At 40.4% G+C, this 70598-nt stretch overlaps 2 protein-coding genes across 9 annotated transcripts; one reads left to right on the forward strand and one right to left on the reverse strand.

Moving 5' to 3' along the window:
- Window positions 1–10559: 10559 nt before the first annotated feature.
- Window positions 10560–20090, reverse strand: LOC148111804 (uncharacterized). 7 transcript variants are annotated; one of them, XM_087879899.1, is made up of 3 exons: window positions 19864–20090; window positions 18805–18879; window positions 10560–13590 (listed from the first exon to the last, which is right to left on the reverse strand). In XM_087879899.1, the coding sequence occupies exon 3, from the start codon at window positions 13541–13543 to the stop codon at window positions 12191–12193; it is 1353 nt and encodes a 450-aa protein (XP_087736025.1). In that variant the 5' UTR covers window positions 13544–13590; window positions 18805–18879; window positions 19864–20090; the 3' UTR covers window positions 10560–12190. The 7 variants fall into 7 exon arrangements, with proteins under 7 accessions (XP_087736025.1, XP_087736026.1, XP_087736029.1 ...); XM_087879900.1 differs by having other exon boundaries at window positions 19856–20090; XM_087879903.1 differs by lacking the exon at window positions 18805–18879.
- A 123-nt stretch (window positions 20091–20213) lies between these two features.
- LOC117665087 (beta-1,4-galactosyltransferase galt-1-like) lies at window positions 20214–32790 on the forward strand. 2 transcript variants are annotated; one of them, XM_034416603.3, is made up of 2 exons: window positions 20214–21816; window positions 28570–32790. In XM_034416603.3, the coding sequence occupies exon 2, from the start codon at window positions 28617–28619 to the stop codon at window positions 29973–29975; it is 1359 nt and encodes a 452-aa protein (XP_034272494.2). In that variant the 5' UTR covers window positions 20214–21816; window positions 28570–28616; the 3' UTR covers window positions 29976–32790. The 2 variants fall into 2 exon arrangements, with proteins under 2 accessions (XP_034272494.2, XP_034272493.2); XM_034416602.3 differs by having other exon boundaries at window positions 20214–21808.
- The last annotated feature ends 37808 nt before the right edge of the window (window positions 32791–70598 follow it).

Genomic DNA, 70598 nt, shown 5'->3' on the forward strand with positions numbered 1-70598 from the left:
GCAAAAACGGACACCAGGATGAGTTTCAGGATGAAATTCCATGTCTAAAAATGGTGTTGCTTCAACTTTTTAAAAATCAAGCCTTTTTGGTGCCAGGAGAAGAAAAGGCTTTACTCCACGGTCAGGAAAAATCCTGCCCTGGAACCAAAATGTTTTTTGAAGCCAAATTTTTTTTTTGAAACCAAATGCAAAAACGGACACCAGGATGAGTTTCAGGATGAAATTCCATGTCTAAAAATGGTGTTGCTTCAACTTTTTAAAAATCAAGCCTTTTTGGTGCCAGGAGAAGAAAAGGCTTTACTCTGCGGTCAGGAAAAATCCTGCCCAGGAACCAAAATGTTTTTTGAAGCCAAATTTTTTTTCTTGAAACCAAATGAAAATACGGACACCAGGATGAGTTTCAGGATGAAATTCCATGTCTAAAAATGGTGTTGCTTCAACTTTTTAAAAATCAAGCCTTTTTGGTGCCAGGAGAAGAAAAGGCTTTACTCCATGGTCAGGAAAAATCCTGCCCAGGAACCAAAATGTTTTTTGAAGCCAAACTTTTTTTTGAAACCAAATGCAAAAACAGACACCAGGATGAGTTTCCTGATGAAATTCCATGTTTAAAAATGGTGTTGCTTCAACTTTTTAAAAATCAAGCCTTTTTGGTGCCAGGAGAAGAAAAGGCTTTACTCCACGGTCAGGAAAAATCCTGCCCAGGAACCAAAATGTTTTTTGAAGCCAAATTTTTTTTTTTGAAACCAAATGCAAAAACGGACACCAGGATGAGTTTCAGGATGAAATTCCATGTCTAAAAATGGTGTTGCTTCAACTTTTTAAAAATCAAGCCTTTTTGGTGCCAGGAGAAGAAAAGGCTTTACTCCACGGTCAGGAAAAATCCTGCCCAGGAACCAAAATGTTTTTTGAAGCCAAATTTTTTTTTGAAACCAAATCCAAAAACGGACACAAGGATGAGTTTCCTGATGAAATTCCATGTCTAAAAATGGTGTTGCTTTAACTTTTTAAAAATCAAGCCTTTTTGGTGCCAGGAGAAGAAAAGGCTTTACTCCACGGTCAGGAAAAATCCTGCCCAGGAACCAAAATGTTTTTTGAAGCCAAATTTTTTTTTTGAAACCAAATGGAAAAACGGACACCAGGATGAGTTTCCGGATGAAATTCCATGTCTAAAAATGGTGTTGCTTCAACTTTTTAAAAATCAAGCCTTTTTGGTGCCAGGAGAAGAAAAGGCTTTACTCCACGGTCAGGAAAAATCCTGCCCAGGAACCAAAATGTTTTTTGAAGCCAATTTTTTTTTTTGAAACCAAATGCAAAAACGGACACCAGGATGAGTTTCAGGATGAAATTCCATGTCTAAAAATGGTGTTGCTTCAACTTTTTAAAAATCAAGCCTTTTTGGTGCCAGGAGAAGAAAAGGCTTTACTCCACGGTCAGGAAAAATCCTGCCCAGGAACCAAAATGTTTTTTGAAGCCAAATTTTTTTTTTGAAACCAAATGCAAAAACGGACACCAGGATGAGTTTCAGGATGAAATTCCATGTCTAAAAATGGTGTTGCTTCAACTTTTTAAAAATCAAGCCTTTTTGGTGCCAGGAGAAGAAAAGGCTTTACTCCACGGTCAGGAAAAATCCTGCCCAGGAACCAAAATGTTTTTTGAAGCCAAATTTTTTTTTTGAAACCAAATGCAAAAACGGACACCAGGATGAGTTTCAGGATGAAATTCCATGTCTAAAAATGGTGTTGCTTCAACTTTTTAAAAATCAAGCCTTTTTGGTGCCAGGAGAAGAAAAGGCTTTACTCTGCGGTCAGGAAAAATCCTGCCCAGGAACCAAAATGTTTTTTGAAGCCAAATTTTTTTTTTGAAACCAAATACAAAAACGGACACCAGGATGAGTTTCCTGATGAAATTCCATGTCTAAAAATGGTGTTGCTTTAACTTTTTAAAAATCAAGCCTTTTTGGTGCCAGGAGAAGAAAAGGCTTTACTCCATGGTCAGGAAAAATCCTGCCCAGGAACCAAAATGTTTTTTGAAGCCAAACTTTTTTTTGAAACCAAATGCAAAAATGGACACCAGGATGAGTTTCCTGATGAAATTCCATGTCTAAAAATGGTGTTGCTTCAACTTTTTAAAAATCAAGCCTTTTTGGTGCCAGGAGAAGAAAAGGCTTTACTCCACGGTCAGGAAAAATCCTGCCCAGGTGGAACCAAAATGTTTTTTGAAGCCAATTTTTTTTTTGAAACCAAATCCAAAAACGGACACCAGGATGAGTTTCAGGATGAAATTCCATGTCTAAAAATGGTGTTGCTTCAACTTTTTAAAAATCAAGCCTTTTTGGTGCCAGGAGAAGAAAAGGCTTTACTCTGCGGTCAGGAAAAATCCTGCCCATGAACCAAAATGTTTTTTGAAGCCAAATTTTTTTTCTTGAAACCAAATGAAAATACGGACACCAGGATGAGTTTCAGGATGAAATTCCATGTCTAAAAATGGTGTTGCTTCAACTTTTTAAAAATCAAGCCTTTTTGGTGCCAGGAGAAGAAAAGGTTTTACTCCACGGTCAGGAAAAATCCTGCCCAGGAACCAAAATGTTTTTTGAAGCCAAATTTTTTTTTTGAAACCAAATACAAAAACGGACACCAGGATGAGTTTCCTGATGAAATTCCATGTCTAAAAATGGTGTTGCTTTAACTTTTTAAAAATCAAGCCTTTTTGGTGCCAGGAGAAGAAAAGGCTTTACTCCACGGTCAGGAAAAATCCTGCCCAGGAACCAAAATGTTTTTTGAAGCCAAATTTTTTTTTTGAAACCAAATGCAAAAACGGACACCAGGATGAGTTTCAGGATGAAATTCCATGTCTAAAAATGGTGTTGCTTCAACTTTTTAAAAATCAAGCCTTTTTGGTGCCAGGAGAAGAAAAGGCTTTACTCCACGGTCAGGAAAAATCCTGCCCAGGAACCAAAATGTTTTTTGAAGCCAAATTTTTTTTTTGAAACCAAATACAAAAACGGACACCAGGATGAGTTTCAGGATGAAATTCCATGTCTAAAAATGGTGTTGCTTCAACTTTTTAAAAAACAAGCCTTTTTGGTGCCAGGAGAAGAAAAGGCTTTACTCCACGGTCAGGAAAAATCCTGCCCAGGAACCAAAATGTTTTTTGAAGCCAAATTTTTTTTTTGAAACCAAATGGAAAAACGGACACCAGGATGAGTTTCCTGATGAAATTCCATGTCTAAAAATGGTGTTGCTTCAACTTTTTTAAAATCAAGCCAAAATGTTTTTTGAAGCCAAATTTTTTTTTTGAAACCAAATGCAAAAACGGACACCAGGATGAGTTTCAGGATGAAATTCCATGTCTAAAAATGGTGTTGCTTCAACTTTTTAAAAATCAAGCCTTTTTGGTGCCAGGAGAAGAAAAGGCTTTACTCCGCGGTCAGGAAAAATCCTGCCCAGGAACCAAAATGTTTTTTGAAGCCAAATTTTTTTTCTTGAAACCAAATGAAAATACGGACACCAGGATGAGTTTCAGGATGAAATTCCATGTCTAAAAATGGTGTTGCTTCAACTTTTTAAAAATCAAGCCTTTTTGGTGCCAGGAGAAGAAAAGGCTTTACTCCACGGTCAGGAAAAATCCTGCCCAGGAACCAAAATGTTTTTTGAAGCCAAATTTTTTTTTTTGAAACCAAATGCAAAAACGGACACCAGGATGAGTTTCCTGATGAAATTTCATGTCTAAAAATGGTGTTGCTTCAACTTTTTAAAAATCAAGCCTTTTTGGTGCCAGGAGAAGAAAAGGCTTTACTCCACGGTCAGGAAAAATCCTGCCCAGGAACCAAAATGTTTTTTGAAGCCAAATTTTTTTTTTGAAACCAAATGCAAAAACAGACACCAGGATGAGTTTCAGGATGAAATTCCATGTCTAAAAATGGTGTTGCTTCAACTTTTTAAAAATCAAGCCTTTTTGGTGCCAGGAGAAGAAAAGGCTTTACTCCACGGTCAGGAAAAATCCTGCCCAGGAACCAAAATGTTTTTTGAAGCCAAATTTTTTTTTGAAACCAAATGCAAAAAGGGACACTAGGATGAGTTTCAGGATGAAATTCCATGTCTAAAAATGGTGTTGCTTAAACTTTTTAAAAATCAAGCCTTTTTGGTGCCAGGAGAAGAAAAGGCTTTACTCCACGGTCAGGAAAAATCCTGCCCAGGAACCAAAATGTTTTTTGAAGCCAATTTTTTTTTTTGAAACCAAATACAAAAACGGACACCAGGATGAGTTTCCTGATGAAATTCCATGTCTAAAAATGGTGTTGCTTCAACTTTTTAAAAATCAAACCTTTTTGGTGCCAGGAGAAGAAAAGGCTTTACTCCACGGTCAGGAAAAATCCTGCCCAGGAACCAAAATGTTTTTTGAAGCTAAATTTTTTTTTTGAAACCAAATGCAAGAACGGACACCAGGATGAGTTTCAGGATGAAATTCCATGTCTAAAAATGGTGTTGCTTCAACTTTTTAAAAATCAAGCCTTTTTGGTGCCAGGAGAAGAAAAGGCTTTACTCCACGGTCAGGAAAAATCCTGCCCAGGAACCAAAATGTTTTTTGAAGCCAAATTTTTTTTTTGAAACCAAATGCAAAAACGGACACCAGGATGAGTTTCAGGATGAAATTCCATGTCTAAAAATGGTGTTGCTTCAACTTTTTAAAAATCAAGCCTTTTTGGTGCCAGGAGAAGAAAAGGCTTTACTCCACGGTCAGGAAAAATCCTGTCCAGGAACCAAAATGTTTTTTGAAGCCAAATTTTTTTTTTGAAACCAAATGCAAAAACGGACACCAGGATGAGTTTCACGATGAAATTCCATGTCTAAAAATGGTGTTGCTTCAACTTTTTAAAAATCAAGCCTTTTTGGTGCCAGGAGAAGAAAAGGCTTTACTCCACGGTCAGGAAAAATCCTGCCCAGGAACCAAAATGTTTTTTGAAGCTAAATTTTTTTTTTGAAACCAAATGCAAGAACGGACACCAGGATGAGTTTCAGGATGAAATTCCATGTCTAAAAATGGTGTTGCTTCAACTTTTTAAAAATCAAGCCTTTTTGGTGCCAGGAGAAGAAAAGGCTTTACTCCACGGTCAGGAAAAATCCTGCCCAGGAACCAAAATGTTTTTTGAAGCCAAATTTTTTTTTTGAAACCAAATGCAAAAACGGACACCAGGATGAGTTTCAGGATGAAATTCCATGTCTAAAAATGGTGTTGCTTCAACTTTTTAAAAATCAAGCCTTTTTGGTGCCAGGAGAAGAAAAGGCTTTACTCCACGGTCAGGAAAAATCCTGTCCAGGAACCAAAATGTTTTTTGAAGCCAAATTTTTTTTTTGAAACCAAATGCAAAAACGGACACCAGGATGAGTTTCATGATGAAATTCCATGTCTAAAAATGGTGTTGCTTCAACTTTTTACAAATCAAGCCTTTTTGGTGCCAGGAGAAGAAAAGGCTTTACTCCACGGTCAGGAAAAATCCTGCCCAGGAACCAAAATGTTTTTTGAAGCCAAATTTTTTTTTTGAAACCAAATGCAAAAACGGACACCAGGATGAGTTTCAGGATGAAATTCCATGTCTAAAAATGGTGTTGCTTCAACTTTTTAAAAATCAAGCCTTTTTGGTGCCAGGAGAAGAAAAGGCTTTACTCCACGGTCAGGAAAAATCCTGCCCAGGAACCAAAATGTTTTTTGAAGCCAATTTTTTTTTTGAAACCAAATGCAAAAAGGGACACCAGGATTAGTTTCAGGATGAAATTCCAAAATTGAGCCTTTTTGGTAATTGGGGAAGGAAACGCGTGACTTAATGGTCAGGAAAAATACTGCCCAGGAACCAAAATGTTTTTTTAAGCCAATTTTTTTTTTAAACCAAATGAAAAAACGGACACCAGGATGAGTTTCGGGATGAAATTCCATGTCTAAAAATGGTGTTGTTTCCACTTTTTAAAAATCGAGCCTTTTGGGTGCCAGGAGAAGAAAATTCACGATAAAATTCCCAGGCACCCAAAAGGCTTGATTTTTAAAAAGTGGAAGCAACACCATTTTTAGACATGGAATTTCATCCTGAAACTCATCCTGGTGTCCGTTTTTGCATTTGGTTTTAAAAAACAAATTTGGCTTCAAAAAACATTTTTTTCCTGGACAGCATTTTTCCTGACCGCAGAGTCAAGCGTTTTCTTCCCTAGGCACCAAAAAGGCTCGATTTTTAAAAAAGTGGAAGGAACACCATTTTTAGACATGGAATTTCTTCCCAAAACTCATCCTGGGGTCTGTTTTTCCATTTGGTTTTAAAAAACAAATTGGGCTTCAAAAAACATTTTTTTCATCTCATCTCATCTCATCTCATCGAACGTCAGCTCAGAAGGTCCTTTCCCAAAGTGGAAAACTTCACATTTATCGAGCTTTGGCCCTACCTATCGTTGGACAGAGATGTGGGGGGGGGGCTTTGGATGAGGAAGGCTTTTCTGGGGGAGACTCAATAGTACCAATATTCACCCGCTTAATTCACAGTCAGCGATGCACAATAAAAAAACGTTTTTTTAAAAAAAACGCTATAGAATTCTCATGCTTTTCATAGGACAATTACCATTTAAACGTGGATTATGCTAAGAAGAAGAGGAGGAGAAGGAGGAGGAGGAGGAAGGAGAAGGAGACACTGTTCTATTACTGATTTATTTCACATTTTTCAAACCACCCTGCTGCCAGTATTGCTGAACGAAGTACCATGTCACTCCGTCTTTACTGTACATTTTTCTCCGGGTTGTGAGCCACAGTGCTTACTTAATATTGTTCTACCAAAGTCAAAAAAAAACGTGGCAGGCTTCCCTTTTGCAACACTGGTTCTTTTTTTTTCTTTCGTTAACAATCGAGAGGTGTGTCTACTTGGGCACGCTGAAACAATCACATTTTCCAATGTCATTTAAAAAGAAAAAAAGAAAAAGAAAAACTAGCAATTTCCAGAAATTTTTCCCAAAAAATTTTCACAGGAAGGTGATGAACGAAAATGACGGAGGTTGTTGAGAAAGGAGCTATACTTCCTCCTTTTTAAGACAGGGATATTTTTAGAGTGTGGGGGGTTTTTCCCCCCCCTTCCTAGTTCTCACCCAGTAAATCAATATTTTTTTGTTTGTTTGTTCTGAAAGCTTTTGACAATCAAATCCTGAACTTTGTTTCTGGAAGTCAGACTAACTTAAAATTCAGCACACGTACAATTTCATAGATTTGCTTAAGTCTTTGCATGGTTGGGGGGTGGGTGCGAACATAGGAAACTGCTATCGCGTCCTTTCAAAAGGATTTCATTAAAAAGCACCTCCTTTCTTGACTTAAAACGATGTCTGGCTTGAGCTGCTGCCATTAGTCATTTAACTTTAATTAACGTCCTCATCACCAAGTCAGACCAGAAACTTTTATGAATGGGGTTAATTTTATTGCACTAGTCCAATCTTTGATGTAAATAGGAATTCATTCCGGGCAATTAAAAACCTGACATTTTTTTTTCCAAAAAAAATCAGTTTTTCGTAACGGAGAAAAGTTTCTTGTTTGCTTGACTGCTTCTCAGAAGGCGTTTCAGCAGCTTATTTAAAAAATGAATAAATAAAGGGAGATAAGTGAAATTTAGCACAGTTGTAAAAAGGGGATTCATGCAATTTGGGGCCCAAATTTGCTAGATGCAATTCATTTCTTAGCTGGGTTAATGGGGTTGGAAGTCAGATTTTTACTGGTCATTATGCAGCTTTTTAAAGGCTCCAGGTGAATGGTGCATCCTCCTACACAGAGGTGTTATTAAGCCATCTGACAGAAAATCCCGAGAAAATCCAGAGTTCTCTGGAATAATTATTCTGGATTGCAGACATTCAGAAATCGCGATGGATGCTACATTGGGATGATCAACCAGAAATTTGCCCATCCTGAAACTCGACAGCAACTACCTAACTTGTAACCCCCCAATTTGTTGGAATGGCTTCCAAGAATTTCGCTCCAAGAGAAAACAAGGATTTGGGGGGTGGGGGGTGGGGAAATGCCAGGGGCTGAGACATGTGTTCTCATTTCCTGTCCAAATCCAAGAATTTCTCTTACCTTCCTTCGCTCTTAGGAACAGGAGATAGACAATACGGCGTGACGCTAAAAAAATGCACTACAATCATTAACGGCGAAGACATTAAGCGTACACTTAAAGTAAACAACGGCTTGGAAGAGAACCAAGATCCAGCCAGATCGGTAGCTGGCACGCTCTTGAAGCACGCCGGACTTTCAAGCCAAGGGCACTGTTTATCCAAAATGACCATTGGCTTCCCCACATCTGGATTAAGAAACTGGGTCATTTGGCTGCCCCCCCCCCCAAGATGCCACGAAGCAGCTCATGACTTTGTTGCAAGGCATGGTTGGGCAAACAAGAAACAGGGGAACTTTTTAGCTATTCTAGCTTGCTCCAAAGAACACTTGACTTTCTGGCTGGGTAGAATGGGATTTGGGTTTGGTGAAAACCTTCTCTCTTTTAGGAGAAACAGGGGAAGGAGAGTCCTCATTAATACTTTCACCTCCACAAATGTTTTCTGGGATCGGGAAGTTCTAAAACCAGCCCTGGGGGGCGGGGGATGTAGGAGAAGCTCACCCAATGGGACATTTTGGGTGAACAGCCCCCAAACCACACAATTGAAGGGAAATCTTTCCTTTGGGATGAAGTAAGCCAGAAGGAGCCTTAAAACCGAGTGTATTACAGCAGCAATTAGTCCCTTCGTTGCCAGGGGTACCTCCAGTTAACCCATCTTCCCATTTTGCAATTTGGCACTGGACGTTATACCACACACTGGAGCAGGTTACTCAAATGACATAAGGTTTGCAGGTACCTGGAACATCAAGGAAAAATATGGTAGTTAATTAAAAGTGCTGGATAAATGGTCCATGGATGGAAGATCCTTGCAAGAAACCTCTTCAAGTCAAGTAAAAGTCAAGACAAGTCAAGTAAAGAAGTCAAGTATAAGTCAAGTCAAGTAAAAGTCAAGTCGTGAAGTAAAAGTCAAGCCAAACCAGTCAAAGTCAACTAAAAGTCAAGTCAAGTCAAACAGAAGTCAACCCAACTCAAAGTCAAATCAAGAAGAAGTCAAGTCAAGAAGAAATCAAGTCATGTCAAGAAGAAGTCAAATAAAATTCAAATCAAGTGAAATAAAAGTCAGGTAAAGAAGAAGTCAAAGTCAAGTCAAAGTCAAGTCAAGAAGAAGTCCGGTAAAATTCAAGTCAAGTGAAGTAAAAGTCAAGTAAAGAAGAAGTCAAGCATAAGTCAAGTATGTCAAGTCATCAAAAAGAAGTCAAGTCAGCCCAGTAAGAGTCAGGTAAAAGCCAAGTCAATTTCAGTTAAAGTCAAATACAAGTCAAATACAAGTCAAGAAGTCAAGTATAAGTCAAGTCAAGAAGAAATTAAATATAAGTCAAGTCAAGAAGAAGTCAAGTATAAGTTAAGTGAAAATCAAGTCAACCCAAGTGAAAGTCAAATCAAGGAGAAATCAAGTAAAAATCAAGTCAAAGTCAAGTTGAGGAAACTAGAAGTCAAGTTGAGAAGTAAAGTCAAGTAAAAATCAAGGTCAAGTCAAGAAGTCAAGTATATGTCAAGTCAAAGTCAAGTCAACCCAACTCAAAGTCAAATAAAAGTGAAGTCAAGTAGGTCAGATTAAGTCAAGAAGTCAAGTATAAGTCAAGTAAAAGTCAAGTCAACCCAAGTCAGTCAAGTCAAGAAGTTAAGTATAAGTCAAGTCAGAGTCATGTCAACCCAAATGAAAGTCAAGTGAAACTCACTCAAGAAGAAATCAAGGAAAAGTCAAGTTATGTCAAGTCAAGTAAAGGTCAAGTAAAAAGTCAAGTCAAGTCAAAGTCAGAGGGAGAAGTTGTATGGGCAAAATCAGAGGGAGAAGTTGCGAGGACAAAATCAGAGGGAGCATGCACAAATTCAGATGGAGAAGTTGCATGGACAAAATCAGACGGAGTTGTTATATGGGCAAAATCAGAAGGAGACGTTATATGGATGAAACCAGATGGAGAAGTTGCATGCACAAAATTAGATGGAGAAGTTGCAGGCACAAAATAAGATAGAAAAGTTGTATGCACAAAATCAGAGGGAGAAGTTGTATGCACTAAATCAGATAGAGAAGTTGCAGGCACATAATCAGATGGAGAAATTGCATGCACAAAATCAGACGGAGAAGTTATATGGGCAAAATCAGAGGGAGAAGTTGTATGGACAAAACCAGTTGTATGCACTAAATCAGAGGGAGAAGTTGCATACTTGCCAGAATATAGACTTAAGAATTTGAAGACTCTTCTATCTCATGCCTTGAGACGTGCACCTAGAAATAAATATTCTTTTGCCAGCACAGAGAATAGGTTTTATCTAATTAAAATTTAATGTGTTTTTTCTAAGGCAACCTTTTACGGCTCTTGTTTAAAATCAATATTCAGAATAGCAGCAATTGCAGTCTTACTCCGGCTGTGCGTTTTGGGTGCAGCTGCACAGTTTGGGTGCAGCGAAGGAGGCAGGAAAGGACACCACAAAGTAATTATCAAGAGTCTGCATCAGTAAATTTATTGAAAGAATCACAAAGAATTACAGAATTTTGCCCTGAGTACATTGATTTTTTTTTTTCCAAGAGAAGTGCCACCTTCCATTTTTTTTATATCATTAAATCCTGGGTTATACTTGCTAATGGATTTTATCTCAAGACTTAATAAGCAATTACCATGGACAGCACCCATCCATTCTCTATAGATAAAAAACAGATTCTGGGTTGAACCCACAGTTTTATTTCTTATTTATTTCTCCCTCTGGCTTCCCATTTTTTTTCAATCAAATGCAGATAGATTAGAACAGGGGTTCCCACCATCGGGCCGCGGCCTGTTTGAAACCGGACCACACGAGCGATGAACAAGTGTGCGCAAAGCTCCACTCACAGGAATAGCCGACAAGTGCTCACACGTGAAGCTGCACACATGCAAACATAAGGCACTTGAGCAGAAGGTGTTTGAGCTCGTGCGCGAAGCTCCATTTGCACATGTGAAGCTTCACGATTGAACACAAGTGCCTGCCACTCACACACACACACACACACACACACACACACACACACACAAACACCTCGCACTGGGCCAGGTCGCCAAGCTGCAAAAGTTGGAGACTACTGGATTAGAAGACCTGTCTTCTTTCCCCTGATTCGGGGGGAGGGGGTTAAACTAAAGGCCCAGGTGGCTGGATCCGTCCCGCTGGGTGTTTAGATCTGGCCCGCAGGGCCGCCCTGGAAACAGCAAAGAACTGGCCTGTGGTGCCTCTGCCAGCGAAAATGGAGCTCCATTTTCGCTGGCAGGGCGTTGCAGGAAGCTGTCGCGGCTGAAAACAGAGCTCGGGAGCCCGTTTTCGCTGGTAGAGCACTTGGGCCGCCACAGCCACCCCTGACACTAGTGATGTCACCTTGGCCACGCCCACACTGCCCTCCTTCCCCCCGAGGTCAAATGTGGCCCTCAATGAAATTGAGTTTGACACCCCCTGCCCTGATTGATAAGCTTAAACATCTTCAACATCGGTCCCAATGATTCAAGGAGATTGGTCGCCCAAAAGAGCGTAATCAAGTTCCACCATAGCAGTGAAATTCTAAAAATGAAAGGAACCTATAATAAAAGAGAATGCTACAGAATGAGAACTCACCTTACAGGAAAGACTAACCCACCAACCAAGGTATGGTGAAATACAGGCAGTTCTCGACTTACAACAGTTTCATTTTGTGACCGTTCGAAGTGACAACGGGATTGTAAAAAAAAAAGTGATTTATGACCATTTTTCGCACTTCTGACCTTTGTGGTCACGGGATCAAAATTCCGATGCTTGGGGATTGATTCATATTTATGACGGTTGCGGTGTCCCAGGGTCATGTGATCCCCTTCTGTGACCCTCAGACTAGCAAGGTCAATGGGGAAATTCGGATTCACTTAACAACCGGCTTCTTAACAACTTTGTGATTCACTTGACAACCATCGTAAAATGGGGCAAAACTCACTTAACAAATGTTTCGCTGAACAGCAGAAACATGGGACTGAACTGTGGTCGTACGTCGAGGACAACCTGTGCTTAAAGTTTAAATGACCACACACACACACAACCATGCATAGACACACACTGATGCAATTTACTAAGGCATCAACCCTTTTGCTTTTGCGGCGGGTCACCGGCTCCTAAAATCCCGGATTTAAATAAGACATCGTTCACTCTGGGGATCAAAGTTTTGTTGTATCTCCAGAAAACTGGGTCTCGAATCAAAGTGCTATTGGGCGAGTTCATATGTTTGCCGATCCTGCAGTGGAAGTTAAAGGCGAGATCACTGGGGACTTCAAGGGAGCCTCCATACATCTTGAGAACAGAATGGACCGAGGTCTGAATGACTTTGGTTGGATCCACAATCATTTTCATGTTATTGAAACTGTGAACGTCTTTAGGTTCCTTGTGGATGTGTTCAAAGACGTTAAACCCCGGCACCGTTGTCCAGGACGAAAAGTTGAAAGGAGTCTCGGAGAACACGGTGCGATGAAAAACCTGGTTTTCGAAAAGGAAAATCCTAACTCCTGGATGTTCCTTTTCTAATCTTTCCATTAGGGACTTCCAGTCTGCATCCTTCAAGGGAAGAATAACCTCATCGGGGTCAATCAGCAAGACATATTTGCTTTTAAACATGTTGTAATAAACACAGTCGTTCAAGGCTGCGATTTGCCCGTAGTAGCCCAAATCTTTCCCTTCCATGGAGTAATGCCAGCGGGTCGAAACGTTCAGGTACGAATCGATGGGCCAAGGAATAATTTCCACGATGCCTTGGGAGATGTAATAGTTGAGAACTTTGTCCATGAGGGGGCTGCAACTGTTCTTGTATATCATCACTCTTTGGACCCCCAGAAGCCTGTACAGCTCCATGGACTGTACGAACTGCAAGACGTTGTCATATTTCCCAAACATGGTAGACATGCAGATCGTGAAGTTCACAGAGGGCTTCTCCGGATAGAGGTTTCGGATGGGAAATAGGGGCAGGTGGGTCAATTCCAGGTTGGGATTCTCGGGGTGGACAGAAATGAAGTGAGCTTCGCAGTCTTCCGGCTGAAGACAAAGCAGATCTGTGGTGCCGTATGGGAAACCGAAGCGGTCTTTGTGGACATCGATTTCTCCTTGTACGACCTCAATCATCTGGCTGTTCTCGCAGCAAAAGATGCAGTAAATCTTGCTGACTTTTTGATGGTGGATAATGCTCAGGACCCGGACGAGATTTTCCTGTCGCTTGTCAAAATAAGGGGTGATGATAAAACTGTGTTTATCCTGGAGTGGGGTGATTGCACCGTCGGCGAGCCGGCCTTTGCAAAACCTGCCAGGGTGTTTCCCTTCCTTAGCATTTTCGTTCAACGGATCCCAGCTTTTCTTCCAATAATATGACACAAGGAACAACGTAAAGACGAAAACGAAGCCGCAAATTCGAGGGGACGAGCTGTTTTTTCTGCCGCAGATGGACATTCCCAAAGCTCCTGCAGTTGATTGTTCAGTATTTCATTTCATTTGGTCTAATGAGAAGAAAAGAAGGAAGGGGGGGGGGAGAGACAGGAAGAGAAAAGAGTGAGATGCCACCATGTTACTGCTTGTTTTGCAAGACGATCTTTTTGCAAGAGTGAGATGCCCAGGGGTGAGCTGCTGCAGGTTCGGGAAAACCTCTAGCTAAGATTCTCTGCAGTTTGGAGAACCCCCAAATCCCGCTCCTGGCTGGATCTGCCTGTCCATGCGGTCTGTCTTGGATGTAAGTGCAGGATGCATGCGGAGGTTCGGGGAGGGTGAAAAACGGGCCTACCAGAAGTTTGGGAAGGCTGGAAACGGGCCCGTTTCCGGCCTCTAGAGGGCCTCCGGAGCCTGGGGAGGCTGTTTTGGCCCTCCCAGAGGCTCAAGGAAAGCCGCTGGAACCCAGGGAGGGCAAAAAGCCCCCCCCCATGGTGCAGGAGGTCGACTAGGCCATGCCCACCATGGCCACGCCCACCCAGTACCCGGGCAGAGAACCCCTTGCTAAAATTTTTGAAGCCCACCCCTGGAGATGCCACCATGTTACTGTTCGTTTTGCAAGAATATCTCCTGATCTTTCGGGAAAAGGTTTTCAGTTCTTCTTCCTGTTTTGACCATCTAGATAGGAAACTAGGATTACATCGGGGCATGGAGTCATCTCCCACTAAAAATAAAGAGGAAGGGGAAAAAAGGAGACGGAGAAAGGAAATCAGAACGAGGGGTGGAAAGGATGATGGAGCATTCTCTGCTAGTATCCTCCTGAAGGTCCTCATCCAGTTGTGATTGTCCTCCATCAGAAGAGCAACAGCAAGAATTTTTGTAGGGGGTGAATTCATAGCTAGCAAAGGGGGGACATGGAAAAGCTATCAGAGAGCTAACTTTCTTGTGAAAGGGAGATCAGGGATTAGAACGGCTTGGGGAAGGGGAAGGGAAGGGGAAGGAAAGGAAAGGAAAGGAAAGAAAGGAAAGGAAAGAAGGAAGGAAAGGAAAGGAAAGGAAAGGAAAGGAAAGGAAAGGAAAGGAAAGGAAAGGAAAGGAAAGGAAAGGAAAGGAAAGGAAAGGAAAGGAAAGGAAAGAAGGAAAGGAAAGGAAAGGAAAGGAGGAAAGGAAGAACAGATGAAAAGGGAAGGGAAGGAGAAAGGAAGGGAAGGACAGATGAAAGGGGAAGGAAAGGAGAGGAGGAAGGAAAGGAAAGGAAAGGAAAGGAGAGGAGAGGAGGAAGGGAAGGGAAGGAAAGGAAAGGAAAGGAGAGAAGGAAGGGAAGGAAAGGATAGATGAAAGGAAAGGGCAGATGAAAGGGGAAGGGAAGGAGAAGGGAAGGGAAGGACATGGAAGGGAAGGACAGATTAAAGGTGAAGGAAAGGGAAGGAGAGGAGGAAGAAGGGAAGGAAAGGAAAGGAAAGGAGAAAGGAAAGGAAATTAATGGACGAGGAAGGGAAAGGAAAGGAAAAACTGATAGGAAAGGAAAGCTAGGGAGGGAAGGGAAAGGAGAAGGGAAGGAAAGAGGGAAGGAAAGGAGAGGAGAGGGGAGAGAGGAAAGCTGAGAGCTAACTGTACTCTTATTATTAACAGTAGCTAATTCACCAGTTTAATCTGTTTAATGGATAAATTTGACAAAGGAAGGCCAATTCATCCTTTGAGGATAAATTTGAACTCAACCTAAAATGAAAAACAAACCTTTTACAAGTTGCTATTGAATACAACCATATTTTAAATTCACTTACCTATGTATTCCTTATTTTTTAAAACCTCATTGACCCAGTCTTGGCATAATGTCAGATTGTGGTTTGAAGCTACGTGAATCTGAGATCCCCACAGTCCAACCTCTCAACTTCTTCTAAAGAAATAAAAACCTTTTTGGCAGCTTCTTGACTGATGCTTCTTGCCTGAGGTGAACCTCCCACCTTGCCTTCAGCGTCATGTCCGTTGCTAGGATTCCCTCTGATATTTACACATTCACACTTTTGCAAAGAAGACAAAACTTATTTGTCCCAAGGATGGCTGCGCAAACAGAGCTTTCTGCAGAATGTATGTCCCAGCGGGGACCAATCTGTAAACATTGTGATCTCCACATCCGTGAGAATTTCTAAGGATAGTTCATCTGCCTCTAATTTAGGTATTTGATCCATCGCATAACATAGACGAGCTTCTGTAATTTTTCAGTTACTTAAACAGAATAACACCTCGGAGGTCTTCTACTCCAACCCCCTTCTTAGGCAGGAGACCCTACACCACTTCAGACAAATGGTTATCCAACATCTTAAAAACTTCCAGCGTTGGAGCATTCACAACTTCTGGTGGTAAATTGTTCCACTGGTTAATTGTTCTCACTGTCAGGAAATTTCTCCTTAGTTCTAAATTGCTTCTCTCCTTGATTAGCTTCCACCCATTGCTTTTTCTCCTGCCTTCAGGTGCTTTGGAGAATAGCTTGACTCCCTCTTCTTTGGGGCAGCCTCTGAGATATTGGAACCCTGCTATCATGTCTCCCCAAGTCCTTCTTTTCATCAAACTAGACATAGTAGGCTTAGGGCCGGGGTACTTACGAGACCGCCTTCTGCCACCAATAGCCTCCCACCGGCCAGTACGCTCGCACAGAGTGGGCCTCCTCAGGGTGCCGTCCGCCAGACAATGTCGGCTGACGACCCCCAGGGGGAGAGCCTTCTCTGTAACGGCGCCCACCCTCTGGAACAACCTTCCCCCAGAGTTACGTACAATAACAGACCTCCGGATTTTTCGTCGGGCCCTGAAAACCTATTTATTTCAACTAGCTGGGCTGGCGTGAGTTTAATTTTAAATTGATTTTAAATTGGGTTGTTTTAATTTACGGCGAGAATATTTAATTATTTTAATATTGTTTTTAAATTTTGTATGCTCTGTTTTTACTTTGGCTGTGCACCGCCCTGAGTCCTTTTTGGAGAAGGGCGGTATAGAAATTTAATTAATAAAATAAATAAATAAATAAATAAATATCCAGTTCCTGCAACTGTTCTGCATATGTTTCAGCCTCCAGTCCCCTAATCATCTTTGTTGCTCTTCTCTGCACTCTTTCTCGAGTCTCCACATCTTTTTTACATCGTGGCGACCAAAACTGGATGCAGGATTCCAAGTTTAGCCTTAACAAGTCCTTATAAAACACTTCATGTTGATTCTATCCTTCTTTTTACACAGAAGGCTTTTTTGGCAGCTGCTGCACACAGCTGGCTCATATATAAGACTCGTATTAGACTAGAGATTGTTCCAAAGTACATTTCCTTACCTTTTTTTGCTTCCTTACAGCCAAAAAAGAGAGCCATATCAACCTATCCCAAAGGCGAATAGTACCTTTTTTTTGGAGTAACTGCGTCTCACTTCATCCAACACAACCGGTGCTTAATTGTGTTCCAAATGCGGCCACGCCAACAAAAACAAGCCAAGCGTTAAAATCAGCTCTTTCTCCATGCTGTGTCTTATTTTACTTTCCTTGTTGACGTTTCTCGTTCTCCGGAATCTTCCGGCCAGAGCTTAAAACTGCTTTGCCCAAAAGGGAATGCTTTCTGCGCCAGACAAACACTAATGTACTTATTTGAACTATTTCTAAACTCTTGTCAAATCGTCCACAGCCCGGGGCAACCTTGTAAGGCAGGCAGAGAAGCGAGTAAAATACACAACTGCTTTTGTTAAGGGCGTGGATGCCCAGCAGGTTTCAACCTCTGTCTCTGCTGTCTGTCATCTTTTCGTTAGGGTGCATTTAGCACGTATAAAAACAGATCTGCTCAGGACTAGAAAAACAGCTTCCACGCTGCCAAGAAAACAATGCAGCTTTGTTGCTCAGTGAAACGTATCATCATTGATTTCAAACCCCCCCCCCAGTTTCAAAGTGAGTTGCATAACAGAATAACAAAGAGTTGGAAGGGACCTTGGAGGTCATCTATCCGACCTCCTGCTCAGGCAGGAAAGCCTATACCATTTTAAACAGATGCCTGTCCAATCTCTTCTTTACAAAAAACCCTCCAGTGTTAAGAGCGCTTACAATTTCTGGAGGCAAAGCCGTTCCATGGATGAATTGATCTGGGGTTATAGGATAACGGAGAACAACGGAATTGGAAGGGACCTTGGAGGTCTTCTAGTCCAACCCTGTTTTAAAATTCTTTTTTACATCGAAATTTTAATTTGTTTTAAATTATTGGGATTTTTTAATTGTCTTGGGCTAAATGATTTAATCTGGTTTTAATTATATCTTTTAACTTTTGTATTTATGTATTTTATTTTGTGCCTGTTCACCGCCCTGAGTCCTTCGGGAGTAGGGCGGTATATAAAACTTAAAAACAACAACAACAACAACCCTTGCTCAGGCAGGAAAGCCTGTACCATTTTAAACAAATGACTGTCCAATCTCTTCTTAAAAAAAAAAAAAATCCAATTTGGAGCACCCATAACTTCTGGAGGCAAGCTGTTCCACGGATGAATTGTTCTCAACTGTCAGGAAATTTCTCGGGCTGCATTTTTCTCTCTGTCTGCAAATCCACCCAGCTACAGCAGCCATTTTTTCCTCCCTGCCGTCCCTGCCCTAATGTGCCTACGATGGAAAATGGGAGATACAATCAAATACGCCTAGAGGAGCCCAGCTTTGGACGTGTTGAGATCAGATAAAGAAAGACTCCTGCCAGCTCAAATCATCATCTTCTCACCGCTTCTGCACACGCCCATCGCGCGATTTCACAAGACGTGCAACCATCTTTGATTTGTAAGCTGTTTTAAGAGGACACATATAGCCAGTCTATAGAGAAAAGAAGGACTGGGGAAGGGAGGGAGGGGGACACGATAGCAGGTCTTCCAGTATTTGACGGGCTGCCTCAAAGAAGAGGGAAAAGTCAACTTATTTCCCAAAGCACCAGAAGGCAAGACAAGAAACGACAAAATGGAAAACGAATCAAGGAACTAAGGAGAAACTTCCTAACAGTGAGGACAATCAACCAGTGAGATAGCTTCCCTTCAGAAATTGGGGGTGCTTCATCACTGGAGGTTTTTAAGAAGACACTAGGCAGCCATTTGTCTGAAATGGTATAGGCTCTCCTGTGGGGTTGGACTAGAAGACCTCCAAGGTCCCTTCGATTCTGATTGATTGAAGACGCAAGGAAATGTGGCTACTTGCAACCCAAGGCACCCCTCAAAACCCTTACCCTACTAGGACTAACATTGCCACCTTTCTCTCCCCACCCCCCGCCGCCCAAATATTAAATTATTTGAACCTTGGGATGGTTTCGATCTTCGATGCCCTTCTCCGATGCCTCTAGCCAAAAGCAGACCCCAACCTGCGTCAGTCTCTAAAATGAGAAATGTTTCATTAATGATCCACACAGCTTAAGGGCGGGGAAAGAGTTGCTTTGATGGGCCCCTGCTTCTTCTTTTTATTTCACTACCCTCCCTTCTTCCTCTTGTAATAATTGTTGAAGCAAAGAGAGGGAAAGTGGCACAAGGGTTACAGATTAGCTGTAACCCAGAGTTAACTAATTAACTCTGTTCCTAGAATTCAGAAAGGGCGGGCAGTTAGATGCTCTCTTCCCCCACAAAAGCTATTTACTTATTGCCCTTAAAATTTGGAGATCTCACCCATTTTTAGCTGGGGAAGAGAAAGGGATCCCGATCTCAGATTAACGAAGAATTGGAAGGGACCTTGGAGGTCGTCTAGTCCAACCCCCAACTCAAGCAGGAAACCCTATACCATTTCAGACCAGTGGCTGTCCAATCTGTTCTTGAAAACCTTCAATTTTCACTGACAACTTCTGGAGGCAAGCCTTTCCACGGGTTAATTGATCCGGGGTTATAGGATAACAGAATTGGAAGGGGCCTTGGAGGTCTTGTAGTCTAACCCCCTGCTCAAGCAGGAAACCCTATTTTCAGACAAACGGCTGTCCCATCTCTTCTTGAAAACTTCCAGTGATGGAGCACCCACAATTTCTGGAAGTAAGCTGTTCCCCTAATGAATTATTCTCAACTGTCTGGAAATTTCTCCTTAATTCTAGATCGCTCCTCTCCTTAATGACTTTCATTAGCTCCGTTTAGATCTCCTGTTTCCAAGTTGTATTTAAGGCACCTCCCAACAGACAGGATTTTTACTACATTAAGCAATAAGCAAGGCACGCTGCTTTCAGCCTCTCTTTTAAGTTAAGACAGTGGAAGAGCCAGCCGCAACACTCTCATCGTGATTCCCTACAAGAGTCGGAAGACACCTTGGCCAGGTCTTCTCCAGATTGCTCAGCCCCACCACCCCAGATACACAGCAAGCTGGCCAAAACTCACCTACTCACATCGCTCCAAGAAACTGGCAGCCTTTTCATTTTCTGTGGCTCGGCGTGCGTCTCTCTCGATCAGCCTCTCTCGCCACAGGAAGGAGTGAGTCAGCTCCCTCTTTGGCTTCTGAGGTTCTTTCCTAATCGTCTTGTTCGGTGGCGCAGGAGGAGCAAAAATTTGAATTTACCTGGGCTCTGAGCAAAGGGAAACAGGGCTTCCGAGCCCCTCTGGTGACAACCGAGGTTTTTTTATCCCTTCGCTCGAGCTAGCTGGTGGGAGGGGAACGGAATGATCCCTGTTCGGGTAGATGAAGGGGAGGTGTAGGCTGGCTTATCTTTTGCGTGTTGTTGTTTTTTTTGGGTCGATGCCTGGCATTTGTGAGTGTTTTGTGTGTCTCTGTGTTCGCCTGTGGGTGTTTTGTTAGGCATTGGGAGATACGGATAGGTAGGCCGGGACACAGGAACTCTGGGGAGAGGGAAGAATCATGGAGAGATATGACCTAGAACTAAGAGAACCAATTTAGAACTGAGAGGACCAACCTAGAGCTAAGAGAATGAGAGAACCAACCTACAACTAAGAGAATGTGAGAACCAACCTAGACCTAAGAGAACAAAAGAACCAATCTAGAACTAGAGAACCAACCTAGAACTAAAAGAACTAGAGAACCAACCTAGAACTAAGGGAACTAGAGAATCAACCTAGAACTAAGGGAACTAGAGAATCAACCTAGAACTAAAAGAACAAGAGAACCAACCTAGAGCTAAGAGAACGAGAGAACCAACCTAGAACTAAGGGAACTAGAGAATCAACCTAGAACTAAGGGAACTAGAGAATCAACCTAGAACTAAAAGAACAAGAGAACCAACCTAGAGCTAAGAGAACGAGAGAACCAACCTAGAACTAAGGGAACTAGAGAACCAACCTAGAACTAAGGGAACTAAGGAACCAACCTAAAACTAAGGGAACTAGAGAACCAACCTAGAGCTAAGAGAATGAGAGAACCAATTTAGAACTAAGAGAACGAGAGACCCAACCTAGAACTAAGAGAACCAACCTAGAACTAAAAGAACAAGAGAACCAACCTAGAACTAAGGGAACTAGAGAACCAACCTAGAACTAAGGGAACTAGAGAACCAACCTAGAGCTAAGAGAATGAGAGAACCAATTTAGAACTAAGAGAACAAGAGACCCAACCTAGAACTAAGAAAATGAAAGAACCAATCTAGAACTAGAGAACCAACCTAGAACTAAAAGAACAAGAGAACCAACCTAGAACTAAGAGAACTAGAGAACCAATCCAGATCTAAGAGAACTAGAGAACCAACCCAGAACTAAGAGAACTAGAGAACCAACCTAGAACTAAGGGAACTAGAGAACCAACCCAGAACTAAGGGAACTAGAGAACCAACCCAGAACTAAGAGAACTAGATGAACCAACTTAGAACTAAGGGAATTAGAGAACCCGGGAACTCTTGTTCTCTTGTTCTCTTAATTCTAGGTTGCTTCTCTTGTTCTCTTAGTTCTAGGTTGGTTCTTGTTCTCTTGGTTCTAGGTTGGTTCTCTAGTTCCCTTAGTTCTAGGTTGGTTCTCTCGTTCTCTTAGTTCTGGGTTGGTTCTCTCGTTCTCCTAGTTCTAAATTATCTAATCTTATATCTAAGATAAGCCAGCCTACACCTCCCCTTCATCTACCCGAACAGGGATCATTCCCCTCCCACCAGCTAGCTAGCTAGAGCAAAGGGATAACCTAACCAGAGGGGCTCGGAAGTCCTGTTTCCCTTTGCTCAGAGCCCAGGTGAATTCAAATTTTTGCTCCTCCTCCACCACTGAATAAGACGATTAGGAAAGAACCTCAGAAGCTGAAGAGGGAGCTGATTCACTCCTTCCTGTGGCGAGAGAGGCTGATCGAGAGAGACACACGCCGAGCCACAGAAGATGAAAAGGCTGCCAGTTTCTTGGAGCGATGTGAGTAGGTGGGTTTGCCAGCTTGCTGTGTATCTGGGGTGGTGGGGCTGAGCGATCTGGAGAAGACCTGGCCAAGGTGTCTTCCAACTCTTGTAGGGAACCACGATGAGAGTGTTGCGGCTGGCTCTTCCACTGTCTTAACTTAAAAGAGAGGTTGGTGGCAGGAAGACAAGCAGCGTGCCTTGCTTATTGCTAGTAAAAGTCCTGCCTGTTGGGAGGTGCCTTAAATACAACTTGGAAACAGGAGATCTAAACAGAGCTGATGAAAGTCATTAAGGAGAGGACCGATCTAGAATTAAGGAGAAATTTCCAGACAGTTGAGAAGAATTCATCAGGGGAAACAGCTTGCCTCCAGAAATTGTGGGTGCTCCATCACTGGAAGTTTTCAAGAAGAGATGGGACAGCCGTTTGTCTGAAAATTAGGATCCCTCAGTTTTTGAGGGATCTGGACACTTCCCCCCCTTTTTTTTCTGAAGCATGGAAGGGGCTTAATGGGCTGAATGGCTTGAAGATCAAGCTTATGGGGAAGCAACTGAGAATTGTCAGTTGGGGGATGACAATTGGTCTCCCCCTTAACTGTTCCCCCCCCCTTATTAGGCTTAGGCCTAATAGGGCCACTCAGCATAAATTTACAACTTCTGATTGATCTGCAGCCTTATTTGACCATTATTTGACCATCTTGTCCTCCCTGGGTTACCCGGATTATTCGATTATTCTATCATTTATTCCATCCTATGACTACACCTTGCTTTTTTCTGAACTAAGCCTCGGCTATCACTGGTGTGAGAACGGGAGGAGGCACAGACACCGAGAGTCTTGGACTATGGTGGGACGGCCATCTCTCACTTGACCTTATGACTCTGGTTTGGGTCACCTTGAAAGGGCAGCATTTGAGACTTTTTTCCCCACCATTGAATAGACTTATTATAATCACAAGACTTCCCATCGTCATGATAGAACGATGATGTCCCGATGTTCTGATGTCTTTAGCATATTGTCTTCTCTTGAACATCTTTTCCTCCCTTATTTAATCCACCTGTTTTTACCATCTCTAACACCCTTTAATAGAAAATGATCCTTCATCACTCTCAGCTCATTGCTATTCTTTAATGTATTCAACTGCGGAGCTCCTTGCACTGCGAGACTCCCCCCTCTCGCAGGTTTGGCCCTCTCAACTATCGAGGGCCGCCCTTGATGACGGGTTTTGGAACCCCGAGAGGTGGTATGCTAAAAAACGGAAACTCTGGAGTTTTTTAAGTAGATTTTTAGATCCAATTTTAAGGGGATCCGGGAGGAGGGTGGTTTTTAATAATAAAAATGAGACTGGGGGGTCTCTTAAGGATCAGCAGCCATGCCGTTTTGACAGTCCCAGCGGGTTGGGGAGGTTGGGAGTCGTAGGAGATGCTCGGAGGAGGGTGGGACAAGCTATACCTGTGATGGTGGGAAGGGGCAGAAGAAATCGAAGTAGGAGTGGGGAGCATCACACCAGATGCATTCGGATGGTAACTTGCTCCCATACCTCCTGCTCACCCTGCTTTCCTGGGAATATGAGAGCGAGGGACCCTGGTTTCCGTCTGATATATGTGAATGCCAGGTCCGTGATGAATAAAGCTCTCCTCATACGAGATCTTATTGATGAGGAGGGTGCAGACCTGGCCTGTATCACGGAGGCCTGGTTGGGGCAAGAGGGGGGAATCCCTCTCTCTGATTTATGCCCCTCAGGCTTTCGTGTCCTGCACCAGCCGCAACACCAGGGAAGGGGCAGGTGGTGGTGGCAGTAGTTGTTAGAAAAAGTCTGAGTCCTAGGGAGGTCACTGTCCCTCAGATAGGCAGGTGTGAGTCTCTTCTATTGAAGTGGGACCCTGGAGTTCAGTCGGGCTTGTTGGTCACATACCTATCTCCCAGCTATGTTGCCACAGCCCTGCCTGCACTGCTCGATGTCTTGTCTGAGGTGGCACTTGAACTCCCCAGCCTTTTAGTTGTGGGAGATTTTAATCTGCCTTCGGTTGGTGAGTCATCTGAGACAGTCCGGGAGTTCATGGCCTCCATGGCAGCCATAGACCTGACTCAGGTTATTCAGGGCCCAACTCATAGGGGAGGACACACAATCGACCTGGTTTTTCTCTCTGGGCAGTGGATAAATGGTCATGGTAAGGGGGAACTTTCCATCACTCCCCTGTCATGGACTGACCATTCCCTCCTTAGACTAGACTTTCAATCTGCCAACCCCTGCCGCTGGGCGACGGGACCCATAAAATGGTTCCGCCCTAGGCACCTGATGGACCCAGAAAGGTTCTTAAAGGAGCTTGGGACATTCCCCACCTCTCAATCCTGCAATTCAGCTGAGGCTCTGGTGGCATCCTGGGAACGGGTGGCTACCGATGCCTTGGACATTCCTTGGTGCAAAGGAATCGCACCTTTGGGGCCTCTAACCTGACACAGATCCCGGATTGCTCCTTGGTTTTCCATGGAGCTCCGGGAAATGAAACGTCGGAAAAGACGCTTAGAGGAGAGTTGGAGGTCCTCCCGATCTGAATCTGACCGAACACAGTTAAGAACCCATATTAGGTCTTATCTAGTGGCGATGGAAGCGGCAAAACGTCACTACTTCGCCGCCCTCATTGCATCTGCAGAAAACTGCCCAGCGGCCCTGTTTCGTGTGACCCGCTCCCTCCTCAATCAGGGAGCGAGGGAAGACCCTTTGCAGGGCAGAGCTGAGGATTTTGTACAGTTTCTGCATGATAAAATCGCTCAGATCCGGATCGGATTGGACTCTGACTGGGCAGAATCCAATCGGGAGACTAGGGTGGGTCTTGAGAATAATATCTGGATTGAGTTTGACCCTGTTTCTGTCAAGGAAGTGGACAGGATTGTGGGCAAACTTAGTTCCTCCACTTGCTTATTGGACCCTTGTCCCTCCTGGTTGGTTTCGGCTGCCAGAGAGGTGACTAGAGACTGGATCCAGGCAATTGTCAACGCTTCGTTGAGAGAGGGGAACTTCCCCACCTCTCTTAAGGAGGCAGTGGTTCGACCTCTCCTCAAGAAGCCTTCCCTGGATCCAGACTCACTTAATAACTATCGTCCCATCTCCAACCTTCGCTTCATCGCGAAGGTTGTTGAGACTGTAGTGGCTCAACAGCTCCCACAATTCCTGGAGGAAACGGAATACCTTGACCCGTACCAATCAGGCTTCCGACACGGTCACAGCACGGAAACGGCATTGGTCGCTCTGGTGAATGATCTCTGGCGGGCTCGGGATGGGGGTTGTTCCTCCATCCTGGTCCTACTTGACCTCTCAGCGGCTTTTGATACCATCGACCATGGTATCCTACTGCAGCGACTTGTGGGGTTAGGGATGGGAGGCACTGTCTTACAGTGGTTTTCCTCCTACCTCTCGGGTCGCTTTCAGTTTGTATGGGCAGGAGGGCAGAGATCCACCCTGAGGCCCCTTAATTGTGGGGTGCCTCAGGGGTCGGTTCTCTCCCCCCTGCTCTTTAACATCTATATGAAGCCACTGGGTGAGATCATTCGTGGCTTTGGGGTGAGATATCATCAATATGCTGATGATACCCAATTATACATCTCCACCCCAGACCACCCCAGAGATGCCCTTTCCGTGATGTCCCGTTGCCTGGAGGAGGTACGGGCCTGGATGGGCAGAAACAGACTCAAACTCAATCCCTCTAAGACTGAGTGGCTGTGGATGCCGGCATCTCGGGTTTCAGAGGCTCCATCACTTTTGATAGATGGGGAAAAACTTGCACCCGTTGATAGGGCTCGCAACTTGGGTGTCCTCCTGGATGCTCGGCTATCCCTAGAAGACCATCTAATGGCCGTGACCAGGGGGGCCTTCGCACAGGTTCGCTTGGTGCGCCAGTTGCGCCCTTTCCTGGACCGAGATGACCTTCGCACAGTCACTCATACCCTGGTTACTTCCCGCTTGGATTACTGCAATTCCCTCTACATGGGCCTGCCCCTGAGATGCACCCGGAGACTCCAGCTGATCCAGAATGCAGCTGCACGGGTTGTTACGGGAGCCCCTCGTTACTCCCATATAACACCCCTCCTTCATGAGCTGCACTGGTTACCAGTGGTTCTCCGGGTCCGCTTCAAGGTGCTAGTCCTCACCTATAAGGCCCTTCATGACTTAGGTCCGGGATATTTGCATGACCTTCTCCTGCCTGCCTCTCACCGTCCTGTTCGCTCACATAGGGCCGCTCTCCTCAGGGTTTCGACGGTGAGCCAATGTCGCCTTGCTGTGCCCAGGGGTAGGGCGTTCTCTGTGGGTGCTCCCACCCTCTGGAATGAATTGCCTACCGAGCTCCGGACGGCTCCTGATCTCCGCTCCTTCCGTCGGGACTTGAAGACTTGGCTTTTCAAACAAATAGGCTGAGACTGATTCCGAGCTTTATTATTTACTACTAATTAATTATTTGGATTAAATTATGATTTTATTGTATTATTTCTTAACTTGTGTTCGCCGCCCTGAGTCCTTTGGGAGAATGGCAGCATATAAATACATTTAATAAATAAATAAATAATAAAATAGGCTTTCCTGCTTGAGCAGGGGGTTAGACTACAAGACCTCCAAGGCCCCTTCCAATTCCGTTGTTCTCTGTTATCCTATAACAGCAGATCAATTCATTCGTGCACCAGCATGGAGAAAGAGCTGGTTTTAACGTTCAGCTTGTTTTTGTTGGCGTGGCCGCATTTGGGACACAATTAAGCACCTGTTGTGTTGGATGAAGTGAGACGCGGTTACTCCAAAAAAAGGTACTATTGGCCTTTGGGATAGGTTGATATGGCTCTTTTCTTTGGGCGTAAGGAAGCGAGAAAAGGTAAGGAAATGTACTTTGGAACAATCTCTAGTCTAATATGAGTCTTATATATGAGCCAGCCGTGTGCAGCAGCTGCCAAAAAAGCCAATACCGGTTCTAGGCTGCATAAACAGAAGGATAGAATCAACATGAAGTGTTAATACCACTTTATAAGGACTTGTTAAGGCCACACTTGGAATCCTGGATCCTGTTTTGGTCGCCAAGATGTAAAAAAGATGCTGAGACTCTGGAAAGAGTGCAGAGAAGAGCAACAAAGATGATTAGGGGACTGGAGGCTAAAACATACGAAGAACGGTTGCAGGAACTGGGTATGTCTAGTTGATGAAAAGAAGGACTAGGGGAGACAGGATAGCAGGGTTCCAATATCTCAAGGGCTGCCGCAAAAAAAAGGGAGTCAAGCTGTTCTCCAAAGCACCTGAAGGCAGGACAAGAAGAAATGGGTGGAAACTATTCAAGGAGAGAAGCCACTTAGAACTAAGGAGAAATTTCCTGACAGTTGGAACAATTAATCAGTGGAACAACTTGCCTCCAGAAGTTGTGAATGCTCCAACACTGGAAGTTTTTAAGAAGATGTTGGACAACCATTTGTCTGAAGTGGTGTAGGGTCTCCTGCCTAAGAAGAGGGTTGGACTAGAAGACCTCCAAGGTCCCTGCCATCTGTTATTCTGTTTAAGTAAGTGTTTAAGTGGCCTTCCTTTGTCAAATTTATCCATTATACAGATTAAACTGGTGAATTAGCTACTGCTAATAATAGAGTAGCCCTCAACTTTCCTCTCCTCCCCTCTCCTCTCCTTTCCTTCCCTCTTTCCTTCCCTTCTCCCTTCCCTTCCCTCCCTAGCTTTCCTTTCCTATCCGTTTTTCCTTTACTTTCCCTTCCTCATCCATTAATTTCCTTTCCTTCCCCTTCCCCTTCTCCTTCCCTTCTCTTCTTCCTCTCTTCTTTCCTTCCCTTTCCTTCCCCTTTCATCTGTCCTTCCTTTCCTGTCCTCCTCTCCTTTCCTTCCCCTTTCATCTTCCCTTCCCTTCTCCTTTCATCTGTCCTTTCCTTTCTTTCCTTTCCTTTCCTTTCCTTTCCTTTCCTTTCCTTCCCCTTTCCCTTCCCCAAGCCGTTCTAATCCCTGATCTCCCTTTCCCAAGAAAGTTAGCTCTCTGCTAGCTTTTCCATGTCCCCCCTTTGCTAGAATTCACCTCCTACAAAAACTCTTGCTGTTGCTCTTCTGATGGAGGACAATCACAACTGGCTGAGGATCTTCATGAGGACACTAGCAGAGAATGCTCCATCATCCTTTCCACCCCTCATTCTTATTTCCTTTCTCCGTCACCTTTTCCCCCCTTCCTCTTTATTTTTAGTGGGAGATGACTCCACGCCCTGATGTAATCCTAGTTTCCTATCTAGATGGTCAAACCAGGAAGAAGAACTGAAAACCTTTTCCCGAAAGATCAGGAGATCTTCTTGCAAAACGAACAGTAACATGGTGGCATCTCCAGGGATGGGGTTCAAAAATTTTAGCAAGGGGTTCTCTGCCTGGGTACTGGGTGGGCGTGGCCATGGTGGGCGTGGCCTGGTCGACTTCCCGCACCATGGTGGTGTTGGGGCGTTTTTGCCCTCCCCGGGTTCCAGCGGCTTTTCTTGTGCCTCCGGGAGGGCCAAAACAGCTTCCCCAGGCTCTGGAGGCTCTTTAGATGCCGGAAACGGGCCCGTTTCCAGCCTTCCCAAACTTCTGGTATGCCCATTTTTTGCCCTCCCCAATCCTCCGCACGCAGCCTGCACTTACCTGCATCCAAGACCCCCAGCAGCCCACTCCTGGGCATCTCACTCTTGCAAAAAGATTGTCTTGCAAAACAAGCAGTAACATGGTGGCATCTCACTCTTTTCTCTTCCTTTCTCCCCCCCCCACCCCTTCCTTCTTTTCTTCTCATTAGATCAATTGAAATGAAATACTGAACAATCAACTGCAGGAGCTTTCGGAATGTCCATCTGCGGCAGAAAAAACAGCTCGCCCCCTCGAATTTGCAGCTTCCTTTTCGTCTTTACGTTGTTCCTTGTGTCGTATTATTGGAAGAAGAGCCAAAGCTGGGATCCGTTGAACGAAAATGTCAAGGAAGGGAAATGGCCTGGCAGTTTTTGCAAAGGCCGGCTCGCCAACGGTACAATCACCCCACTCCAGGATAAACACAGTTTTATCATCACCCCTTATTCTGACAAGCGACAGGAAAATCTCATCCGGGTCCTGAGCATTATCCACCATCAAAAAGTCAGCAAGATTTACTGCATCTTTTGCTGCGAGAACAGCCAGATGATTGAGGTCGTACAAGGAGAAATCGATGTCCACAAAGACCGCTTCGGTTTCCCATACAGCACCGCAGATCTGCTTTGTCTTCAGCCGGAAGACTGCGAAGCTCACTTCATTTCTGTCCACCCCGGGAATCCCAACCTGGAATTGACCCACCTGCCCCTATTTCCCATCCGAAACCTCTATCCAGAGGAGCCCTCTGTGGACTTCACGATCTGCATGTCTACCATGTTTGGGAAATACAACAACGTCTTGCAGTTCGTACAGTCCCTGGAGTTGTACAGGCTTCTGGGGGCCCAAAGAGTGATGATATACAAGAACAGTTGCAGCCCCCTCATGGACAAAGTTCTCGACTATTACATCTCCCAAGGCATCGTGGAAATTATTCCTTGGCCCATCGATTTGTACCTGAACATTTCGACCCGCTGGCATTACTCCATGGAAGGGAAAGATTTGGGCTACTATGGGCAAATCGCAGCCTTGAACGACTGTGTTTACTACAACATGTTTAAAAGCAAATATGTCTTGCTGATTGACCCCGATGAAGTTATTCTTCCCTTGAAGGATGCAGACTGGAAGTCCCTAATGGAAAGATTGGAAAAGGAACATCCAGGAGTTGGGATTTTCCGTTTCGAAAACCAGAATTTCCGTCACACCGTGTTCTCCGAGACTCCTTTCAACTTTTCATCCTGGACAACGGTGCCGGGGTTTAACGTCTTTGAACACATCCACAAGGAACCTAAAGACGTTCGCAGCTTCAATGCCATGAAAATGATTCTGGATCCAACCAAAGTCATTCAGACCTCGGTCCATTCTGTTCTCAAGATGTATGGAGGCTCCCTTGAAGTCCCCAATGATCTCGCCTTTAACCTCCACTGCAGGAGCCCCATACGCAGGAACTTGCCCGATAGCGCTTTGATTCGAGACCCAGTCTTCTGGAGATACAACAAAACTTTGATCCCCAGAGTGAACGATGTCTTATTTAAATCCGAGATTTTAGGAGCCGGTGACCCAGCACAAAAGCAAAAAAGTTGAAGCCTTAGTAAATTGCATCAGTGTGTGTCTGTGCATGGTTGTGTGTGTGTGTACATTCACATCTATATTGTCAAGTGTGAACAAGTAGATTCACACATGAAAAGTGGATAGGAATCATCTCAGTCTTACCCAGGGTAAGGCTAGATAAGGTTCAATGGGAGAGTTCACCTGCTTGTGTCTGTATAGGGATTCCAGACTAATTCCCTGCTTGACTCTGCCCCCAGCTAGGCCAGTCTCTCTCCAACATACACACAGACAACTATGCACAGAAACAGTTGTTAAATTAGCAACCCGGTTATTAAGTGAATCCGGCTTTCCCTATTGACCTTGCATTTAAGTAGCAATTGGTGTGTGTGTTTTTCTGGTAGATGGTGCGTCCTAGGGAGCCGTTGGGTTTTTTGTAGATTAGGACCTCCAGAAAGGAGAGTTGGTTGTTAGCTTCTATTTCTATAGTAAATTGTATGTTGGGGTGTAGGCTGTTGAGATGTGTGAGGAAGTTGGCCAGTTTTTCCTTTCCGTGTGGCCAAATTACGAAAGTCTCATCTACATATGTAAGACAGAGTTTGGGTTTGTGTTCAGATTTATCTAAAACGTTGATTTCAAAGTGTTTCATGTATAGGTTTGCGATGACGGGTGAGAGAGGTGATCATATAGGTGCTCCTTCTATCTGTTTGTATCTTTGTCCATTGTAGATGAAGTATGTGTTGGTTAGGCAGTGGTTGGTCAGATCTAGGATGTGCTTAGGGGTGTTGTATTTGTTTTGGATAGCTGTCAAGGCTTCTTTAATAGATACTTGGGTGAAGAGGGATATGACATCGAAGCTCACGAGTCGGTCGCTGAGTTGTAGGTTTTGTTTCTTTATTGTTTCTATGAAGTGGAATGAGTTTTGTATATGTGAAGTGATGGATTCTGCGTAGGGCTGAAGTTATTTGGCAAGAAATTTGGCAAGATTCTGTAGAGGTGAGCCTATGGAGCTGACTATGGGTCTGAGTGGTGTTCCTTCTTTGTGTATCTAGGGGAGGCCATAGAGCTTGGGGCATCTGGATGATTTCTCTCTGGCGATGATTCTTTGCTGGATCTCTTCACTGATGGGAGAGGTTTTTATTTTGGATTTGGTGGGACAATCTAGAACTAGGAGAATGATAGAACCAACCTAGAACTAAGAGAACAAGAGAACCAACTTAACGGTGAGAGCAGTCAACTAATGGATCAGCTTGCCTTCAGAAGTTATGGGTGCTCCATCACTGGAGGTTGTGAAGAAGAGATTGGAAGAAGGGATTGTATGTCTGGAATGGTTTAGGGTCTCCTGCTTGAGCAGGGAGCTGGACTAGAAGACCTCCAAGGTCCCTTCTGCCTCTGTTACTCTGTTATTCTGAATTGGGGAGGGGGGATATGAGTCTTGGGGGGACCTAAGGGACCCAATGAGGCACAGGGGTAGATAAGATGGGTAGCTGGGCTCGGAGACACCCAGAGAAGGATCCCAGTGTCTGGTCCTAAGCAATCACCTACAGGACGAAGTAAGCCGATCCATAATCACCTGGACTCTGTTGCTGTTTTGGAACGCCAGGTTAAGTGTGTCAAAGTAAGTGTAAAAACTCTGCCCTAAACCACAAACTAAGAACATGCACCAGGGTGCCAGCCTGGCCTGAATAATTGAGATGTGGGTGGTCTTGCGGAAGGGGGCGATTGACTCTCTGGGCTCTCAAAAAACATCAGGCTGTTTAAGAGACGACGTAACGCACAACAAAGCCCCCATCATTGGAATGTGGCATGACACCATCCTTTTTTTTCTTGGCACAGAGCCAAGCGAATGGGCCAGAAACTTAGGGTTTCCCTAGAAAAAAAAAGAGACGACGTAATGTCCAACAGAAGATGACATCATTGGAATATGGCATTACGTCGCCACCTTTTCCCCCCCTGGTCCCTGGCTGGCACGGAGTCAACCAAAAACCCTAGAACCCTTGGATTTAGCCAGGACTAAAAGATGACGTAATGCCCAAGAAAGACGACCTCATTGGAGTGGGGCATTACGTCACCCTTTTCTTTCCCTGGTCACCAGGTGGTAAATGCCAGGCAGGAGCCAGGCTACCTGGTGGCCAAGGCAAGGCAAGGGGAAGGCATGGTGATGTTTCCCTGGCACACAGGGGCCCTTGATGGGACCTGGCCCTGTGCCTGTACTGTATAGCTTTACCATTGATCAACAATTCTCTTTACCTTCCCAGATCAGAACAATTTGTTCCCTATGACTATCCTTAAGTGTTCTACCTTATGATTCTTGACGAATGTGTCTTTTCTTTTATGTACACTGAGAGCATATGCAACAAGACAAATTCCTTGCGTGTCCAATCACCCTTGACCAATAAAGAATTCTATTCTATCGGAACAAAGGAGGAGAAAAGAAACAAACACCCGAGCCATTTATTTATTTATTTTTACATTAAAGTTTTTGCTTTATTTAGTGAAACAGTTATTATCAATGTAACAAGCTGAAAAATGCAGCAATCCGATAAGAAGGCTGAGGTAACAAAATACTTTGCCAGAAGAAGAAGAAAAAAAACAAAAGAAAAATTTAAAAAAAGACTTCCCCAGGAGGGTGAAAAAACGTCCGTAGTTTTATCCGGAATTAAATTAAAATAGTGCAACTAGGTCTCACTGAGGAAATTGACAAATTGTCGTTGTGGAAATCGACGGACGGGGACCGTTTTTTCCCCCCAAAAGTGGCTAAACGGCGGTCAGTCCCAAAAGAGCGACTTGTCCCGGGCTGGACAGGGTAGGTCAGGTTTCAAAGGCAAAAATAAAAATAAAAATAAAATAACCTCCCTTGGAGCACAGACATGTCCACACATGCGCGCCCATCTCCATTCCTTCAACCGAAGGCAACTTCGACCTCAACCCGTTTCGCTTTACCCGGGCTGCCAAGACGACGTCTCCGGTTGAAGGAGCTTCAACAGAGATGGGTGTATGTGTGTGAAAGTACTCTTTTCACACATGCGGTAGTAGCCATATAGTACCTCCTCAGTGGATCTCGCCACTTGTCCTTTCCCTCTTGTGATGCCCATCTCATCGAACGCCAGCTCGGAAGGTCCTTTCCCAAAGTGGAAATCTTCACATTTATCGAGCTTTGGCCCTACCCATCGTTGGATAGAGATGGGGGGGGGTTTGGATGAAGAGGGCTTTTCTGGGGGAGACTCAATAGTACCAATATGCACCTGCTTAATTCACAGTCAACGATGCACAATAAAAAAACGTGTTTTTTTTAAAAAAAAGCTATAGAATCCTCATGCTTTTCATAGGACAATTACCATTTAAACGTGGATTATGCTAAGAAGGAGAAGGAGAAGGAGAAGAAGAGGGGAGGAGGAGGAGGGGGAGGAGGAGGAGGAGGAGGAGGAAGAGGAGGAAGAGGAGGAGAAGAAGAAAGAAGAAGACACTGTTCTATTACTCATTTATTTCACATTTTTCAAACCACCCTGCTGCCTGTATTGCTGAACGAAGCACCATGTCACTCAGTCTTTACTGTACATTTTTCTCCGGGCTGTGAGCCACAGTGCTTACTTAATATTGTTCTACCAAAGTCAAAAAAAAAAAAAATGTGGCAGGCTTTCCTTTTGCAACACTGGTTCTTTTTTTTCTTTCGTTAACAATGGAGAGGGTTGTCTACTTGGGCACACCAAAACAAGCGCATTTTCCAATGTCATTTAAAAAGAAAAAAAAAAAAAACTAGCAATTTCCAGTCCTGAAAACTTTTCACAGGAAGGTGACGAACGAAAATGACGGAGGTTGTTGGGAAAGGAGCTATACTTGTACTACCTCCTTTTTAAGACAGGGATATTTTTAGAGTGTGTGGGGGGGGGGTTTCCTCCCCTTCCTAGTTCTCACCCAGTAAATCAATAATTTTTTTTTTTGTTCTGAAAGCAATTGACAATCAAATCCTGAACTTCGTTTCTGGAACTCTGACTAACTTAAAATTCAGCACACGTACAATTTCATAGATTTGCTTAGTCTTTGCATGGTTGGGGGGTGGGGGGCAACACAGGAAACTACTATCGCGTCCTTTCAAAAGGATTTCATTAAAAAGCACCTCTTTTCGTGACTTAAAATGATGTCTGGCTTGAGCTGCTGCCATTAGTCATTTAACTTTAATTAACGTCCTCATCACCAAGTCAGACCAGAAACTTTTATGAATGGGGTTAATTTTATTGCACTAGTCCAATCTTTGATGTAAATAGGAATTCATTCCGGGCAATTAAAAACTTGAAATTTTTTTTCCCAAAAAAATGCTGCATTGCATTTGAATGCTGGTGTCACATCCTTTGAGCAGCTTGCTAACAATCCCATCAGTCTCAACCCTCTGTTATATATATATATATATATATATATATATATATATATATATATATATATATATATATATAAAAACATGATTCCCTTTTGTTGCAAATCAGTTTTTCATAACGGAGAAAAGTATTTCAAAAAACATTTTGGTTCCTGGGCAGCATTTTTCCTGACCGCGGTGTAAAGCGTTTTCTTCTCCTGGCACCAAAAAGGCTCGATTTTCAAAAAGTGGAAGCAACACCATTTTTAGACATGGAATTTCATCCTGAAACTCCTCCTGGTGTCCGTTTTTGCATTTGGTTTAAAAAAAAAAATTGGGCTTCAAAAAACATTTTTTTCCTGGGCAGCATTTTTCTGACGTGGAGTCGCGCGTTTTCTTCCCCAGGCACCAAAAAGGCTCGATTTTTAAAAAGTGGGAGCAACACCATTTTTAGACATGGAATTTCATCCCAAAACTCATCCTTGGGTCCGTTTTTGCATTTGGTTTTAAAAAACAAATTGGGCTTCAAAAAACATTTTTTTCCTGGGCAGCATTTTTCTGACCGCGGAGTCACGCGTTTTCTTCCCCAGGCACCAAAAAGGCTCGATTTTTAAAAAATGGGAGCAACACCATTTTTAGACATGGAATTTCATCCCAAAACTCATCCTGGGGTCCGTTTTTGCATTTGGTTTTAAAAAACAAATTGGGCTTCAAAAAACATTTTTTTCCTGGAAAGCATTTTTCTGACCGCGGAGTCACGCGTTTTCTTCTCCTGGCACCAAAAAGGCTCGATTTTTAAAAAGTGGGAGCAACACCATTTTTAGACATGGAATTTCATCCCAAAACTCATCCTTGGGTCCGTTTTTGCATTTGGTTTTAAAAAACAAATTGGGCTTCAAAAAACATTTTTTTTCCTGGGCAGCATTTTTCTGACCGCGGAGTCACGCGTTTTCTTCCCCAGGCACCAAAAAGGCTCGATTTTTAAAAAGTGGGACCAACACCATTTTTAGACATGGAATTTCATCCCAAAACTCATCCTGGGGTCCGTTTTTTGAAGCCAAATTTTTTTTTTGAAACCAAATGAAAAAACGGACACCAGGATGAGTTTCAGGATTAAATTCCATGTCTAAAAATGGTGTTGCTTCAACTTTTTAAAAATCAAGCCTTTTTGGTGCCAGGAGAAGAAAAGGCTTTACTCCACGGTCGGGAAAAATCCTGCCCAGGAACCAAAATGTTTTTTGAAGCCAAATTTTTTTTTTGAAACCAAATACAGAAACGGACACCAGGATGAGTTTCCTGATGAAATTCCATGTCTAAAAATGGTGTTGCTTCAACTTTTTAAAAATCAAGCCTTTTTGGTGCCAGGAGAAGAAAAGGCTTTACTCCACGGTCAGGAAAAATCCTGCCCAGGAACCAAAATGTTTTTTGAAGCCAAATTTTTTTTTTGAAACCAAATACAAAAATGGACACCAGGATGAGTTTCCTGATGAAATTCCATGTCTAAAAATGGTGTTGCTTCAACTTTTTAAAAATCAAGCCTTTTTGGTGCCAGGAGAAGAAAAGGCTTTACTCCGCGGTCAGGAAAAATCCTGCCCAGGAACCAAAATGTTTTTTGAAGCCAAATTTTTTTTTTTGAAACCAAATGCAAAAACGGACAACAGGATGAGTTTCCTGATGAAATTCCATGTCTAAAAATGGTGTTGCTTCAACTTTTTAAAAATCGAGCCTTTTTGGTGCCAGGAGAAGAAAAGGCTTTACTCCACGGTCAGGAAAAATCCTGCCCAGGAACCAAAATGTTTTATGAAGCCAAATTTTTTTTTTGAAACGAAATGCAAAAACGGACACCAGGATGAGTTTCCTGATGAAATTCCATGTCTAAAAATGGTGTTGCTTCAACTTTTTAAAAATCAAGCCTTTTTGGTGCCAGGAGAAGAAAAGGCTTTACTCCACGGTCAGGAAAAATCCTGCCCAGGAACCAAAATGTTTTATGAAGCCAAATTTTTTTTTTGAAACGAAATGCAAAAACGGACACCAGGATGAGTTTCAGGATGAAATTCCATGTCTAAAAATGGTGTTGCTTCAACTTTTTAAAAATCAAGCCTTTTTGGTGCCAGGAGAAGAAAAGGCTTTACTCCACGGTCAGGAAAAATCCTGCCCAGGAACCAAAATGTTTTTTGAAGCCAAATTTTTTTTTTGAAACCAAATACAAAAACGGACACCAGGATGAGTTTCCTGATGAAATTCCATGTCTAAAAATGGTGTTCCTTCATCTTTTTAAAAATCGAGCCTTTTTGGTGCCAGGAGAAGAAAAGGCTTTACTCCACGGTCAGGAAAAATCCTGCCCAGGAACCAAAATGTTTTTTGAAGCCAAATTTTTTTTTTGAAACCAAATGCAAAAACGGACACCAGGATGAGTTTCCTGATGAAATTCCATGTCTAAAAATGGTGTTGCTTCAACTTTTTAAAAATCAAGCCTTTTTGGTGCCAGGAGAAGAAAAGGCTTTACTCCGCGGTCAGGAAAAATGCTGCCCAGGAACCAAAATGTTTTTTGAAGCCAAATTTTTTTTTTGAAACCAAATGCAAAAACGGACACCAGGATGAGTTTCCTGATGAAATTCCATGTCTAAAAATGGTGTTGCTTCAACTTTTTAAAAATCAAGCCTTTTTCGTGCCAGGAGAAGAAAAGGCTTTACTCCACGGTCAGGAAAAATCCTGCCCAGGAACCAAAATGTTTTTTGAAGCCAAATTTTTTTTTTGAAACCAAATGCAAAAACGGACACCAGGATGAGTTTCCTGATGAAATTCCATGTCTAAAAATGGTGTTGCTTCAACTTTTTAAAAATCAAGCCTTTTTGGTGCCAGGAGAAGAAAAGGCTTTACTCCACGGTCAGGAAAAATCCTGCCCAGGAACCAAAATGTTTTTTGAAGCCAAATTTTTTTTTTCAAACCAAATGCAAAAACGGACACCAGGATGAGTTTCAGGATGAAATTCCATGTCTAAAAATGGTGTTGCTTCAACTTTTTAAAAATCAAGCCTTTTTGGTGCCAGGAGAAGAAAAGGCTTTACTCCACGGTCAGGAAAAATCCTGCCCAGGAACCAAAATGTTTTTTGAAGCCAAATTTTTTTTTTGAAACCAAATACAAAAACGGACACCAGGATGAGTTTCCTGATGAAATTCCATGTCTAAAAATGGTGTTGCTTCAACTTTTTAAAAATCAAGCCTTTTTGGTGCCAGGAGAAGAAAAGGCTTTACTCCACGGTCAGGAAAAATCCTGCCCAGGAACCAAAATGTTTTTTGAAGCCAAATTTTTTTTTTGAAACCAAATGCAAAAACGGACACCAGGATGAGTTTCCTGATGAAATTCCATGTCTAAAAATGGTGTTGCTTCAACTTTTTAAAAATCAAGCCTTTTTGGTGCCAGGAGAAGAAAAGGCTTTACTCCACGGTCAGGAAAAATCCTGCCCAGGAACCAAAATGTTTTTTGAAGCCAAATTTTTTTTTTGAAACCAAATGCAAAAACGGACACCAGGATGAGTTTCAGGATGAAATTCCATGTCTAAAAATGGTGTTGCTTCAACTTTTTAAAAATCAAGCCTTTTTGGTGCCAGGAGAAGAAAAGGCTTTACTCCACGGTCAGGAAAAATCCTGCCCAGGAACCAAAATGTTTTTTGAAGCCAAATTTTTTTTTTTGAAACCAAATGCAAAAACGGACACCAGGATGAGTTTCCTGATGAAATTCCATGTCTAAAAATGGTGTTGCTTCAACTTTTTAAAAATCAAGCCTTTTTGGTGCCAGGAGAAGAAAAGGCTTTACTCCACGGTCAGGAAAAATCCTGCCCAGGAACCAAAATGTTTTTTGAAGCCAAATTTTTTTTTTGAAACCAAATGCAAAAACGGACACCAGGATGAGTTTCCTGATGAAATTCCATGTCTAAAAATGGTGTTGCTTCAACTTTTTAAAAATCAAGCCTTTTTGGTGCCAGGAGAAGAAAAGGCTTTACTCCGCGGTCAGGAAAAATGCTGCCCAGGAACCAAAATGTTTTTTGAAGCCAAATTTTTTTTCTTGAAACCAAATGAAAAAACGGACACCAGGATGAGTTTCAGGATGAAATTCCATGTCTAAAAATGGTGTTGCTTCAACTTTTTAAAAATCAAGCCTTTTTGGTGCCAGGAGAAGAAAAGGCTTTACTCCACGGTCAGGAAAAATCCTGCCCAGGAACCAAAATGTTTTTTGAAGCCAAATTATTTTTTTGAAACCAAATGCAAAAACGGACACCAGGATGAGTTTCCTGATGAAATTCCATGTCTAAAAATGGTGTTGCTTCAACTTTTTAAAAATCAAGCCTTTTTGGTGCCAGGAGAAGAAAAGGCTTTACTCCACGGTCAGGAAAAATCCTGCCCAGGAACCAAAATGTTTTTTGAAGCCAAATTTTTTTTTTTGAAACCAAATGCAAAAACGGACACCAGGATGAGTTTCAGGATGAAATTCCATGTCTAAAAATGGTGTTGCTTCAACTTTTTAAAAATCAAGCCTTTTTGGTGCCAGGAGAAGAAAAGGCTTTACTCCACGGTCAGGAAAAATCCTGCCCAGGAACCAAAATGTTTTTTGAAGCCAAATTTTTTTTTGAAACCAAATACAAAAACGGACACCAGGATGAGTTTCAGGATGAAATTCCATGTCTAAAAATGGTGTTGCTTCAACTTTTTAAAAAACAAGCCTTTTTGGTGCCAGGAGAAGAAAAGGCTTTACTCCATGGTCAGGAAAAATCCTGCCCAGGAACCAAAATGTTTTTTGAAGCCAAATTTTTTTTTTGAAACCAAATGCAAAAACGGACACCAGGATGAGTTTCAGGATGAAATTCCATGTCTAAAAATGGTGTTGCTTCAACTTTTTAAAAATCAAGCCTTTTTGGTGCCAGGAGAAGAAAAGGCTTTACTCCACGGTCAGGAAAAATCCTGCCCAGGAACCAAAATGTTTTTTGAAGCCAAATTATTTTTTTGAAACCAAATGCAAAAACGGACACCAGGATGAGTTTCCTGATGAAATTCCATGTCTAAAAATGGTGTTGCTTCAACTTTTTAAAAATCAAGCCTTTTTGGTGCCAGGAGAAGAAAAGGCTTTACTCCACGGTCAGGAAAAATCCTGCCCAGGAACCAAAATGTTTTTTGAAGCCAAATTTTTTTTTTGAAACCAAATACAAAAACGGACACCAGGATGAGTTTCCTGATGAAATTCCATGTCTAAAAATGGTGTTGCTTCAACTTTTTAAAAATCAAGCGTTTTTGGTGCCAGGAGAAGAAAAGGCTTTACTCCACGGTCAGGAAAAATCCTGCCCAGGAACCAAAATGTTTTTTGAAGCCAAATTTTTTTTTTGAAACCAAATGCAAAAACGGACACCAGGAGGAGTTTCAGGATGAAATTCCATGTCTAAAAATGGTGTTGCTTCAACTTTTTAAAAATCAAGCCTTTTTGGTGCCAGGAGAAGAAAAGGCTTTACTCCACGGTCAGGAAAAATCCTGCCCAGGAACCAAAATGTTTTTTGAAGCCAAATTTTTTTTTTGAAACCAAATACAAAAACGGATACCAGGATGAGTTTCCTGATGAAATTCCATGTCTAAAAATGGTGTTGCTTCAACTTTTTAAAAATCAAGCCTTTTTGGTGCCAGGAGAAGAAAAGGCTTTACTCCATGGTCAGGAAAAATCCTGCCCAGGAACCAAAATGTTTTTTGAAGCCAAATTTTTTTTTTGAAACCAAATACAAAAACGGACACCAGGATGAGTTTCCTGATGAAATTCCATGTCTAAAAATGGTGTTGCTTCAACTTTTTAAAAATCAAGCCTTTTTGGTGCCAGGAGAAGAAAAGGCTTTACTCCACGGTCAGGAAAAATCCTGCCCAGGAACCAAAATGTTTTTTGAAGCCAAATTTTTTTTTTGAAACCAAATGCAAAAACGGACACCAGGATGAGTTTCCTGATGAAATTCCATGTCTAAAAATGGTGTTGCTTCAACTTTTTAAAAATCAAGCCTTTTTGGTGCCAGGAGAAGAAAAGGCTTTACTCCACGGTCAGGAAAAATCCTGCCCAGGAACCAAAATGTTTTTTGAAGCCAAATTTTTTTTTGAAACCAAATACAAAAACGGACACCAGGATGAGTTTCCTGATGAAATTCCATGTCTAAAAATGGTGTTGCTTCAACTTTTTAAAAATCAAGCCTTTTTGGTGCCAGGAGAAGAAAAGGCTTTACTCCACGGTCAGGAAAAATCCTGCCCAGGAACCAAAATGTTTTTTGAAGCCAATTTTTTTTTTTGAAACCAAATGCAAAAACGGACACCAGGATGACTTTCCTGATGAAATTCCATGTCTAAAAATGGTGTTGCTTCAACTTTTTAAAAATCAAGCCTTTTTGGTGCCAGGAGAAGAAAAGGCTTTACTCCACGGTCAGGAAAAATCCTGCCCAGGAACCAAAATGTTTTTTGAAGCCAAATTTTTTTTTGAAACCAAATACAAAAACGGACACCAGGATGAGTTTCAGGATGAAATTCCATGTCTAAAAATGGTGTTGCTTCAACTTTTTAAAAAACAAGCCTTTTTGGTGCCAGGAGAAGAAAAGGCTTTACTCCACGGTCAGGAAAAATCCTGCCCAGGAACCAAAATGTTTTTTGAAGCCAAATTTTTTTTTTGAAACCAAATGCAAAAACGGACACCAGGATGAGTTTCCTGATGAAATTCCATGTCTAAAAATGGTGTTGCTTCAACTTTTTAAAAATCAAGCCTTTTTGGTGCCAGGAGAAGAAAAGGCTTTACTCCACGGTCAGGAAAAATCCTGCCCAGGAACCAAAATGTTTTTTGAAGCCAAATTTTTTTTTTGAAACCAAATACAAAAACGGACACCAGGATGAGTTTCCTGATGAAATTCCATGTCTAAAAATGGTGTTGCTTCAACTTTTTAAAAATCAAGCCTTTTTGGTGCCAGGAGAAGAAAAGGCTTTACTCCACGGTCAGGAAAAATCCTGCCCAGGAACCAAAATGTTTTTTGAAGCCAATTTTTTTTTTTTGAAACCAAATGCAAAAACGGACACCAGGATGAGTTTCAGGATGAAATTCCATGTCTAAAAATGGTGTTGCTTCAACTTTTTAAAAATCAAGCCTTTTTGGTGCCAGGAGAAGAAAAGGCTTTACTCCACGGTCAGGAAAAATCCTGCCCAGGAACCAAAATGTTTTTTGAAGCCAAATTTTTTTTTTGAAACCAAATACAAAAACGGACACCAGGATGAGTTTCCTGATGAAATTCCATGTCTAAAAATGGTGTTGCTTCAACTTTTTAAAAATCAAGCCTTTTTGGTGCCAGGAGAAGAAAAGGCTTTACTCCACGGTCAGGAAAAATCCTGCCCAGGAACCAAAATGTTTTTTGAAGCCAATTTTTTTTTTTTGAAACCAAATGCAAAAACGGACACCAGGATGAGTTTCAGGATGAAATTCCATGTCTAAAAATGGTGTTGCTTCAACTTTTTAAAAATCAAGCCTTTTTGGTGCCAGGAGAAGAAAAGGCTTTACTCCACGGTCAGGAAAAATCCTGCCCAGGAACCAAAATGTTTTTTGAAGCCAAATTTTTTTTTTGAAACCAAATGCAAAAACGGACACCAGGATGAGTTTCCTGATGAAATTCCATGTCTAAAAATGGTGTTGCTTCAACTTTTTAAAAATCAAGCCTTTTTGGTGCCAGGAGAAGAAAAGGCTTTACTCCACGGTCAGGAAAAATCCTGCCCAGGAACCAAAATGTTTTTTGAAGCCAATTTTTTTTTTTTGAAACCAAATGCAAAAACGGACACCAGGATGAGTTTCCTGATGAAATTCCATGTCTAAAAATGGTGTTGCTTCAACTTTTTAAAAATCAAGCCTTTTTGGTGCCAGGAGAAGAAAAGGCTTTACTCCACGGTCAGGAAAAATCCTGCCCAGGAACCAAAATGTTTTTTGAAGCCAAATTTTTTTTTTGAAACCAAATGCAAAAACGGACACCAGGAGGAGTTTCAGGATGAAATTCCATGTCTAAAAATGGTGTTGCTTCAACTTTTTAAAAATCAAGCCTTTTTGGTGCCAGGAGAAGAAAAGGCTTTACTCCACGGTCAGGAAAAATCCTGCCCAGGAACCAAAATGTTTTTTGAAGCCAAATTTTTTTTTTGAAACCAAATACAAAAACGGACACCAGGATGAGTTTCCTGATGAAATTCCATGTCTAAAAATGGTGTTGCTTCAACTTTTTAAAAATCAAGCCTTTTTGGTGCCAGGAGAAGAAAAGGCTTTACTCCACGGTCAGGAAAAATCCTGCCCAGGAACCAAAATGTTTTTTGAAGCAAATTTTTTTTTTGAAACGAAATGCAAAAACGGACACCAGGATGAGTTTCCTGATGAAATTCCATGTCTAAAAATGGTGTTGCTTCAACTTTTTAAAAATCAAGCCTTTTTGGTGCCAGGAGAAGAAAAGGCTTTACTCCACGGTCAGGAAAAATCCTGCCCAGGAACCAAAATGTTTTTTGAAGCCAAATTTTTTTTTTGAAACCAAATGCAAAAACGGACACCAGGATGAGTTTCAGGATGAAATTCCATGTCTAAAAATGGTGTTGCTTCAACTTTTTAAAAATCAAGCCTTTTTGGTGCCAGGAGAAGAAAAGGCTTTACTCCACGGTCAGGAAAAATCCTGCCCAGGAACCAAAATGTTTTTTGAAGCCAAATTTTTTTTTTGAAACCAAATACAAAAACGGACACCAGGATGAGTTTCCTGATGAAATTCCATGTCTAAAAATGGTGTTGCTTCAACTTTTTAAAAATCAAGCCTTTTTGGTGCCAGGAGAAGAAAAGGCTTTACTCCACGGTCAGGAAAAATCCTGCCCAGGAACCAAAATGTTTTTTGAAGCCAATTTTTTTTTTTGAAACCAAATGCAAAAACGGACACCAGGATGAGTTTCCTGATGAAATTCCATGTCTAAAAATGGTGTTGCTTCAACTTTTTAAAAATCAAGCCTTTTTGGTGCCAGGAGAAGAAAAGGCTTTACTCCACGGTCAGGAAAAATCCTGCCCAGGAACCAAAATGTTTTTTGAAGCCAAATTTTTTTTTGAAACCAAATACAAAAACGGACACCAGGATGAGTTTCCTGATGAAATTCCATGTCTAAAAATGGTGTTGCTTCAACTTTTTAAAAATCAAGCCTTTTTGGTGCCAGGAGAAGAAAAGGCTTTACTCCACGGTCAGGAAAAATCCTGCCCAGGAACCAAAATGTTTTTTGAAGCCAAATTTTTTTTTGAAACCAAATACAAAAACGGACACCAGGATGAGTTTCAGGATGAAATTCCATGTCTAAAAATGGTGTTGCTTCAACTTTTTAAAAAACAAGCCTTTTTGGTGCCAGGAGAAGAAAAGGCTTTACTCCACGGTCAGGAAAAATCCTGCCCAGGAACCAAAATGTTTTTTGAAGCCAAATTTTTTTTTTGAAACCAAATGCAAAAACGGACACCAGGATGAGTTTCAGGATGAAATTCCATGTCTAAAAATGGTGTTGCTTCAACTTTTTAAAAATCAAGCCTTTTTGGTGCCAGGAGAAGAAAAGGCTTTACTCCACGGTCAGGAAAAATCCTGCCCAGGAACCAAAATATTTTTTGAAGCCAAATTTTTTTTTTGAAACCAAATACAAAAACGGACACCAGGATGAGTTTCCTGATGAAATTCCATGTCTAAAAATGGTGTTGCTTCAACTTTTTAAAAATCAAGCCTTTTTGGTGCCAGGAGAAGAAAAGGCTTTACTCCACGGTCAGGAAAAATCCTGCCCAGGAACCAAAATGTTTTTTGAAGCCAAATTTTTTTTTTGAAACCAAATACAAAAACGGACACCAGGATGAGTTTCCTGATGAAATTCCATGTCTAAAAATGGTGTTGCTTCAACTTTTTAAAAATCAAGCCTTTTTGGTGCCAGGAGAAGAAAAGGCTTTACTCCACGGTCAGGAAAAATCCTGCCCAGGAACCAAAATGTTTTTTGAAGCCAATTTTTTTTTTTTGAAACCAAATGCAAAAACGGACACCAGGATGAGTTTCAGGATGAAATTCCATGTCTAAAAATGGTGTTGCTTCAACTTTTTAAAAATCAAGCCTTTTTGGTGCCAGGAGAAGAAAAGGCTTTACTCCACGGTCAGGAAAAATCCTGCCCAGGAACCAAAATGTTTTTTGAAGCCAAATTATTTTTTTGAAACCAAATGCAAAAACGGACACCAGGATGAGTTTCCTGATGAAAGTCCATGTCTAAAAATGGTGTTGCTTCAACTTTTTAAAAATCAAGCCTTTTTGGTGCCAGGAGAAGAAAAGGCTTTACTCCGCGGTCAGGAAAAATGCTGCCCAGGAACCAAAATGTTTTTTGAAGCCAAATTTTTTTTCTTGAAACCAAATGAAAAAACGGACACCAGGATGAGTTTCAGGATGAAATTCCATGTCTAAAAATGGTGTTGCTTCAACTTTTTAAAAATCAAGCCTTTTTGGTGCCAGGAGAAGAAAAGGCTTTACTCCACGGTCAGGAAAAATCCTGCCCAGGAACCAAAATGTTTTTTGAAGCCAAATTATTTTTTTGAAACCAAATGCAAAAACGGACACCAGGATGAGTTTCCTGATGAAATTCCATGTCTAAAAATGGTGTTGCTTCAACTTTTTAAAAATCAAGCCTTTTTGGTGCCAGGAGAAGAAAAGGCTTTACTCCACGGTCAGGAAAAATCCTGCCCAGGAACCAAAATGTTTTTTGAAGCCAAATTTTTTTTTTTGAAACCAAATGCAAAAACGGACACCAGGATGAGTTTCAGGATGAAATTCCATGTCTAAAAATGGTGTTGCTTCAACTTTTTAAAAATCAAGCCTTTTTGGTGCCAGGAGAAGAAAAGGCTTTACTCCACGGTCAGGAAAAATCCTGCCCAGGAACCAAAATGTTTTTTGAAGCCAAATTTTTTTTTGAAACCAAATACAAAAACGGACACCAGGATGAGTTTCAGGATGAAATTCCATGTCTAAAAATGGTGTTGCTTCAACTTTTTAAAAAACAAGCCTTTTTGGTGCCAGGAGAAGAAAAGGCTTTACTCCATGGTCAGGAAAAATCCTGCCCAGGAACCAAAATGTTTTTTGAAGCCAAATTTTTTTTTTGAAACCAAATGCAAAAACGGACACCAGGATGAGTTTCAGGATGAAATTCCATGTCTAAAAATGGTGTTGCTTCAACTTTTTAAAAATCAAGCCTTTTTGGTGCCAGGAGAAGAAAAGGCTTTACTCCACGGTCAGGAAAAATCCTGCCCAGGAACCAAAATGTTTTTTGAAGCCAAATTATTTTTTTGAAACCAAATGCAAAAACGGACACCAGGATGAGTTTCCTGATGAAATTCCATGTCTAAAAATGGTGTTGCTTCAACTTTTTAAAAATCAAGCCTTTTTGGTGCCAGGAGAAGAAAAGGCTTTACTCCACGGTCAGGAAAAATCCTGCCCAGGAACCAAAATGTTTTTTGAAGCCAAATTTTTTTTTTGAAACCAAATGCAAAAACGGACACCAGGAGGAGTTTCAGGATGAAATTCCATGTCTAAAAATGGTGTTGCTTCAACTTTTTAAAAATCAAGCCTTTTTGGTGCCAGGAGAAGAAAAGGCTTTACTCCACGGTCAGGAAAAATCCTGCCCAGGAACCAAAATGTTTTTTGAAGCCAAATTTTTTTTTTGAAACCAAATACAAAAACGGATACCAGGATGAGTTTCCTGATGAAATTCCATGTCTAAAAATGGTGTTGCTTCAACTTTTTAAAAATCAAGCCTTTTTGGTGCCAGGAGAAGAAAAGGCTTTACTCCATGGTCAGGAAAAATCCTGCCCAGGAACCAAAATGTTTTTTGAAGCCAAATTTTTTTTTTGAAACCAAATACAAAAACGGACACCAGGATGAGTTTCCTGATGAAATTCCATGTCTAAAAATGGTGTTGCTTCAACTTTTTAAAAATCAAGCCTTTTTGGTGCCAGGAGAAGAAAAGGCTTTACTCCACGGTCAGGAAAAATCCTGCCCAGGAACCAAAATGTTTTTTGAAGCCAATTTTTTTTTTTGAAACCAAATGCAAAAACGGACACCAGGATGACTTTCCTGATGAAATTCCATGTCTAAAAATGGTGTTGCTTCAACTTTTTAAAAATCAAGCCTTTTTGGTGCCAGGAGAAGAAAAGGCTTTACTCCACGGTCAGGAAAAATCCTGCCCAGGAACCAAAATGTTTTTTGAAGCCAAATTTTTTTTTGAAACCAAATACAAAAACGGACACCAGGATGAGTTTCCTGATGAAATTCCATGTCTAAAAATGGTGTTGCTTCAACTTTTTAAAAATCAAGCCTTTTTGGTGCCAGGAGAAGAAAAGGCTTTACTCCACGGTCAGGAAAAATCCTGCCCAGGAACCAAAATGTTTTTTGAAGCCAATTTTTTTTTTTGAAACCAAATGCAAAAACGGACACCAGGATGACTTTCCTGATGAAATTCCATGTCTAAAAATGGTGTTGCTTCAACTTTTTAAAAATCAAGCCTTTTTGGTGCCAGGAGAAGAAAAGGCTTTACTCCACGGTCAGGAAAAATCCTGCCCAGGAACCAAAATGTTTTTTGAAGCCAAATTTTTTTTTGAAACCAAATACAAAAACGGACACCAGGATGAGTTTCAGGATGAAATTCCATGTCTAAAAATGGTGTTGCTTCAACTTTTTAAAAAACAAGCCTTTTTGGTGCCAGGAGAAGAAAAGGCTTTACTCCACGGTCAGGAAAAATCCTGCCCAGGAACCAAAATGTTTTTTGAAGCCAAATTTTTTTTTTGAAACCAAATGCAAAAACGGACACCAGGATGAGTTTCCTGATGAAATTCCATGTCTAAAAATGGTGTTGCTTCAACTTTTTAAAAATCAAGCCTTTTTGGTGCCAGGAGAAGAAAAGGCTTTACTCCACGGTCAGGAAAAATCCTGCCCAGGAACCAAAATGTTTTTTGAAGCCAAATTTTTTTTTTGAAACCAAATACAAAAACGGACACCAGGATGAGTTTCCTGATGAAATTCCATGTCTAAAAATGGTGTTGCTTCAACTTTTTAAAAATCAAGCCTTTTTGGTGCCAGGAGAAGAAAAGGCTTTACTCCACGGTCAGGAAAAATCCTGCCCAGGAACCAAAATGTTTTTTGAAGCCAATTTTTTTTTTTTGAAACCAAATGCAAAAACGGACACCAGGATGAGTTTCAGGATGAAATTCCATGTCTAAAAATGGTGTTGCTTCAACTTTTTAAAAATCAAGCCTTTTTGGTGCCAGGAGAAGAAAAGGCTTTACTCCACGGTCAGGAAAAATCCTGCCCAGGAACCAAAATGTTTTTTGAAGCCAAATTTTTTTTTTGAAACCAAATGCAAAAACGGACACCAGGATGAGTTTCCTGATGAAATTCCATGTATAAAAATGGTGTTGCTTCAACTTTTTAAAAATCAAGCCTTTTTGGTGCCAGGAGAAGAAAAGGCTTTACTCCACGGTCAGGAAAAATCCTGCCCAGGAACCAAAATGTTTTTTGAAGCCAAATTTTTTTTTTTGAAACCAAATACAAAAACGGACACCAGGATGAGTTTCCTGATGAAATTCCATGTCTAAAAATGGTGTTGCTTCAACTTTTTAAAAATCAAGCGTTTTTGGTGCCAGGAGAAGAAAAGGCTTTACTCCACGGTCAGGAAAAATCCTGCCCAGGAACCAAAATGTTTTTTGAAGCCAAATTTTTTTTTTGAAACCAAATGCAAAAACGGACACCAGGAGGAGTTTCAGGATGAAATTCCATGTCTAAAAATGGTGTTGCTTCAACTTTTTAAAAATCAAGCCTTTTTGGTGCCAGGAGAAGAAAAGGCTTTACTCCACGGTCAGGAAAAATCCTGCCCAGGAACCAAAATGTTTTTTGAAGCCAAATTTTTTTTTTGAAACCAAATACAAAAACGGACACCAGGATGAGTTTCCTGATGAAATTCCATGTCTAAAAATGGTGTTGCTTCAACTTTTTAAAAATCAAGCCTTTTTGGTGCCAGGAGAAGAAAAGGCTTTACTCCACGGTCAGGAAAAATCCTGCCCAGGAACCAAAATGTTTTTTGAAGCAAATTTTTTTTTTGAAACGAAATGCAAAAACGGACACCAGGATGAGTTTCCTGATGAAATTCCATGTCTAAAAATGGTGTTGCTTCAACTTTTTAAAAATCAAGCCTTTTTGGTGCCAGGAGAAGAAAAGGCTTTACTCCACGGTCAGGAAAAATCCTGCCCAGGAACCAAAATGTTTTTTGAAGCCAAATTTTTTTTTTGAAACCAAATGCAAAAACGGACACCAGGATGAGTTTCAGGATGAAATTCCATGTCTAAAAATGGTGTTGCTTCAACTTTTTAAAAATCAAGCCTTTTTGGTGCCAGGAGAAGAAAAGGCTTTACTCCACGGTCAGGAAAAATCCTGCCCAGGAACCAAAATGTTTTTTGAAGCCAAATTTTTTTTTTGAAACCAAATACAAAAACGGACACCAGGATGAGTTTCCTGATGAAATTCCATGTCTAAAAATGGTGTTGCTTCAACTTTTTAAAAATCAAGCCTTTTTGGTGCCAGGAGAAGAAAAGGCTTTACTCCACGGTCAGGAAAAATCCTGCCCAGGAACCAAAATGTTTTTTGAAGCCAATTTTTTTTTTTGAAACCAAATGCAAAAACGGACACCAGGATGAGTTTCCTGATGAAATTCCATGTCTAAAAATGGTGTTGCTTCAACTTTTTAAAAATCAAGCCTTTTTGGTGCCAGGAGAAGAAAAGGCTTTACTCCACGGTCAGGAAAAATCCTGCCCAGGAACCAAAATGTTTTTTGAAGCCAAATTTTTTTTTGAAACCAAATACAAAAACGGACACCAGGATGAGTTTCCTGATGAAATTCCATGTCTAAAAATGGTGTTGCTTCAACTTTTTAAAAATCAAGCCTTTTTGGTGCCAGGAGAAGAAAAGGCTTTACTCCACGGTCAGGAAAAATCCTGCCCAGGAACCAAAATGTTTTTTGAAGCCAAATTTTTTTTTTGAAACCAAATGCAAAAACGGACACCAGGATGAGTTTCAGGATGAAATTCCATGTCTAAAAATGGTGTTGCTTCAACTTTTTAAAAATCAAGCCTTTTTGGTGCCAGGAGAAGAAAAGGCTTTACTCCACGGTCAGGAAAAATCCTGCCCAGGAACCAAAATATTTTTTGAAGCCAAATTTTTTTTTTGAAACCAAATACAAAAACGGACACCAGGATGAGTTTCCTGATGAAATTCCATGTCTAAAAATGGTGTTGCTTCAACTTTTTAAAAATCAAGCCTTTTTGGTGCCAGGAGAAGAAAAGGCTTTACTCCACGGTCAGGAAAAATCCTGCCCAGGAACCAAAATGTTTTTTGAAGCCAAATTTTTTTTTTGAAACCAAATACAAAAACGGACACCAGGATGAGTTTCCTGATGAAATTCCATGTCTAAAAATGGTGTTGCTTCAACTTTTTAAAAATCAAGCCTTTTTGGTGCCAGGAGAAGAAAAGGCTTTACTCCACGGTCAGGAAAAATCCTGCCCAGGAACCAAAATGTTTTTTGAAGCCAATTTTTTTTTTTTTGAAACCAAATGCAAAAACGGACACCAGGATGAGTTTCAGGATGAAATTCCATGTCTAAAAATGGTGTTGCTTCAACTTTTTAAAAATCAAGCCTTTTTGGTGCCAGGAGAAGAAAAGGCTTTACTCCACGGTCAGGAAAAATCCTGCCCAGGAACCAAAATGTTTTTTGAAGCCAAATTATTTTTTTGAAACCAAATGCAAAAACGGACACCAGGATGAGTTTCCTGATGAAAGTCCATGTCTAAAAATGGTGTTGCTTCAACTTTTTAAAAATCAAGCCTTTTTGGTGCCAGGAGAAGAAAAGGCTTTACTCCACGGTCAGGAAAAATCCTGCCCAGGAACCAAAATGTTTTTTGAAGCCAAATTTTTTTTTTGAAACGAAATGCAAAAACGGACACCAGGATGAGTTTCCTGATGAAATTCCATGTCTAAAAATGGTGTTGCTTCAACTTTTTAAAAATCAAGCCTTTTTGGTGCCAGGAGAAGAAAAGGCTTTACTCCACGGTCAGGAAAAATCCTGCCCAGGAACCAAAATGTTTTTTGAAGCCAAATTTTTTTTTTGAAACCAAATACAAAAACAGACACCAGGATGAGTTTCCTGATGAAATTCCATGTCTAAAAATGGTGTTGCTTCAACTTTTTAAAAATCAAGCCTTTTTGGTGCCAGGAGAAGAAAAGGCTTTACTCCACGGTCAGGAAAAATCCTGCCCAGGAACCAAAATGTTTTTTGAAGCCAAATTTTTTTTTTTGAAACCAAATGCAAAAACGGACACCAGGAGGAGTTTCAGGATGAAATTGCATGTCTAAAAATGGTGTTGCTTCAACTTTTTAAAAATCAAGCCTTTTTGGTGCCAGGAGAAGAAAAGGCTTTACTCCACGGTCAGGAAAAATCCTGCCCAGGAACCAAAATGTTTTTTGAAGCCAAATTTTTTTTTTGAAACCAAATACAAAAACGGACACCAGGATGAGTTTCCTGATGAAATTCCATGTCTAAAAATGGTGTTGCTTCAACTTTTTAAAAATCAAGCCTTTTTGGTGCCAGGAGAAGAAAAGGCTTTACTCCATGGTCAGGAAAAATCCTGCCCAGGAACCAAAATGTTTTTTGAAGCCAAATTTTTTTTTTTGAAACCAAATGCAAAAACGGACACCAGGATGAGTTTCCTGATGAAATTCCATGTCTAAAAATGGTGTTGCTTCAACTTTTTAAAAATCTAGCCTTTTTGGTGCCAGGAGAAGAAAAGGTCAGGAAAAATCCTGCCCAGGAACCAAAATGTTTTTTGAAGCCAAATTTTTTTTTTGAAACCAAATGCAAAAACGGACACCAGGAGGAGTTTCAGGATGAAATTCCATGTCTAAAAATGGTGTTGCTTCAACTTTTTAAAAATCAAGCCTTTTTGGTGCCAGGAGAAGAAAAGGCTTTACTCCACGGTCAGGAAAAATCCTGCCCAGGAACCAAAATGTTTTTTGAAGCCAAATTTTTTTTTTGAAACCAAATACAAAAACGGACACCAGGATGAGTTTCCTGATGAAATTCCATGTCTAAAAATGGTGTTGCTTCAACTTTTTAAAAATCAAGCCTTTTTGGTGCCAGGAGAAGAAAAGGCTTTACTCCACGGTCAGGAAAAATCCTGCCCAGGAACCAAAATGTTTTTTGAAGCAAATTTTTTTTTTGAAACGAAATGCAAAAACGGACACCAGGATGAGTTTCCTGATGAAATTCCATGTCTAAAAATGGTGTTGCTTCAACTTTTTAAAAATCAAGCCTTTTTGGTGCCAGGAGAAGAAAAGGCTTTACTCCACGGTCAGGAAAAATCCTGCCCAGGAACCAAAATGTTTTTTGAAGCCAAATTTTTTTTTTGAAACCAAATGCAAAAACGGACACCAGGATGAGTTTCAGGATGAAATTCCATGTCTAAAAATGGTGTTGCTTCAACTTTTTAAAAATCAAGCCTTTTTGGTGCCAGGAGAAGAAAAGGCTTTACTCCACGGTCAGGAAAAATCCTGCCCAGGAACCAAAATGTTTTTTGAAGCCAAATTTTTTTTTTGAAACCAAATACAAAAACGGACACCAGGATGAGTTTCCTGATGAAATTCCATGTCTAAAAATGGTGTTGCTTCAACTTTTTAAAAATCAAGCCTTTTTGGTGCCAGGAGAAGAAAAGGCTTTACTCCACGGTCAGGAAAAATCCTGCCCAGGAACCAAAATGTTTTTTGAAGCCAATTTTTTTTTTTGAAACCAAATGCAAAAACGGACACCAGGATGAGTTTCCTGATGAAATTCCATGTCTAAAAATGGTGTTGCTTCAACTTTTTAAAAATCAAGCCTTTTTGGTGCCAGGAGAAGAAAAGGCTTTACTCCACGGTCAGGAAAAATCCTGCCCAGGAACCAAAATGTTTTTTGAAGCCAAATTTTTTTTTGAAACCAAATACAAAAACGGACACCAGGATGAGTTTCCTGATGAAATTCCATGTCTAAAAATGGTGTTGCTTCAACTTTTTAAAAATCAAGCCTTTTTGGTGCCAGGAGAAGAAAAGGCTTTACTCCACGGTCAGGAAAAATCCTGCCCAGGAACCAAAATGTTTTTTGAAGCCAAATTTTTTTTTGAAACCAAATACAAAAACGGACACCAGGATGAGTTTCAGGATGAAATTCCATGTCTAAAAATGGTGTTGCTTCAACTTTTTAAAAAACAAGCCTTTTTGGTGCCAGGAGAAGAAAAGGCTTTACTCCACGGTCAGGAAAAATCCTGCCCAGGAACCAAAATGTTTTTTGAAGCCAAATTTTTTTTTTGAAACCAAATGCAAAAACGGACACCAGGATGAGTTTCAGGATGAAATTCCATGTCTAAAAATGGTGTTGCTTCAACTTTTTAAAAATCAAGCCTTTTTGGTGCCAGGAGAAGAAAAGGCTTTACTCCACGGTCAGGAAAAATCCTGCCCAGGAACCAAAATATTTTTTGAAGCCAAATTTTTTTTTTGAAACCAAATACAAAAACGGACACCAGGATGAGTTTCCTGATGAAATTCCATGTCTAAAAATGGTGTTGCTTCAACTTTTTAAAAATCAAGCCTTTTTGGTGCCAGGAGAAGAAAAGGCTTTACTCCACGGTCAGGAAAAATCCTGCCCAGGAACCAAAATGTTTTTTGAAGCCAAATTTTTTTTTTGAAACCAAATACAAAAACGGACACCAGGATGAGTTTCCTGATGAAATTCCATGTCTAAAAATGGTGTTGCTTCAACTTTTTAAAAATCAAGCCTTTTTGGTGCCAGGAGAAGAAAAGGCTTTACTCCACGGTCAGGAAAAATCCTGCCCAGGAACCAAAATGTTTTTTGAAGCCAATTTTTTTTTTTTGAAACCAAATGCAAAAACGGACACCAGGATGAGTTTCAGGATGAAATTCCATGTCTAAAAATGGTGTTGCTTCAACTTTTTAAAAATCAAGCCTTTTTGGTGCCAGGAGAAGAAAAGGCTTTACTCCACGGTCAGGAAAAATCCTGCCCAGGAACCAAAATGTTTTTTGAAGCCAAATTATTTTTTTGAAACCAAATGCAAAAACGGACACCAGGATGAGTTTCCTGATGAAAGTCCATGTCTAAAAATGGTGTTGCTTCAACTTTTTAAAAATCAAGCCTTTTTGGTGCCAGGAGAAGAAAAGGCTTTACTCCACGGTCAGGAAAAATCCTGCCCAGGAACCAAAATGTTTTTTGAAGCCAAATTTTTTTTTTGAAACCAAATGCAAAAACGGACACCAGGATGAGTTTCCTGATGAAATTCCATGTCTAAAAATGGTGTTGCTTCAACTTTTTAAAAATCAAGCCTTTTTGGTGCCAGGAGAAGAAAAGGCTTTACTCCACGGTCAGGAAAAATCCTGCCCAGGAACCAAAATGTTTTTTGAAGCCAAATTTTTTTTTTGAAACCAAATACAAAAACAGACACCAGGATGAGTTTCCTGATGAAATTCCATGTCTAAAAATGGTGTTGCTTCAACTTTTTAAAAATCAAGCCTTTTTGGTGCCAGGAGAAGAAAAGGCTTTACTCCACGGTCAGGAAAAATCCTGCCCAGGAACCAAAATGTTTTTTGAAGCCAAATTTTTTTTTTTGAAACCAAATGCAAAAACGGACACCAGGAGGAGTTTCAGGATGAAATTGCATGTCTAAAAATGGTGTTGCTTCAACTTTTTAAAAATCAAGCCTTTTTGGTGCCAGGAGAAGAAAAGGCTTTACTCCACGGTCAGGAAAAATCCTGCCCAGGAACCAAAATGTTTTTTGAAGCCAAATTTTTTTTTTGAAACCAAATACAAAAACGGACACCAGGATGAGTTTCCTGATGAAATTCCATGTCTAAAAATGGTGTTGCTTCAACTTTTTAAAAATCAAGCCTTTTTGGTGCCAGGAGAAGAAAAGGCTTTACTCCATGGTCAGGAAAAATCCTGCCCAGGAACCAAAATGTTTTTTGAAGCCAAATTTTTTTTTTTGAAACCAAATGCAAAAACGGACACCAGGATGAGTTTCCTGATGAAATTCCATGTCTAAAAATGGTGTTGCTTCAACTTTTTAAAAATCTAGCCTTTTTGGTGCCAGGAGAAGAAAAGGCTTTACTCCACGGTCAGGAAAAATCCTGCCCAGGAACCAAAATGTTTTTTGAAGCAAATTTTTTTTTTGAAACGAAATGCAAAAACGGACACCAGGATGAGTTTCCTGATGAAATTCCATGTCTAAAAATGGTGTTGCTTCAACTTTTTAAAAATCAAGCCTTTTTGGTGCCAGGAGAAGAAAAGGCTTTACTCCACGGTCAGGAAAAATCCTGCCCAGGAACCAAAATATTTTTTGAAGCCAAATTTTTTTTTTGAAACCAAATGCAAAAACGGACACCAGGATGAGTTTCAGGATGAAATTCCATGTCTAAAAATGGTGTTGCTTCAACTTTTTAAAAATCAAGCCTTTTTGGTGCCAGGAGAAGAAAAGGCTTTACTCCACGGTCAGGAAAAATCCTGCCCAGGAACCAAAATGTTTTTTGAAGCCAAATTTTTTTTTTGAAACCAAATACAAAAACGGACACCAGGATGAGTTTCCTGATGAAATTCCATGTCTAAAAATGGTGTTGCTTCAACTTTTTAAAAATCAAGCCTTTTTGGTGCCAGGAGAAGAAAAGGCTTTACTCCACGGTCAGGAAAAATCCTGCCCAGGAACCAAAATGTTTTTTGAAGCCAAATTTTTTTTTTTGAAACCAAATGCAAAAACGGACACCAGGATGAGTTTCCTGATGAAATTCCATGTCTAAAAATGGTGTTGCTTCAACTTTTTAAAAATCTAGCCTTTTTGGTGCCAGGAGAAGAAAAGGCTTTACTCCACGGTCAGGAAAAATCCTGCCCAGGAACCAAAATGTTTTTTGAAGCCAAATTTTTTTTTTGAAACCAAATACAAAAACGGACACCAGGATGAGTTTCCTGATGAAATTCCATGTCTAAAAATGGTGTTGCTTCAACTTTTTAAAAATCAAGCCTTTTTGGTGCCAGGAGAAGAAAAGGCTTTACTCCATGGTCAGGAAAAATCCTGCCCAGGAACCAAAATGTTTTTTGAAGCCAAATTTTTTTATTTGAAACCAAATGCAAAAACGGACACCAGGATGAGTTTCCTGATGAAATTCCATGTCTAAAAATGGTGTTGCTTCAACTTTTTAAAAATCTAGCCTTTTTGGTGCCAGGAGAAGAAAAGGCTTTACTCCACGGTCAGGAAAAATCCTGCCCAGGAACCAAAATGTTTTTTGAAGCAAATTTTTTTTTTGAAACGAAATGCAAAAACGGACACCAGGATGAGTTTCCTGATGAAATTCCATGTCTAAAAATGGTGTTGCTTCAACTTTTTAAAAATCAAGCCTTTTTGGTGCCAGGAGAAGAAAAGGCTTTACTCCACGGTCAGGAAAAATCCTGCCCAGGAACCAAAATGTTTTTTGAAGCCAAATTTTTTTTTTGAAACCAAATGCAAAAACGGACACCAGGATGAGTTTCAGGATGAAATTCCATGTCTAAAAATGGTGTTGCTTCAACTTTTTAAAAATCAAGCCTTTTTGGTGCCAGGAGAAGAAAAGGCTTTACTCCACGGTCAGGAAAAATCCTGCCCAGGAACCAAAATGTTTTTTGAAGCCAAATTTTTTTTTTGAAACCAAATACAAAAACGGACACCAGGATGAGTTTCCTGATGAAATTCCATGTCTAAAAATGGTGTTGCTTCAACTTTTTAAAAATCAAGCCTTTTTGGTGCCAGGAGAAGAAAAGGCTTTACTCCACGGTCAGGAAAAATCCTGCCCAGGAACCAAAATGTTTTTTGAAGCCAATTTTTTTTTTTGAAACCAAATGCAAAAACGGACACCAGGATGAGTTTCCTGATGAAATTCCATGTCTAAAAATGGTGTTGCTTCAACTTTTTAAAAATCAAGCCTTTTTGGTGCCAGGAGAAGAAAAGGCTTTACTCCACGGTCAGGAAAAATCCTGCCCAGGAACCAAAATGTTTTTTGAAGCCAAATTTTTTTTTTTGAAACCAAATGCAAAAACGGACACCAGGATGAGTTTCCTGATGAAATTCCATGTCTAAAAATGGTGTTGCTTCAACTTTTTAAAAATCTAGCCTTTTTGGTGCCAGGAGAAGAAAAGGCTTTACTCCACGGTCAGGAAAAATCCTGCCCAGGAACCAAAATGTTTTTTGAAGCAAATTTTTTTTTTGAAACGAAATGCAAAAACGGACACCAGGATGAGTTTCCTGATGAAATTCCATGTCTAAAAATGGTGTTGCTTCAACTTTTTAAAAATCTAGCCTTTTTGGTGCCAGGAGAAGAAAAGGCTTTACTCCACGGTCAGGAAAAATCCTGCCCAGGAACCAAAATGTTTTTTGAAGCAAATTTTTTTTTTGAAACCAAATGCAAAAACGGACACCAGGATGAGTTTCCTGATGAAATTCCATGTCTAAAAATGGTGTTGCTTCAACTTTTTAAAAATCAAGCCTTTTTGGTGCCAGGAGAAGAAAAGGCTTTACTCCACGGTCAGGAAAAATCCTGCCCAGGAACCAAAATGTTTTTTGAAGCCAAATTTTTTTTTTGAAACCAAATACAAAAACGGACACCAGGATGAGTTTCCTGATGAAATTCCATGTCTAAAAATGGTGTTGCTTCAACTTTTTAAAAATCAAGCCTTTTTGGTGCCAGGAGAAGAAAAGGCTTTACTCCACGGTCAGGAAAAATCCTGCCCAGGAACCAAAATGTTTTTTGAAGCCAATTTTTTTTTTTGAAACCAAATGCAAAAACGGACACCAGGATGAGTTTCAGGATGAAATTCCATGTCTAAAAATGGTGTTGCTTCAACTTTTTAAAAATCAAGCCTTTTTGGTGCCAGGAGAAGAAAAGGCTTTACTCCACGGTCAGGAAAAATCCTGCCCAGGAATCAAAATGTTTTTTGAAGCCAAATTTTTTTTTTTGAAACCAAATGCAAAAACGGACACCAGGATGAGTTTCCTGATGAAATTCCATGTCTAAAAATGGTGTTGCTTCAACTTTTTAAAAATCTAGCCTTTTTGGTGCCAGGAGAAGAAAAGGCTTTACTCCACGGTCAGGAAAAATCCTGCCCAGGAACCAAAATGTTTTTTGAAGCAAATTTTTTTTTTGAAACGAAATGCAAAAACGGACACCAGGATGAGTTTCCTGATGAAATTCCATGTCTAAAAATGGTGTTGCTTCAACTTTTTAAAAATCAAGCCTTTTTGGTGCCAGGAGAAGAAAAGGCTTTACTCCACGGTCAGGAAAAATCCTGCCCAGGAACCAAAATGTTTTTTGAAGCCAAATTTTTTTTTGAAACCAAATGCAAAAACGGACACCAGGATGAGTTTCAGGATGAAATTCCATGTCTAAAAATGGTGTTGCTTCAACTTTTTAAAAATCAAGCCTTTTTGGTGCCAGGAGAAGAAAAGGCTTTACTCCACGGTCAGGAAAAATCCTGCCCAGGAACCAAAATGTTTTTTGAAGCAAATTTTTTTTTTGAAACGAAATGCAAAAACGGACACCAGGATGAGTTTCCTGATGAAATTCCATGTCTAAAAATGGTGTTGCTTCAACTTTTTAAAAATCAAGCCTTTTTGGTGCCAGGAGAAGAAAAGGCTTTACTCCACGGTCAGGAAAAATCCTGCCCAGGAACCAAAATGTTTTTTGAAGCCAAATTTTTTTTTTGAAACCAAATGCAAAAACGGACACCAGGATGAGTTTCAGGATGAAATTCCATGTCTAAAAATGGTGTTGCTTCAACTTTTTAAAAATCAAGCCTTTTTGGTGCCAGGAGAAGAAAAGGCTTTACTCCACGGTCAGGAAAAATCCTGCCCAGGAACCAAAATGTTTTTTGAAGCCAAATTTTTTTTTTGAAACCAAATACAAAAACGGACACCAGGATGAGTTTCCTGATGAAATTCCATGTCTAAAAATGGTGTTGCTTCATCTTTTTAAAAATCAAGCCTTTTTGGTGCCAGGAGAAGAAAAGGCTTTACTCCACGGTCAGGAAAAATCCTGCCCAGGAACCAAAATGTTTTTTGAAGCCAAATTTTTTTTTTGAAACCAAATGCAAAAACGGACACCAGGATGAGTTTCCTGATGAAATTCCATGTCTAAAAATGGTGTTGCTTCAACTTTTTAAAAATCAAGCCTTTTTGGTGCCAGGAGAAGAAAAGGCTTTACTCCGCGGTCAGGAAAAATGCTGCCCAGGAACCAAAATGTTTTTTGAAGCCAAATTTTTTTTTTGAAACCAAATGCAAAAACGGACACCAGGATGAGTTTCCTGATGAAATTCCATGTCTAAAAATGGTGTTGCTTCAACTTTTTAAAAATCAAGCCTTTTTGGTGCCAGGAGAAGAAAAGGCTTTACTCCACGGTCAGGAAAAATCCTGCCCAGGAACCAAAATGTTTTTTGAAGCCAAATTTTTTTTTTTGAAACCAAATGCAAAAACGGACACCAGGATGAGTTTCCTGATGAAATTCCATGTCTAAAAATGGTGTTGCTTCAACTTTTTAAAAATCAAGCCTTTTTGGTGCCAGGAGAAGAAAAGGCTTTACTCCACGGTCAGGAAAAATCCTGCCCAGGAACCAAAATGTTTTTTGAAGCCAAATTTTTTTTTTCAAACCAAATGCAAAAACGGACACCAGGATGAGTTTCAGGATGAAATTCCATGTCTAAAAATGGTGTTGCTTCAACTTTTTAAAAATCAAGCCTTTTTGGTGCCAGGAGAAGAAAAGGCTTTACTCCACGGTCAGGAAAAATCCTGCCCAGGAACCAAAATGTTTTTTGAAGCCAATTTTTTTTTTTGAAACCAAATACAAAAACGGACACCAGGATGAGTTTCCTGATGAAATTCCATGTCTAAAAATGGTGTTGCTTCAACTTTTTAAAAATCAAGCCTTTTTGGTGCCAGGAGAAGAAAAGGCTTTACTCCACGGTCAGGAAAAATCCTGCCCAGGAACCAAAATGTTTTTTGAAGCCAAATTTTTTTTTTGAAACCAAATGCAAAAACGGACACCAGGAGGAGTTTCAGGATGAAATTCCATGTCTAAAAATGGTGTTGCTTCAACTTTTTAAAAATCTAGCCTTTTTGGTGCCAGGAGAAGAAAAGGCTTTACTCCACGGTCAGGAAAAATCCTGCCCAGGAACCAAAATGTTTTTTGAAGCAAATTTTTTTTTTGAAACGAAATGCAAAAACGGACACCAGGATGAGTTTCCTGATGAAATTCCATGTCTAAAAATGGTGTTGCTTCAACTTTTTAAAAATCAAGCCTTTTTGGTGCCAGGAGAAGAAAAGGCTTTACTCCACGGTCAGGAAAAATCCTGCCCAGGAACCAAAATGTTTTTTGAAGCCAAATTTTTTTTTTGAAACCAAATGCAAAAACGGACACCAGGATGAGTTTCAGGATGAAATTCCATGTCTAAAAATGGTGTTGCTTCAACTTTTTAAAAATAAAGCCTTTTTGGTGCCAGGAGAAGAAAAGGCTTTACTCCACGGTCAGGAAAAATCCTGCCCAGGAACCAAAATGTTTTTTGAAGCCAAATTTTTTTTTTGAAACCAAATACAAAAACGGACACCAGGATGAGTTTCCTGATGAAATTCCATGTCTAAAAATGGTGTTGCTTCAACTTTTTAAAAATCAAGCCTTTTTGGTGCCAGGAGAAGAAAAGGCTTTACTCCACGGTCAGGAAAAATCCTGCCCAGGAACCAAAATGTTTTTTGAAGCCAAATTTTTTTTTTGAAACCAAATGCAAAAACGGACACCAGGATGAGTTTCAGGATGAAATTCCATGTCTAAAAATGGTGTTGCTTCAACTTTTTAAAAATCAAGCCTTTTTGGTGCCAGGAGAAGAAAAGGCTTTACTCCACGGTCAGGAAAAATCCTGCCCAGGAACCAAAATGTTTTTTGAAGCCAAATTTTTTTTTTGAAACCAAATGCAAAAACGGACACCAGGATGAGTTTCAGGATGAAATTCCATGTCTAAAAATGGTGTTGCTTCAACTTTTTAAAAATCAAGCCTTTTTGGTGCCAGGAGAAGAAAAGGCTTTACTCCACGGTCAGGAAAAATCCTGCCCAGGAACCAAAATGTTTTTTGAAGCCAAATTTTTTTTTTGGAACCAAATGCAAAAACGGACACCAGGATGAGTTTCCTGATGAAATTCCATGTCTAAAAATGGTGTTGCTTCAACTTTTTAAAAATCAAGCCTTTTTGGTGCCAGGAGAAGAAAAGGCTTTACTCCGCGGTCAGGAAAAATGCTGCCCAGGAACCAAAATGTTTTTTGAAGCCAATTTTTTTTTCTTGAAACCAAATGAAAAAACGGACACCAGGATGAGTTTCAGGATGAAATTCCATGTCTAAAAATGGTGTTGCTTCAACTTTTTAAAAATCAAGCCTTTTTGGTGCCAGGAGAAGAAAAGGCTTTACTCCACGGTCAGGAAAAATCCTGCCCAGGAACCAAAATGTTTTTTGAAGCCAAATTTTTTTTTTGAAACCAAATGCAAAAACGGACACCAGGATGAGTTTCCTGATGAAATTCCATGTCTAAAAATGGTGTTGCTTCAACTTTTTAAAAATCAAGCCTTTTTGGTGCCAGGAGAAGAAAAGGCTTTACTCCGCGGTCAGGAAAAATGCTGCCCAGGAACCAAAATGTTTTTTGAAGCCAAATTTTTTTTTTGAAACCAAATGCAAAAACGGACACCAGGATGAGTTTCCTGATGAAATTCCATGTCTAAAAATGGTGTTGCTTCAACTTTTTAAAAATCAAGCCTTTTTGGTGCCAGGAGAAGAAAAGGCTTTACTCCACGGTCAGGAAAAATCCTGCCCAGGAACCAAAATGTTTTTTGAAGCCAAATTTTTTTTTTGAAACCAAATGCAAAAACGGACACCAGGATGAGTTTCAGGATGAAATTCCATGTCTAAAAATGGTGTTGCTTCAACTTTTTAAAAATCAAGCCTTTTTGGTGCCAGGAGAAGAAAAGGCTTTACTCCACGGTCAGGAAAAATCCTGCCCAGGAACCAAAATGTTTTTTGAAGCCAATTTTTTTTTTTGAAACCAAATGCAAAAACGGACACCAGGATGAGTTTCAGGATGAAATTCCATGTCTAAAAATGGTGTTGCTTCAACTTTTTAAAAATCAAGCCTTTTTGGTGCCAGGAGAAGAAAAGGCTTTACTCCACGGTCAGGAAAAATCCTGCCCAGGAACCAAAATGTTTTTTGAAGCCAAATTTTTTTTTTTGAAACCAAATGCAAAAACGGACACCAGGATGAGTTTCCTGATGAAATTCCATGTCTAAAAATGGTGTTGCTTCAACTTTTTAAAAATCAAGCCTTTTTGGTGCCAGGAGAAGAAAAGGCTTTACTCCACGGTCAGGAAAAATCCTGCCCAGGAACCAAAATGTTTTTTGAAGCCAAATTTTTTTTTTGAAACCAAATGCAAAAACGGACACCAGGAGGAGTTTCAGGATGAAATTCCATGTCTAAAAATGGTGTTGCTTCAACTTTTTAAAAATCTAGCCTTTTTGGTGCCAGGAGAAGAAAAGGCTTTACTCCACGGTCAGGAAAAATCCTGCCCAGGAACCAAAATGTTTTTTGAAGCAAATTTTTTTTTTGAAACGAAATGCAAAAACGGACACCAGGATGAGTTTCCTGATGAAATTCCATGTCTAAAAATGGTGTTGCTTCAACTTTTTAAAAATCAAGCCTTTTTGGTGCCAGGAGAAGAAAAGGCTTTACTCCACGGTCAGGAAAAATCCTGCCCAGGAACCAAAATGTTTTTTGAAGCCAAATTTTTTTTTTGAAACCAAATGCAAAAACGGACACCAGGATGAGTTTCAGGATGAAATTCCATGTCTAAAAATGGTGTTGCTTCAACTTTTTAAAAATAAAGCCTTTTTGGTGCCAGGAGAAGAAAAGGCTTTACTCCACGGTCAGGAAAAATCCTGCCCAGGAACCAAAATGTTTTTTGAAGCCAAATTTTTTTTTTGAAACCAAATACAAAAACGGACACCAGGATGAGTTTCCTGATGAAATTCCATGTCTAAAAATGGTGTTGCTTCAACTTTTTAAAAATCAAGCCTTTTTGGTGCCAGGAGAAGAAAAGGCTTTACTCCACGGTCAGGAAAAATCCTGCCCAGGAACCAAAATGTTTTTTGAAGCCAAATTTTTTTTTTGAAACCAAATGCAAAAACGGACACCAGGATGAGTTTCAGGATGAAATTCCATGTCTAAAAATGGTGTTGCTTCAACTTTTTAAAAATCAAGCCTTTTTGGTGCCAGGAGAAGAAAAGGCTTTACTCCACGGTCAGGAAAAATCCTGCCCAGGAACCAAAATGTTTTTTGAAGCCAAATTTTTTTTTTGAAACCAAATGCAAAAACGGACACCAGGATGAGTTTCAGGATGAAATTCCATGTCTAAAAATGGTGTTGCTTCAACTTTTTAAAAATCAAGCCTTTTTGGTGCCAGGAGAAGAAAAGGCTTTACTCCACGGTCAGGAAAAATCCTGCCCAGGAACCAAAATGTTTTTTGAAGCCAAATTTTTTTTTTGGAACCAAATGCAAAAACGGACACCAGGATGAGTTTCCTGATGAAATTCCATGTCTAAAAATGGTGTTGCTTCAACTTTTTAAAAATCAAGCCTTTTTGGTGCCAGGAGAAGAAAAGGCTTTACTCCGCGGTCAGGAAAAATGCTGCCCAGGAACCAAAATGTTTTTTGAAGCCAATTTTTTTTTCTTGAAACCAAATGAAAAAACGGACACCAGGATGAGTTTCAGGATGAAATTCCATGTCTAAAAATGGTGTTGCTTCAACTTTTTAAAAATCAAGCCTTTTTGGTGCCAGGAGAAGAAAAGGCTTTACTCCACGGTCAGGAAAAATCCTGCCCAGGAACCAAAATGTTTTTTGAAGCCAAATTTTTTTTTTGAAACCAAATGCAAAAACGGACACCAGGATGAGTTTCCTGATGAAATTCCATGTCTAAAAATGGTGTTGCTTCAACTTTTTAAAAATCAAGCCTTTTTGGTGCCAGGAGAAGAAAAGGCTTTACTCCGCGGTCAGGAAAAATGCTGCCCAGGAACCAAAATGTTTTTTGAAGCCAAATTTTTTTTTTGAAACCAAATGCAAAAACGGACACCAGGATGAGTTTCCTGATGAAATTCCATGTCTAAAAATGGTGTTGCTTCAACTTTTTAAAAATCAAGCCTTTTTGGTGCCAGGAGAAGAAAAGGCTTTACTCCACGGTCAGGAAAAATCCTGCCCAGGAACCAAAATGTTTTTTGAAGCCAAATTTTTTTTTTGAAACCAAATGCAAAAACGGACACCAGGATGAGTTTCAGGATGAAATTCCATGTCTAAAAATGGTGTTGCTTCAACTTTTTAAAAATCAAGCCTTTTTGGTGCCAGGAGAAGAAAAGGCTTTACTCCACGGTCAGGAAAAATCCTGCCCAGGAACCAAAATGTTTTTTGAAGCCAATTTTTTTTTTTGAAACCAAATGCAAAAACGGACACCAGGATGAGTTTCAGGATGAAATTCCATGTCTAAAAATGGTGTTGCTTCAACTTTTTAAAAATCAAGCCTTTTTGGTGCCAGGAGAAGAAAAGGCTTTACTCCACGGTCAGGAAAAATCCTGCCCAGGAACCAAAATGTTTTTTGAAGCCAAATTTTTTTTTTTGAAACCAAATGCAAAAACGGACACCAGGATGAGTTTCCTGATGAAATTCCATGTCTAAAAATGGTGTTGCTTCAACTTTTTAAAAATCAAGCCTTTTTGGTGCCAGGAGAAGAAAAGGCTTTACTCCACGGTCAGGAAAAATCCTGCCCAGGAACCAAAATGTTTTTTGAAGCCAAATTTTTTTTTTGAAACCAAATGCAAAAACGGACACCAGGAGGAGTTTCCTGATGAAATTCCATGTCTAAAAATGGTGTTGCTTCAACTTTTTAAAAATCAAGCCTTTTTGGTGCCAGGAGAAGAAAAGGCTTTACTCCGCGGTCAGGAAAAATGCTGCCCAGGAACCAAAATGTTTTTTGAAGCCAAATTTTTTTTCTTGAAACCAAATGAAAAAACGGACACCAGGATGAGTTTCAGGATGAAATTCCATGTCTAAAAATGGTGTTGCTTCAACTTTTTAAAAATCAAGCCTTTTTGGTGCCAGGAGAAGAAAAGGCTTTACTCCACGGTCAGGAAAAATCCTGCCCAGGAACCAAAATGTTTTTTGAAGCCAAATTTTTTTTTGAAACCAAATGCAAAAACGGACACCAGGATGAGTTTCCTGATGAAATTCCATGTCTAAAACTGGTGTTGCTTCAACTTTTTAAAAATCAAGCCTTTTTGGTGCCAGGAGAAGAAAAGGCTTTACTCCACGGTCAGGAAAAATCCTGCCCAGGAACCAAAATGTTTTTTGAAGCCAAATTTTTTTTTTTTTGAAACCAAATGCAAAAACGGACACCAGGATGAGTTTCAGGATGAAATTCCATGTCTAAAAATGGTGTTGCTTCAACTTTTTAAAAATCAAGCCTTTTTGGTGCCAGGAGAAGAAAAGGCTTTACTCCACGGTCAGGAAAAATCCTGCCCAGGAACCAAAATGTTTTTTGAAGCCAAATTTTTTTTTGAAACCAAATGCAAAAACGGACACCAGGATGAGTTTCCTGATGAAATTCCATGTCTAAAAATGGTGTTGCTTCAACTTTTTAAAAATCAAGCCTTTTTGGTGCCAGGAGAAGAAAAGGCTTTACTCCACGGTCAGGAAAAATCCTGCCCAGGAACCAAAATGTTTTTTGAAGCCAAATTTTTTTTTTGAAACCAAATGCAAAAACGGACACCAGGATGAGTTTCAGGATGAAATTCCATGTCTAAAAATGGTGTTGCTTCAACTTTTTAAAAATCAAGCCTTTTTGGTGCCAGGAGAAGAAAAGGCTTTACTCCACGGTCAGGAAAAATCCTGCCCAGGAACCAAAATGTTTTTTGAAGCCAAATTTTTTTTTTGAAACCAAATGCAAAAACGGACACCAGGATGAGTTTCAGGATGAAATTCCATGTCTAAAAATGGTGTTGCTTCAACTTTTTAAAAATCAAGGCTTTTTGGTGCCAGGAGAAGAAAAGGCTTTACTCCACGGTCAGGAAAAATCCTGCCCAGGAACCAAAATGTTTTTTGAAGCCAATTTTTTTTTTTGAAACCAAATGCAAAAACGGACACCAGGATGAGTTTCCTGATGAAATTCCATGTCTAAAAATGGTGTTGCTTCAACTTTTTAAAAATCAAGCCTTTTTGGTGCCAGGAGAAGAAAAGGCTTTACTCCACGGTCAGGAAAAATCCTGCCCAGGAACCAAAATGTTTTTTGAAGCCAAATTTTTTTTTTGAAACCAAATGCAAAAACGGACACCAGGAGGAGTTTCCTGATGAAATTCCATGTCTAAAAATGGTGTTGCTTCAACTTTTTAAAAATCAAGCCTTTTTGGTGCCAGGAGAAGGAAAGGCTTTACTCCGCGGTCAGGAAAAATGCTGCCCAGGAACCAAAATGTTTTTTGAAGCCAATTTTTTTTTCTTGAAACCAAATGAAAAAACGGACACCAGGATGAGTTTCAGGATGAAATTCCATGTCTAAAAATGGTGTTGCTTCAACTTTTTAAAAATCAAGCCTTTTTGGTGCCAGGAGAAGAAAAGGCTTTACTCCACGGTCAGGAAAAATCCTGCCCAGGAACCAAAATGTTTTTTGAAGCCAAATTTTTTTTTTGAAACCAAATGCAAAAACGGACACCAGGATGAGTTTCCTGATGAAATTCCATGTCTAAAACTGGTGTTGCTTCAACTTTTTAAAAATCAAGCCTTTTTGGTGCCAGGAGAAGAAAAGGCTTTACTCCACGGTCAGGAAAAATCCTGCCCAGGAACCAAAATGTTTTTTGAAGCCAAATTTTTTTTTTGAAACCAAATGCAAAAACGGACACCAGGATGAGTTTCAGGATGAAATTCCATGTCTAAAAATGGTGTTGCTTCAACTTTTTAAAAATCAAGCCTTTTTGGTGACAGGAGAAGAAAAGGCTTTACTCCACGGTCAGGAAAAATCCTGCCCAGGAAGCAAAATGTTTTTTGAAGCCAAATTTTTTTTTTTTGAAACCAAATGCAAAAACGGACACCAGGATGAGTTTCAGGATGAAATTCCATGTCTAAAAATGGTGTTGCTTCAACTTTTTAAAAATCAAGCCTTTTTGGTGCCAGGAGAAGAAAAGGCTTTACTCCACGGTCAGGAAAAATCCTACCCAGGAACCAAAATGTTTTTTGAAGCCAAATTTTTTTTTTGAAACCAAATGGAAAAACGGACACCAGGATGAGTTTCCGGATGAAATTCCATGTCTAAAAATGGTGTTGCTTCAACTTTTTAAAAATCAAGCCTTTTTGGTGCCAGGAGAAGAAAAGGCTTTACTCCACGGTCAGGAAAAATCCTGCCCAGGAACCAAAATGTTTTTTGAAGCCAAATTTTTTTTTTGAAACCAAATGCAAAAACGGACACCAGAATGAGTTTCCTGATGAAATTCCATGTCTAAAAATGGTGTTGCTTCAACTTTTTAAAAATCAAGCCTTTTTGGTGCCAGGAGAAGAAAAGGCTTTACTCCACGGTCAGGAAAAATCCTGCCCAGGAACCAAAATGTTTTTTGAAGCCAAATTTTTTTTTTGAAACCAAATGCAAAAACGGACACCAGGAGGAGTTTCCTGATGAAATTCCATGTCTAAAAATGGTGTTGCTTCAACTTTTTAAAAATCAAGCCTTTTTGGTGCCAGGAGAAGAAAAGGCTTTACTCCGCGGTCAGGAAAAATGCTGCCCAGGAACCAAAATGTTTTTTGAAGCCAAATTTTTTTTCTTGAAACCAAATGAAAAAACGGACACCAGGATGAGTTTCAGGATGAAATTCCATGTCTAAAAATGGTGTTGCTTCAACTTTTTAAAAATCAAGCCTTTTTGGTGCCAGGAGAAGAAAAGGCTTTACTCCACGGTCAGGAAAAATCCTGCCCAGGAACCAAAATGTTTTTTGAAGCCAAATTTTTTTTTGAAACCAAATGCAAAAACGGACACCAGGATGAGTTTCCTGATGAAATTCCATGTCTAAAACTGGTGTTGCTTCAACTTTTTAAAAATCAAGCCTTTTTGGTGCCAGGAGAAGAAAAGGCTTTACTCCACGGTCAGGAAAAATCCTGCCCAGGAACCAAAATGTTTTTTGAAGCCAATTTTTTTTTTTGAAACCAAATGCAAAAACGGACACCAGGATGAGTTTCAGGATGAAATTCCATGTCTAAAAATGGTGTTGCTTCAACTTTTTAAAAATCAAGCCTTTTTGGTGCCAGGAGAAGAAAAGGCTTTACTCCACGGTCAGGAAAAATCCTGCCCAGGAACCAAAATGTTTTTTGAAGCCAAATTTTTTTTTTTTTGAAACCAAATGCAAAAACGGACACCAGGATGAGTTTCAGGATGAAATTCCATGTCTAAAAATGGTGTTGCTTCAACTTTTTAAAAATCAAGCCTTTTTGGTGCCAGGAGAAGAAAAGGCTTTACTCCACGGTCAGGAAAAATCCTGCCCAGGAACCAAAATGTTTTTTGAAGCCAAATTTTTTTTTGAAACCAAATGCAAAAACGGACACCAGGATGAGTTTCCTGATGAAATTCCATGTCTAAAAATGGTGTTGCTTCAACTTTTTAAAAATCAAGCCTTTTTGGTGCCAGGAGAAGAAAAGGCTTTACTCCACGGTCAGGAAAAATCCTGCCCAGGAACCAAAATGTTTTTTGAAGCCAAATTTTTTTTTTGAAACCAAATGCAAAAACGGACACCAGGATGAGTTTCAGGATGAAATTCCATGTCTAAAAATGGTGTTGCTTCAACTTTTTAAAAATCAAGCCTTTTTGGTGCCAGGAGAAGAAAAGGCTTTACTCCACGGTCAGGAAAAATCCTGCCCAGGAACCAAAATGTTTTTTGAAGCCAAATTTTTTTTTTGAAACCAAATGCAAAAACGGACACCAGGATGAGTTTCAGGATGAAATTCCATGTCTAAAAATGGTGTTGCTTCAACTTTTTAAAAATCAAGGCTTTTTGGTGCCAGGAGAAGAAAAGGCTTTACTCCACGGTCAGGAAAAATCCTGCCCAGGAACCAAAATGTTTTTTGAAGCCAAATTTTTTTTTTGAAACCAAATGCAAAAACGGACACCAGGATGAGTTTCCTGATGAAATTCCATGTCTAAAACTGGTGTTGCTTCAACTTTTTAAAAATCAAGCCTTTTTGGTGCCAGGAGAAGAAAAGGCTTTACTCCACGGTCAGGAAAAATCCTGCCCAGGAACCAAAATGTTTTTTGAAGCCAAATTTTTTTTTTGAAACCAAATGCAAAAACGGACACCAGGATGAGTTTCAGGATGAAATTCCATGTCTAAAAATGGTGTTGCTTCAACTTTTTAAAAATCAAGCCTTTTTGGTGACAGGAGAAGAAAAGGCTTTACTCCACGGTCAGGAAAAATCCTGCCCAGGAAGCAAAATGTTTTTTGAAGCCAAATTTTTTTTTTTTGAAACCAAATGCAAAAACGGACACCAGGATGAGTTTCAGGATGAAATTCCATGTCTAAAAATGGTGTTGCTTCAACTTTTTAAAAATCAAGCCTTTTTGGTGCCAGGAGAAGAAAAGGCTTTACTCCACGGTCAGGAAAAATCCTACCCAGGAACCAAAATGTTTTTTGAAGCCAAATTTTTTTTTTGAAACCAAATGGAAAAACGGACACCAGGATGAGTTTCCGGATGAAATTCCATGTCTAAAAATGGTGTTGCTTCAACTTTTTAAAAATCAAGCCTTTTTGGTGCCAGGAGAAGAAAAGGCTTTACTCCACGGTCAGGAAAAATCCTGCCCAGGAACCAAAATGTTTTTTGAAGCCAAATTTTTTTTTTGAAACCAAATGCAAAAACGGACACCAGGATGAGTTTCAGGATGAAATTCCATGTCTAAAAATGGTGTTGCTTCAACTTTTTAAAAATCAAGCCTTTTTGGTGCCAGGAGAAGAAAAGGCTTTACTCCACGGTCAGGAAAAATCCTGCCCAGGAACCAAAATGTTTTTTGAAGCCAAATTTTTTTTTTGAAACCAAATGCAAAAACGGACACCAGGATGAGTTTCAGGATGAAATTCCATGTCTAAAAATGGTGTTGCTTCAACTTTTTAAAAATTAAGCCTTTTTGGTGCCAGGAGAAGAAAAGGCTTTACTCCACGGTCAGGAAAAATCCTGCCCAGGAACCAAAATGTTTTTTGAAGCCAAATTTTTTTTTGAAACCAAATGCAAAAACGGACACCAGGATGAGTTTCAGGATGAAATTCCATGTCTAAAAATGGTGTTGCTTTAACTTTTTAAAAATCAAGCCTTTTTGGTGCCAGGAGAAGAAAAGGCTTTACTCCACGGTCAGGAAAAATCCTGCCCAGGAACCAAAATGTTTTTTGAAGCCAAATTTTTTTTTTGAAACCAAATGCAAAAACGGACACCAGGATGAGTTTCCGGATGAAATTCCATGTCTAAAAATGGTGTTGCTTCAACTTTTTAAAAATCAAGCCTTTTTGGTGCCAGGAGAAGAAAAGGCTTTACTCCACGGTCAGGAAAAATCCTGCCCAGGAACCAAAATGTTTTTTGAAGCCAAATTTTTTTTTTTGAAACCAAATACAAAAACGGACACCAGGATGAGTTTCCTGATGAAATTCCATGTCTAAAAATGGTGTTGCTTTAACTTTTTAAAATTCAAGCCTTTTTGGTGCCAGGAGAAGAAAAGGCTTTACTCCATGGTCAGGAAAAATACTGCCCAGGAACCAAAATGTTTTTTGAAGCCAAATTTTTTTTTTGAAACCAAATGCAAAAACGGACACCAGGATGAGTTTCAGGATGAAATTCCATGTCTAAAAATGGTGTTGCTTCAACTTTTTAAAAATCAAGCCTTTTTGGTGCCAGGAGAAGAAAAGGCTTTACTCCACGGTCAGGAAAAATACTGCCCAGGAACCAAAATGTTTTTTGAAGCCAATTTTTTTTTTGAAACCAAATGCAAAAACGGACACCAGGATGAGTTTCAGGATGAAATTCCATGTCTAAAAATGGTGTTGCTTCAACGTTT

This window comes from Pantherophis guttatus, chromosome 16, assembly GCF_059756535.1.
Source record: "Pantherophis guttatus breed Tessera chromosome 16, ASM5975653v1, whole genome shotgun sequence".
NCBI classification, from domain to species: domain Eukaryota; kingdom Metazoa; phylum Chordata; class Lepidosauria; order Squamata; family Colubridae; genus Pantherophis; species Pantherophis guttatus.

Excerpts from the sequence above, each read along its gene's own strand:
- LOC148111804 (XM_087879903.1), bottom strand. The coding sequence starts at position 13,543 with ATGTCCATCTGCGGCAGAAAAAACAGCTCGTCCCCTCGAATTTGCGGC.
- LOC117665087 (XM_034416603.3), top strand. The coding sequence starts at position 28,617 with ATGTCCATCTGCGGCAGAAAAAACAGCTCGCCCCCTCGAATTTGCAGC.